This window comes from Uloborus diversus, unplaced genomic scaffold, assembly GCF_026930045.1.
Source record: "Uloborus diversus isolate 005 unplaced genomic scaffold, Udiv.v.3.1 scaffold_816, whole genome shotgun sequence".
Classification (NCBI taxonomy): Eukaryota; Metazoa; Arthropoda; class Arachnida; order Araneae; family Uloboridae; genus Uloborus; species Uloborus diversus.
Genome location: NW_026559029.1, coordinates 21,301 through 92,098, shown reverse-complemented (window position 1 = coordinate 92,098; position 70,798 = coordinate 21,301). Strand labels below are relative to the sequence as shown.

The following is a 70,798-nucleotide window of genomic DNA, read 5'->3' as shown; positions in this document are numbered from 1 at the left end:
GACCCCTTTGTAAAAATTTCTGGATCCGCCCCTGCTCCAATTACCTAATCAAGAAAGTCACCAGAAGAAGCGTGCACAGAAATTTTGGGGCCCGTCACAATTGACTTTTCCGGGTCCCCTCCATGCTGTTTTCCCTTATATTTCACGCCTAGTTTTAAAAATATTAGGGCCCCTTCTGATTTTGGGCCCGGTCCAAAAGGTATCCCTTCTCTCCCCCCCCCCCCTCCTGTGCACGCCCCTGGTCACCAGTCATTATTTGTCGGGTGCGAATTTATTCATTTCTATTCCATTCCCTTTGTAGAAAGAAGAAACGCAACCAAAAAAATGATAATTTGAATTCAAGATGTCAAAATTCAAATAAATGCCAGGGACTGGAAGCTGAATGTTTTTTTTTACCCCACTGGTCTAAGCCAAAAACATTGCAAAAGACAGTACTGCATGAGAAAAATAATTTAGGGATTTTAGTTGAAGGGTAACATTAAAATTATATCTTATAATCATAAAACGCCTTTTTCGGATAGTTTTTTGGCAATTTTGAAAGTAAGGCTTAATTGCTAGTTAAAATGTATGTTACAATTTTTAAATCACAAGTTGAGCCTCGAAGAAGTTCTTCCCCAGAATCATGGTCTTATTAACGCAAAGCCGTGCCCCAGTTGCTTTTTAGGGGTTTGCTTTATTTAGGGGTTGAGGGAAAAATAATGATGAACAAATTGTACGTTTGACTTATAACAAGTTTATGTACAGAGTTTTTTTTAATTGAAATTTTGCTGCAAGTTTCGATTATTCTCTATTAACCGACTGAAATCTTGTTTTAGAGAGACAGTGGTGAAAGAACCACGAAATTTCCTTTCAATGCGAAGCAATATTCGCGTCAATATTACTTCTTGTAAGAAGGCTAGAGAGAACGGTGCCGCTATGAAAATGCATAGTATTTTTTGTGTTAGGTGACGTAATTTGCTTTTGCAATCAACTTTTAATTTACTAAGCGTTCTTTCAGAATATAAAACCTGATTTTACATATGTTTTAAAAGAATTTGTGAACAGTTTTTAATACTTCAGATTATATTTTTTAAGGTTTGATTCAAAAGAAGCTGCAAATTTATCTTCTGTGTGGGAGAGGGTGTAGTCACAACACGAGTCTTTGCAAAAACATAATTTTAGGATTGGTACTTGATTTAAAACCAAAGGCTCTGGGAGGGGATTCCCCCCCCCCCCCCCGCTACTTTATTATATTCATTTAACAGAAATGAATTATGTCACGTACTGTTTCCTTCGTTTCCTAATAATACGGGTACAGATGAAATAACGGATAAAAACCACTTTTTATACACTACTGGGCCGGTATTTACGTCACTGTGGATCCTTATTTATTGGCAAAAATTTATTTTCGATTTACAAAGTATGAAAAAAATAAAATTTTCGGTACGTTTTTACGCATTTGATAATTAAAAAGTTGATCCACAAGTTGAAAAATTACTTTTTTATTTATATGAAATTAATCTGCTCATGTCTGTCTGTGCGTGAGCAACCCTATCTCCCCGGTCTGCCAAGAGCCTGATTACCGCTCAGGCTGCTTGGGCATAGGGTCCCGTGTTCCTAAGAGGCCCCTATTTTTTTGAGACTTGTGTGTAGCAAATACAAAACAGTACCTGTATTCAGGACTCGACTATGACTTCTGTAAGCACTGGGCACAAAATGCATTTGGTGCTCCCCCCACTTAATAAAGTAATAAAATATTTTAGGTTTGAAATTAGTGAATGAGGTTTTTTTTTTCCATTTGCTATTGCTACTGAAAATTAAAATGCTGCTTGAGTTTGTTTTGAAATTTTCGACGGTGGGGGCGATACAGCACCGGCAATTTTCCCGAATCGAAGTCCTGTTTAAAGCGAACTTCGGTAAGGGGAGAGGGTTTTTAAAATTCTCCAGAAATATTATAAAATTAAATTTTTAAAATTCAAATTTTGAATACCTCTTTTAAAGGAAAAAGTTCGCCCAATGGAAAAACCGGGGGTCTCCTTGGATGAATCTCAAAATTTTAGTTTTGGATCAAATGCTGTGGCAGCCCCCCCCCCCCCCAAGCATAAAAAAATCAGATATGTTGTAAGAAGTAAGTTAAAAAAATCAATCGCCCCCCTCTTTGAAACATTTTTGGGTCCGTCCTTGGCCATTGAGGTTCTAAAAATCCTGTATGAAGCTATTTTTGGACGTATTACAGAAAGGAATGGAGAATTCGCGAGCTCTCAGTGCAAAAACCTCACTGTAAAGCTTTCATCACGAAATTCACCGGAGGGGAGTGGGTCCTATCGGAAATCGTTTGTACTTAAACCGCCAAAAAAGGCCATTTAAACTGCTTTTATGCAAGTTTAGGGATATGGGTTGGGTAAGCTAAGTTTATCTCAGCTGAAAAATTTTTAAAATTTTGAAGTCCTAATATGCAATTTTTTGGTTACCTTTCGTGGCATTTCTTTTCACGTAAAACACAGTGTTAAATTTGGTTTTCTCATAATATTTTCTTACTTTTTTTCTTCTTAAAAGATCCTACAATCGCAAAATTTTGGGAGGGGCCATGCCCCCTCTAGATCCGCCCCTGCAAGAAAGAACCAAACCAAGTTAATTAAAACGTGGTCAAAAAAATTTCAAATCTTTACCAATGGAATCTTTTTCTACAGCATTAAAAACACGAGACAAAAATGAAAAAAAGAATCACCAAGAAAAGTTATAATTCTTTACTTTTTTCGAATTTTCAGATTCTTTGCACGGTCGCACAGTGGGGCGAAAACTCCGAAAAGCGCTTTAAAATGTTTTTATACCTCTCTCGCTTGTTTGTTTACACAGGCATGTTATAATGTAGTTTTTGTTTGGGCTAGAGTGCCTATAGCGACTCTAGTTTGGGCTCAGGGTCCAAAGTTCGCAGGTTTACGCAGCTAATTCCTTTTCGAGGTCTTTCTACACACCATTTATGACTAAGTAATATTAATTTCTAAGAGAACATAAGAGCACATTTTTTTTTGTTGAGTGTTTTGAAAAAAATAACGTTGAATTTCTAAGTTTTCGGTGCTGATCAAAACCAATTTTCGGTTTAAAATTTTGATTACTTATTTTTTTCGTCTTATTACTATCGTTGGAAGCGAGAGAAATTAAATATATCCGCCTTTAATAATATCCGCCTTTAATAAGAAAATAAATTTATAGACTGCTTAAAAGCAATTTTTGTAAATTCCCACACTCATGGTTCTTCAACTTTCTAAAGGCTCCCTTCAGCTTTGTAGTGGACGAAGGGCTATTAAATTTTAGTTCTGATTGCCTAAGAGGTAGGCCTGTGAAAATTTATTAATTCTCAATTGGTTGAACATATGAAAAAAATAAGCGCTTTTTGGCGTTTTCGTCCCTATGTGGGTCGGATCGATTTCTTTGATCACGTGGACGCAGGAAAACTGCTCTTTGTCTTCAAATATGACACTTACTGATGCAAAATAAATTTACATTACGCTCAATGGGCTTGAGCAATGAGCATTATTTCTGAAAGACAAAATTTAAAAAGCTTCCAAGCACACTTAAAAGTTGAAGATTTATGTGGTTTGAAAGCATTGCGATAGCATATACCGAGAAGCCACACTCGTGAGATGTTCGCGTTCTGAAGTGACCAGTGGTGAAGTGAAATGATGCACTCGCTCCCCCCCCCCCCCTCCCGGTAAATTTAAAGAGATGTTAAGTTCTTACTTTTAAAATGAATTGTCTTTCTTCCAGAAAGATTGCCTGTGAAAGAAGCGACGGCGCTAAGGAAACGTTGTTGGTTCTACTTAAAAACGTATTAATGAAGCTTAAATCAGGTAAATTACTTCATTTCTTGACGTGAAATGGTACTTACTCGTGTCACTATTCTTAAGAAGCAAACTTTTAATTACTTTTTCTAACTCTTGTTCGAGAAAATGCATGTGTGTTGAAACAGTAAAATTTATTGATGCTTCAAACTGAAAATGAGTGAACTTAGTGTTTGCACTTTAGTATAAATTCTAAATATTGATTATTTATATGTAAAAAAAATATTTATTTTGTGTTAACATTGTACCTTTTCTTCATAATCAAGCTTCAACTTCTGTTCTAACTATGGGGGTGGTTAACTTTTTTTGGGAACTATTGCATAAAGAGTTCTTAATATTTCCCTGAGAATGTGAGTTTGCTTAAGTTGTCATTGGAGCTTGTAAAGCTAAAAATACATTCTGCAAGAAATTTTAGAAAAATATTTTCAGCAATCGAGGCAAAAACATTGCAAAATATTGGGCTATACTTTTCTGAAATAAAGTTATTTTTAGCAAATGTTTCTGTAATCAACGTTTGAAATTCAGTTCTTGCTCAGCCTTGTATGAACTCCATGGTTAGCCATTGTTGCATATTCATTTATCTTATGGAATATATCTGAATGAATCTAAATAAAATTTTTTTTGGCAAAACTTAATCTCATTATTATGCTTACAAAATTGTCACTGAATATTTACAAAAGAATTCTTCATTCTTGATAACTTTGTAGCTTTAAAAATTTAACAGAATGCAGGCCTTTTGAGCCTTGAAAAAAGCTTAAATTTTGGCATTATGAGCAGTAGAAAGAATGACAAAAGGTTTGATAGCTATCAGAATAATTTGAGCTGTAACAGATATAATAGCTCTAAATTCCTTATCATTGGGATGTTTTCTGTTTGCAAGTTTACATGGAACCATTAGAAATTTAAAGAAAAAATGTCTTATCAATGTCATAATTTCTGAAAACCAATTACTAATCCATCCTTTAGTACTAACAGACTGGAGTGTCCCAAACTTTTTTTTTTGGGGGGGGGGGGGCACTCTATATTTATCAAATGACTCTAAATTTGACCAAGTGATGGAATGTGGACCAAATCAGAAGAGCCATTAGGCATCATTAAAAGTATAAATAAAAATATTACCCCCCCCCCCCCACCTCAATTAATTACAACATTGCAATACTGTCCAAATTTCCTAAACATCTAACAAAATTTGCCAAATGAGGATCATTTTTGGGTATTCAAAGTGACCTCACATCTTTGCACCCTGCCAAAAGATCAAAATTTGAACTTAAATTCTTAACACAATGGATGCCTGAATTTATAAAACCTGGTTAGTAATTCTTATTTAGAAATCAATAGTTAGAAGCAATAAAATATCGACTCAAGACACCTCACTAAATTTAAACTTGCTTTTAGGTGTAATGACCATAAAAAAGAAAGTTTTTCTCAATGTCAAAATTGCTGTTTTATTTTGAATAACTTGAATATATTGATTTTTTGAATGAATTTAATAAATTTTTGCTAGTATTAATAGCAGGCTAGTTTTCATAGGGTAAAACAATTATTGTCAAATGAACTTTTGATAATTTTGGGGTTTAATTACACATTGTTTTTTCATTTAACTCATGTTACCTCAAAGCATCTTTATTTTTCATTTAAAGTGTCTGATTCAAGAAGAAGTAAAAGTTCTCCTAATACTTGAATGTGTCCTATTTTATTTTAAATATATATTTCTAAGATGGTTTTTGTGATTGTGGCTGCCTATTTGAGGGTTACTGAGCACTTCTGCACTTATATCATACATTGATTATGGATTTAGTCATCAATTAATGTTATGTGAAAGTTAACTACTTTTTTCAAGTAAATTGACCAACATTCTCTTTTTAACAGGAATTCTTTGTTCATATAATGAAATGCGTTATCGTTCAAAATGGAGGTATCTACTTTTTTTTCACTTTTTGTTTCTCATTGTTTTTTCCTAATACAATTTTAAAATGTTTAAATGCAATTGAAAAAAAGTTTGAATTCATTTATTTTGTGCATTTCTTTGCTTATAATGTACTTCCAATCTTTAATGCATAAAAATTCTATGCTTTTAGTTATAGCATTTTAAAGAATATTTCCTTCACTAATGCAAACAGAGTACTTTTTTTACCAGAACTTTTTTTTCTAGTAAAATACTTAACATGTTAAAATAATAATTTATAAACTTTCATTCAGTTCATTAATTGTATTCAATTTTCGGTTTTGACATTATTCACAAACTACAATATAACTTAATTACCAAGAACATTTTTAAAATGTTTTTGCGTATGAAATGAAGATACTTTGCAATAAGATTATTTTATGTAAGCTAATGATGGATTGTTTAATTTTATTTTATAGGTGAAAATTTGTTATGTAATGTTGTTTATACTTTGTTGAAGTTTGGTATGTGAAGGCTCTTCATTTTAATGAACTTCTAATTAACTTTTTTCAAATTTATCTCTTTAGAGGACTTTTGGATTTAGATTATGATACTTGACTTAAAAGGCTTAACATGTGAGACCAGAGCAAAAGGGATACAGAGGGGACATGATTCAGTTGTTTAAATTTCTCAAAATGAAGAATGTCAATGGGTCAAACTTTTGCACGGATGGCAGGGCGATTGTTTATTGTTGTAAGCTATTCAAATCTCAGGCTATCCTGGAAGTAAGAGTAAATTATTACTTTAGTAGGGTTGTGGGCACTTGAACAGCTTCTGGAAGAGGATGTAATGAGCAAGGGTAGCTTTAAGAGGGTCATTGATCTTCCTTTGAGACTAATAAGCTGACTAGGTTCTGCCTAGCTTAGCCCAGAGCCTGTTGCTTGTCACATTTGGTATTTGATACAGTAATACCTTATTTATTTGAAGTAGTAGGGGCCAACTACCTAAGAATATCATATGTTTTCATATACAGTATGAGATCTCAAATTCCAAATCTCAAAATCTGGAACTTTATTCTTCAAATATTAGGTTTTTTTTTTTTTTTCAGTTTTAAAATTTTAAAATTGTTAACCTTTGACAATTGCTTGTTGAATACACCATATTTTCAGTTAAGCTTTTTTAAAAATGTTTTCTCGATGCCGCATGTTATGTGTAGCAATTAGTAAGTTAGTAATTGGTGCAGCAATCTTTTCCGATAATTCTTTTTTTTTCTTCTTATAAGTATGCAATAGAAAGCCTATTGAACAAGAGTACAGAATCTTTTTTAGTAAAAATATAATTTTTTGTTTCGATCGATGCATGGAATAAGAATAAAAAGAAACATCCACAGCCTGAATTCTCTGTAAATTATCTCACTTTTGTTTTATCAGAATGACACAACTCCATTGTTTATCGCCAAACTCACCCAGCAATGACGTCATTATAATCCATCCAGCTAACAAAAAAAAAAAAAAAAAATCCAGTGGAACATTCAAAAATCTTCAGTAAAAAAAGAAAATGTTGTACATTTCACTCGGATAAAAACAAATCAAAAGTTTCTTTTCTTTCAAAACAAATTACCAAAACAATGAATTACATTTACTGTTGCTTTAAAACAATAATCCTAGACTGAACTGCTCAGCGCCTAACGCGCCAAGCGACCACGCTACCGGAACCCAGCACTTTTGTGAATGGAGTGAATGTTTTTTCTTTGGCAATAATAAATGTTTCATCAAACAAACAAAAAAGTATAACAGTAGCTTTTAAATCTTTATATAATAAGAGCTGCATTGCCCGGTCTACCTTGAGAATAAAAATTTTGTCAAGTGACATATATTCAACAATCAGGCCTAAATAAAAGAAAAAAAAACACCATGCGAAATTATCCTTCCAAACAATGACTACAGATATTAAAATACTTTTAAGAAATTAAAAAGCAAACGATGGGTTTTTAAAAGCGTAACCATGGAAACATGAAATAAAGTAAATTAAAGAAATTAAATGCAAAATAAGGAAAGAAACAATGGATTCAGAAAACGTAACGATGGAAACGTGAAAATAAAATGGTTGACAACCTGAATCAAAATGACATTTTTCGAATTTGATTTAAAAATGCTTCTAACTTTTTTCCTTTGAAGACAGAAGCTAAGTTTTTCGATCTGGAGTAAAAAATGTCGCTTTTTCCAGTGGTGCCAAAAAGAAAACTGTGAGACAATTCCCTCACTTCTTATTGATAGATTTAAATAAGAAAGTAGTTCCTAAATTTCAGCTAAGCCGGAAAAAGTTCGAGCTAAAAATGCAAATTAGTCCCGCCGTAATTAAGTTGGAGCATTGAAACAAATTGTTTAGAACGTGGAAAATTCTACCCTTTTCAATGATATATAATACGTGCAAGTAATTTTTTACTCCCATATTCGGGAATTTATGTGAAATTAGGGCCTAAATTGGAATAAAAAAAGAACTATTTATCAGATTTTTTCGAATTGAGGTATTGCAGTTGACCAAACATCAGAGCTGTTTACTCCTTGTTCATGAATTTCAATAAAAAACAATTTATATTTTGATAACTGAAAGTGCAGTATTTAGAGGTACCGCATGTTGCTCTACTTAGCAAATTAGCTGATATAGGAATAGGAGGGAAAACTTTCATTTGGGTAAAAAATTGGCTGACCGGAAGGAAACAAAGAGTAGTTGTAAGGGGAAATTATTCTAATTGGAGTGAGGTCTTAAGCGGGGTTCCTCAAGGATCAGTGTTAGGGCCTGTTTTGTTCATTGTCTTTATGAACGATATTCACAAAAATATTTCTGGGAACATGAATTGTTTTGCTGATGATGTCAAAGTTATTGGGGGACTGTAGAACATGAAGAACAAGCAAAACAGCTGCAAGAGGATCTAGATCATATTACGGAGTGGGCTGATAAATGGGGTATGGCTGTTAATGTTGGGAAATGTCAAGTGCTACATTTAGGGCATGGAAATAAATGTACAAGTTATTATTTGCAAGGTTCAGTCATTAGTCAGGCAGACAAAGTTACTGATCTGGGGGTCTTAATAAGTCAGGATTTAAAGTTTAGCCAACAGTGCAGCATTGCTAGCAACAAAGCCAATAAGATGCTTGGGTTTATCAATAGATCTATTTCAAATAAATCTAAAGAAGTTCTTCTGCCCTTATATAGAAGTTTGGTAAGACCCCATTTGGAGTATGCTGTTCAGTTTTGGTCTCCTTATCTTAAGAAAGACATTAATGTATTGGAAAGGGTTCAAAGGCGGGCTACAAGGCTAATAAGTGGGCTTTCCCACTTAGATTATGATTCCAGGCTTAGAAGGCTAAAAATGTACAGTCTTGAGCAAAGAAGAGACCGAGGGGGACATGATTCAACTGTTTGAATTTATTAAAACAAAAGATGTTATGGGGCTAAAGTTTAGCACTGAAAACAGGACAAGGGGTCATTGTTTTAAGCTATTTAAATTTCAGGCTAACATGGATATTAGGAAAAATTATTTTAGCAGGGTAGTGGAACCGTGGAACAGCTTACCGGAAGAGGTGGTAATGAGCAAAGGAGTAGACAGTTTTAAGAGGGCCATTGATCTTCATTGGGGATTGTAAATTGACTAGGACCAGTCTAGCTGGGCCCAGAGCCTGTTGCTGGTCGTCACTTTTGTATTTGTATTTGAATTATATCTATGTCATTCAGTAAGAAAGCACCTTTCATATAATGAAGGAATTTTTCAAATAGGTGCAGTGGTTCCGGAGATTACCTCAAACATATGAACATACAAAAATCCGCCCCCTCTCTTTATAATATTAGTATAGATGTAGGATACCTTTTCGTTTCGAGCAAAATAATTTTTGGTTTTAAACCATTAAATATGCTTTTTATAAAACCGTTCGGTAGACTTATTTGAAGAAATTCTTGCATAATAGATTTAATTGACTTATATTTAATTTTGTCTTAGTTAGAATGAAAAAAAAAAAGAAATACTCACTGCCATTACTTAAAAAAAGCAAGCGCATGATGCTTTGCAGTCGACAAATGTACCCAAAGGTTTGTTGTGATTCTGTGGTTTATGTCAATCATCCTATGATAGGTACTCTGCTATTGTTTGAAAATATAGTGGTTTTATGTAAAACATTAAATAAGTTATATTTGTATAGAAATAAACCTGCATCAAATGCTTGTTAAAAACCACAAGTTATTAACTTATAAATATAGGGGAGTGTGGGCAAAGTGAAGTGATAAAATATTTTCATAGTACAGCACCACCAAACTAGTAGAATTTGAACATTTTTCTTAAACATTTTTTAAATTCAAGTCAAAAAATAAATTGCTCTAAAGATCAAGGTATATAATATAAGTCATTTTCAAAATTTGATACTCAACCCATACTGTGGTTTATCAAAGGTAACCTTTGTTAAAGGATAGTTTTTTAAAATTAACGTATTAAATAGATTGATGACAAGAGCAGTACTAATTTAGTTAGTATTAGCTATGTTTTGATTTTAACTATGTAATACAATGAAGTGCACGCAGGGCAGAGTGAAATTTACTTAGTATTTATTCATTAATTCAGTTACATTCCTTCATGTATTGATTCACTTATATTTATTTTCTTACTCATTCATCCTTTTATTCACTCATTTTTACTGTTTCATATGTTGAATTATTTATTCCTTTATCATTTCATTATTCATTCATTTAATTGATGAGAAATATTTTTAGTAATGGATTAAAAAAAAATCATTGGACAAATATTTTACTTTTCAGTTTGTCTCATGCATGGAGCCTGTGAAACTTTTCCACTTTTTTTTTAGGGTACAAATTTATAGCCAAAAATGAAAAATCATACTTCAATGCAAGTTTTTTTTACAAAATGCATTATTCCTTTTTCTGCTATGATTTTTAAAATTTCTAACTTCTTCATTTTGAAAAAAAAAAAAAAAAAGTTATCTTTCACTTTGCCCTACATACCTGTACTTGTGAAGGAAAGCTGAGTTAATTTGTATATTTTAAAACTTGAGTGAAATAAAGGGAAAATATCCTACTTAGCAATTTCATACTAAATAGTCACCTTTTTAAATATTGTAGTGGTCAAAATTAAACTACATTTTTGTAAAGATTTTTATCAAATCCTTTATGCATGTTATGAATAGTTTTGAAAGTATATTCAGTTGTTTTTTTAATTACAATTCCTTCTGTGCAGTGCATCAAGTTTCCTTTTAAATTGCTTATCTGCTTATTCTCATAACTTGGTTCAATAGGTTTTCAGCCAATATATAGTATTTTTTTCAGTAAAAAAAATTGTATAACAATATTAAATATGTATTTTTTTTCCTTTTTGCTGTGCTTTTTCTTTTTAATTAATATCTAGTTATTTAATCTCCCATACTAAATATTTTACTTTTTTAGGATACATATTTATTGTGCTTTTTCTGATCATAGAGTGTGTTTTTGCTGTTGAAAGAGTTTTGTCTGTTCAAGGTACTTATGATTTTTTTCTGTTTTTATCTTGCATGTATCATGTCCCCTCTTTTATTTTTTCTCATCAACTGCAATTGTTTGCTAAAGCAATACCAAAAAATATAATATAGAAATATAAGAACTGAGAGAGAGACTTTTGTGGGGCTGATGTCAATAATGTAAGGCAGTGATCTAAAAAGGTAATGGGAAATGTTTTGCCTGATAATGCTGCATGTTCTCTCAACACTATGCTCATTCTCTGAAAAGCCTCTGACATGTTGAGCCTAATGTCTTGAACTAGCCTCCCCCCCCCCCCAATACCTACATTTTTTTTTAATCAAATGCTCATAGTGGTTTTAAAGGATTTTCTGGGCTTAGTTTTCTTTAAAAAAATATTTAAAAGGAAATAGTTTTTTTTGTAAACTTCTGAGGGGCTGGACAAAATCTGTTTTAGGGCCTGATGTAGCCCACAGGCTGTAGGTTGAACGATTGGGGAGATAAGATACCTGGTGTAGGAGATGGGGCCATTTTTGGACAACATTGGACAAAGTTGTGTTTTGAGAAAAGGTGTATTTTCTTAAATAACAAAAATGCTTCTTAAGAAGTTAAACAAAACAGTGCTTGACCTTTGACAAATTGCATTGAATTTTATTTTAATCAAAAAAGAGATAAAGGTGTAATTTTTAGCTTAAATAAAATCATAATAACAATTTAAAAAGTAAAAAAAAATGACAAATCCTACTGTAAAAACTTGTATTTTAAAGGAATATTTATAAATGTACTTTAATTTTTTAATTAAATTGATGCTTATGAATTGTAGTTAAATAATTTTTCAGCATGAGAACTCATGTCAGGGTTCGTACAGGTCATGGAAATCCTGGAAAGTCATGGAAAAAAATAAACAAGTTTCAGACCTGGAAAAGTCGTGGAAAATTAATATTTTCATTAAAAGTCATGGAAATTTATTTCAAGTCATGGAAAAAATGTCTTGGGTAGTAAGAAAATAACAATAGCTAAATGAGCGCTAGAAATATTGAGTGATTTAGTAATATTGCATGTAAATTGAACGATCTCAAAAACAAATCCGAGTTATGGGCTAGTTTTAGTGGCTTGAAGTGAAGAAGGATGCTGTAGTGTATCTCCTCTAGAAAAATTTTAAAGTGAAGTCCTAAAGAAGCAATTTTAGACCATCTCTGATGACGGTAGTACGTCATGCGGTTCTTCTTTGGAACTTTTTGATGATGAACTCTTAAAAATGCAATTCTAGGCTATTTTTAATGTTCATTTAGGTTAGGACATGGGTAAGGTTTAGGTTCTCTCTCTGAAATCTTCCGACATAGAACTCTAAAATACACAATTGTATCTAAAAACGCAAGGACAGGTTACCTGCAAAAAATTATTGGAAATTGAAGTTCCACAGGGTTCATACGGGTCATGGAATCCTGGAAAGTCATGGAAAAAAAATTAACAAATTTCAGACCTGGAAAAGTCATGGAAAATTAATATTTTTATTAAAAGTCATGGAAATTTATTTGAAGTCATTGAAAAATGTCTTGGGCAGTAAGAAAGTAACAATAGCTAAAAGAACGCTAGAAATATTTGAGTGATTTAGTAATATTGCATATAAATTGAACGATCTCAAAAACAAATCCGAGTTTTGGAATCCAATTTCATCCACTTCTGTAACAGCTGCTCGCCTTTTTCTGTAATGTGATTGTATTACTTAAGCTTCGCTAATTTTGAATTAACCATTATTTTCAGCACTTATATTTTGTATTCTGTATAGTAGTGGACTTGCATGTTCTTGATTTTGTCACTTCCCCTTAAAAAGTGTAATTCAATTGCATCCAAGTTTGTTTCTACTACTTGGTAAAAAAATCATTATTCAATTTACCAGAGTTTGTCTTAATATGTTGAAGGCTTTAGAAATTGAAGACTTTAGTCGGCAATAGAACATGAAAATAGGGGAATTATAATATTCTAAAACAGTGGTGCCCAATATACAGCTCGCAAAACTGATTATTGTGGCCAACTGAAATATCTGTTTTAGAAAAATAAATTTACGGAAAAACGTGACTTTACTTTAATGAACAAATATACGGTCATGTTACATGGATGGGTAATTTGTACACTATTGACACCAAAAAGCAATGTTTTTATGAAGTGAATTTATTATTGGAAACTTAGTAATAATGACTCATTCAATTTTTGTCCCATTATTACTATTCTGTCTTATTTATTAAATATTTATTAGACATTTAAACATCAGAGTATTACATTCCACTATATTTTTACTTTACTTGGGTTTATATGCTAAATACAAACAAGAATAATTTATTAGTATCTGCAAAGTGCACTGATATTTTTTCATTCACAAGTAAGTGCTCCAATGAGGTGGCATTCGCGTAAACGTTTTTCTAAAGCCTATTTCCGAAAATTGGCAAGCTTGACATTAAATGATACTATTCTCTTCGTATAATAAGATCATGAAAATTTTTATGAAGTCATGAAAAAGTTTTGGAAAAGTCATGGATTTTTTTTTATCCAAATTGAGTATGAACCCTGTTATGTGCTTATTAAAAAGGTCAATTATGAGTTTATTTGAATCATTTCAGTACAAGTTTTGACATGCCACATCAAAAACAGGTTTTTGATATCATAAACCCAACTCTGCTTTATTTTCAAGACAAAAATTTACTTTTCAGTAAGGACTCTAATATTAATCCTGTACTCATCAGTAACACAAAAAGTTTTTTTTTAATTTTAAATATTGTGCATTCAAATGTTGCTTTCCTTAAAAAAGTTGCTTTCTTAAAAAAAAATATTTTGCCCTACATTTTTTTAAAATGTTCTATATTTTGTTAATTTGCAACGTTAAGCCCTTTGCAGTTTAAAAACCTGACATAATGAACTAAAACTGGGATCATTTTTGAACTCAAGGAGCCATAAGTTTGTCAAAAACAACTCATAGATCTAAGATAGCCAAATCACTTTCCCAATCTTACCAAGCAAAGCTAGATATCTAATGGTATTAAGATTAATTTTGTTAAATTAGGTAACAAAATTAATTTATTTTTGCATGAACAATTAAGATGGAGCATTACAATGTAATACAACGTCTTTATTTTATAAGCCTCAGAAAAATTGCATAGCTGTTCTAAGATAAATTTCTAAAATTTTAATAAGGGCTAATTATTTCATATTTGACAGTGTATTAATTGTTTCAGAGTGGTGCTCAAGTAATAGCTTCATTTATACTGTGAATCCTGGAGAAGAGTATTCTTTAAAACTGCTGACTCCTCAGTCAGAAGGCAGCGTTAGTAAATATTACCAATCTAAAAGAAGATGCAGCAAAACATTCAAAACTGATAATGCTTTTCATTTCTTGGTGGTCATTAGAAATATGACACTTTCTTTTTGTTCTGGTAATAAGCAACCAAGAGTATGCAAGTAAGTATGTACCTGTCAAACTCATATTTGCTATTTAAATCAGTTAATTGCTAAACATTAATCTGTATAACATCAATTTTACCCGAAAAACACTTTAAATTGGTTTTAAAAATTTTTATTCCCCCCCCCAAAAAAAAAACTCTCCTTTAAATGCAAATAATTGTATGGCATACCCTCTAATCAAGTCCTTTTTTTTTCTTTTGCTCTTCATCCCTTTTCAATGAAAAAATAATCTGAGATCATCCAAATTTGTGCAAAAAAATCACATTTTAATCCTTTCTGGAGGTGGTAATAAAAATTTTGGAAATATAGCAAAAAACACACTATGAGTGGGTGGAATTTATTATCTGCACATAGATTTTATAATTTAAAAATAAATTTTTGCAGTGAAATGGGTCTCCTTTTTTTGATACTGGGAGGACATAGTTTTTATCCATTCAAAAAGGAATTTAAATCTTCTACAATAATGTATTTGAACACCTTTGGGAAAATGAAGGAAAATGTTATTTGTTTTTCAGGATACATTAGAAAATTTTAAATTTTATAAAAATTCCAATTTTTGTGTTAAAAAATTAGGGAGATTTGAACAAGAAATTGAGGCATCAGAAAAAGCAATATTTGTAATGCGGCCATCCATGATGATTAAAAACAAAATACTACCTCTGCAGTAGTTGTTGTGGTTTTAAAGAGAATAAATTATTGTTTCATTGGTTTTCTAGAAAGGGTTAAATTGGGACCCTTCTGTATGAGTACATAACCTGCATGATAGTCCAGAGTAGGTTGCAAAAAAAGTACTTTTCTGTAGCTAGTGTATTCTAAAAGGCATTAACACTTTTTCCCTATGAAATTTTATTTAAAATTCTTTCAGAATTTTAGATTCAAAATTCTAAGTAATAGGACTGATTTGTTACATGATTCAGTTCAAGCGTATAAACGTGAAGATGACTGTTATTAAATGAAATAAATGATAAATATATTTTCTCAGATTTTGAAATTTTCTTAAAAGGAAATTTTCTTTTCGGAATTCAATTTTATGTCTATGTTGTTCACTATTTATACTCTGTAAAATAGTTGTTTTCATCTATTTGCAGTTGTAAATATTTTGAAGTTGAAGAGCCTGGTCATAGAAAAAAGTATTGTGGGGAAAATATCCCTGAGCTTTATTTTGAGTCGAAGAGTAATTCGCTGACTGTTGATTTTTATCCTTCTTTAATGGTTCGTTTTGATGTAACACTAATCTTCACTGTGGACAGTAAGTTCATATTTTTTTCTAAACAAAGTAAATTTTGCTTTGTTGAAAATGATCATCTTTTGATATTAATTGTTGATAACCAAGTTTCATGCAGCATTCGATCCATAGAATTGTGTGCATGTACAAGAAATTTAAGCTTGTGAAAAACATTTTCTCTATTAAGCACAAATTTATTAATTTTGACCAATTTCTTAACCTTTGTACAAAATTTTATTCATCATTTTGATTTTATACTGTTTAACTTTTCAAGGATGTAATGTAAAAGTTGCTTTTTTAGGTACTGCAGCTGTTAACTATTGTGTTTCAAAAACGAGTTTTAAAGAAATATTAATTCTGAAATTCCCATTTTTTATTCAAATTGCATTAAAATTTAGACACTTTCTAGGCCAAAAATTGTTCAATTTTTATTTTTAATCATTTTTTATGCACTAATAGGGCGAGATCCTACAAGGCTTGACCTACCCTCGAGTTTCCTAAAATTGTTACCTTAGATGAGGAGTAAAAGGTGTAAATAAAACGTGAAAGTAAGAATTTCTACCTCTTTCACGTGAACTAATCAGGGTTGCCAGGGTTTGAAAGGCGCCTAAAAATAAGTAATTTACCCTCATCGAGTTTCCGAAAATCGCTATCATAAATGAAGAGTAAAAGATGGAAATTAAACACTTTAGTAAGTTTGTCTACCTTTTTCGGGTCCTTAATCAGGGTTGTCAGAAGAAAAAAGGTTTTCAAAGATGGAGATCATTTACCCCTCATCGAGTTTCCGGAAATTGGTGTCATAAATGAAGAGTAAAAGCTGTAAATAAAACGCAAAAGTAAGGTTGTCTACCTTTTTCCAATCCTTAAGCAGGGTTTCCAGAGGCTAAAAAGTGCCCAAAAATGAGTAATTTACCCTCATTGAGTTTCCAGAAATTGTTGTCATAAATGAAGAGTAAAAGCTGTAAAAAGGAAAAAAAACGTTAAAGTGAGGTTGCCTACCTGTTACATGTGAACAAATCCGGTTTACCAGGGGCTAAAAGGTGCCCTAAAATGAGTAATTTACCCTTATCCAGTTTACAAAAAATTGCTATTCGAAGTTTTAATATTGAAACTTCAAACGGCAGCATTATTATGATTGGACCACTTTTGCTTAAGCAACCCTATACCATTGGTTTTTTAATATTTTTACCAACGTTTTTTTATGTAACTTATGTGGAAACTCGATGAGGGTATATTACTCATTTTTTTTGAGTACTTTTTAGCCTCTGACAACCCTGGTGAGGTACCGAAAAAAGGTAGGCAACCTAACTCTAACGTTTTCTTTACAGCTTTTACTCTTCATTTATGACAATTTCCGGAAACTCGATGAGGGGTGAATTTTCTCTCATTGAAATCCTTTTACACCCTGACACCCGGATTAGGGACCGGAAAAAGGTAGGCAACCTGACTTAAGCATTTTATTTCCATCTTTTACTCTTATATATTTATGAAAACTATTTTTACAAACTCGATGAGGGTCAATCGCCCATTTTTAGGCACCTTTCAACCACTGTCTACCCTGTTTGTTTCATGTGAAAGAGGTAGAAAATCTTTTTTTCGTTTTATTTACAACTTTTACTCTTCATCTATGATAACAATTTCTGGGATCTCGATGAGGGCAGGTCAAGCTTAGTGGGATCTTAGACTACAATTTCTCTTAAGAAATTAACTGAAATCTCTCATGTATTGGAAATTTCAGTTTAAGTATTTTCTAGTCTTGCGCACCATTGCTCTTTTTTCTAGAAACTATTTCAAATATTTCATCAAAGCAATAGCTTATCATTAAATTTGAATTACTATAATTCCAAAAGTATAGAATATGGTTAAATGAGCTGTTTATTCAATTATTGTTTTATAAAATATTCATTCATACTGACTTTAACCTGCAGTAAAGATGTGTTAATATTATATATGAAAATTAATTGAAATTATAGGTTGAATGTTTTGTAAATTCATTTAGGCAAACTATGATTTTTTTTTTCTTTTTTTTGTCAGTTACATTCCCAAAACTTAATAATAAATTTACTGCCTCCTTCCTAGAAAAAAGAACAAAAATGAAAGAAGGCTAAATGTATCTTTAAAATATTGTGCAACCCAAAAAAAAGTTCAAACATAAATAAAATAATCAAATAAATATGAAAAATTAAAAATTGCAAAATAGGACTTTGAGACTGGGAAAACACGTGACTGTCGTTGTGTCAGCCCCCCCCCCCCTCAAAAAAAAAAGGGAATTGTCTGATTCAAACTTTTTTTTTATTGAAAGATCTTTGCAAGAACACCTCATTCCCACTTATCAAATTTTGATTTGAGTAATTTTTCATTCAATTTTGAGCAGTTCGAAAAAGAAAAGCATCCACTGGGAAATTTAAGGCAGTTGGGAGAATCTCCTGATCCACCAAATGACAAGCTTGCTACTTTGCCTTGAAACCTCAATTGCTAAAAAAAAAAAAAAACTGTGCATGGAATTGCACGTGCAAAAAAGTTTTTATATTGCAAAAGCAAGCCGAAAATAAAATACGTGCTATAGAGATTATTTAACAGAAATGTTTCAAAGTATTTTAAGAAAAACTGAATTAAGAAATTGTTATTTAATATTGGAACTTGAAACTGGTGTTTCCAAAATAATCCATTTTTTCTTTGGAGAAATCTAGTTATTAAAATTCTGGTTTTGAATTAAAAATAAAATTGGAAATTTTATGAAAGTGAAAAGAGCATATTTGTATATCTTTTGATTTTTCATCTTATCTTCCATAGGAAACTCGTATATAGTGACTGGAAACCCTGGTGATTCTGGCATTTTCATTGAAACTCCTTATTTTCCCGAGCCATACTCAAACAATTACAGATCTGAATATTCAATTCAGTCTCATGATCCAGATGCATATGTCCAGTTACTGTTTCTTGATTTTCGCATATCGAGAAACGCATTCATTGAAGTAAATTTTCTAGCAATCCTTATTAGTTTAATGTATGTGTTTAGAGTGTTTGAGTCATATTGCAATGTTGTAAATTATTTATTTTGGAATTTTAAAGAAATTTTCTTTGTCTCAAATGAGATAAATTTGTTTCAAAATGTAGAGCCTAAACTATCAATGTCCATTTTAAAAGACAGTTAAAAAAAGTTTTTTTTTTTTTCATATTCTATGAACTTTCCAAAAAGTTTTTTACTGGAGCACAGAAAAGAATTTGGTTGTGCTTGCAAAAGCACTTATGTGAATTTAAATGCAATTTTACAGGAAATGAATAAACCTTAAATAATTTTCTATATTCAATCCCATTTGTAATTTTTTTTTTTTTTTTGTATTTAAAAGGTTTTTCAAGTTGACTAAGCAAAAATATTTTATAAGTGGAAAATGTTGTCTGGTATGAACATGAAAAGTACTTAATGTGTCAGAGTTCTAAAAATCCCCCATCCTGGCTATGCTGCTCAAGGGTTATATGTGCCTACCATGTATTTTATTTAGTCTTTTTCTTCATTCTTTGTTTTATTAATGTTTCTTAACTTTCTTTGACTGATACTTTTCAGGTGATTGGAAATAATGGGTCTCGCCCAACTCGATTCTATGGAGATCTTTTTCGTCCGCCTGTTATTATATCTCAAGCAAACAAGCTATCTCTGAAGTTTGATGCAAAGAGCAATCCAGGTTTTATAGGCTTCAGAGCTGAATGCTCATTTATAAAATGTAATTTGTAATCACATTTTTTGTTGACATTTTTCCAATTCAAATTTGAATTATTGATTTATTTTCTTTTCTTTATTTTTCAGCTGCTGGCTCAAAACAAAAAATTTTTACAGGTAAGTAAACTAATTTCAGTACATATTGTGCTGCATAAAAAAATGAATGATATCTTTATAATCTTTGTAACTACCAGAGTTAGATACAAAATTTTTGTTTATATCACTCAAAAAATCAGAAACAGCAATCACAAAATAGAGTATTGCTTGGGAATTTTAGTTTTCTGTATTTTATGAATTTTGTATAATCATGTCATCCAAGTTGGAGCAGAATGCAAAATGCTTGACTAGTAGTAATTACAAAATCACTATATTGCGAATATACACCCCCCCCCCCCCGAACACGCTGATGTTCATCTGGCCACACCATTGTAACAACTGCAAATGGCACATATACTGCTATCATTCAATCCCACTGCTGCCACCGTATCCCCACCACAACTCACAGCACCCTCTCTATCTCCAAATATGGGAGATTGATATGCCAGACCCTATACTTATGTCCAGTGACGCAGCCAGAAAAATTTTCCGGGAGGGGTTTTCAACATCGAAAATTGTTGCTTTCTTCCCCATTCATTTTTAATGCGAAATTATTCAATATGCTAATCAAAGAGTTTCAATGAATTAGTAATTATTAATTTAAAACACTCGCTGAAAAAAAAATTAATAATTCGTATTGATATCACTATGACTTTAAAACAAAATGAGAAAAAGTACATGATATATTTTTCATTAGGTTTAAATGACTACCAGATTCTAGCTAATAACAGGAAGTAGGCCTGAGAAATTCCGGTTTCCTCTCTAGGTTTCCCTAAAAAGGATTTGTGCAGTACTGGAAGTGCTGAGTGACCATGATGTCCTGTTGAGCTTTATTGAAACCATTTTAGCCCTTTTATAACCGTAGGGTTACTCAGAAAATATTACTTGTATGTTTAAGAAATGTAATTTGTGCCTTCTTCTCAATCATTAAAATCAGTAAGATAATTTTGTTGAAAGCTATCCCATTTGGAAAAGCTTAAATAGTGATTTTTTCCTTGATTTGTATGAGGGAAATGAATGTGATCTAGTTCTGGGAGGAGTTTTCACCCCAAAATCTTTCTCGTGGCTCTGCCACTGCTTATGTCAAATAGTTTTGTAACTTAAACTCAATCATACTCATTCTACCACCTCCTTCAACATTTTAAAATTATAATGAAACTTCTATTTTGACTGATTTTACATTATAGATGCTAAAGTTTTATCCTCCTTGGTAAAACAGTGTAATTCAGTAATTAATTTATGTATTCCTGAACTATGAGGATTTATATTAATATTTACACTTACGACATCATACTTTTGCATAGTTAAATAATTCTCAGGGTTCATACACTCCTTCATTTAGGAAATTTTTTTGAAGGGCCCGTCAAACTCCTTCATTTTGGTTTTAACTCCTTCAAAACTCCTTTTTTAGTTCAAGACTACATAATCTTCCTCTATGACAGTAAGTTAATATACTTCGATAGATAACTAACTTTGTTACAAGGGCGATTGTGTAAGGGCCATTTTAATGTAGTAATTTCGTATATTCATTTTTTTTCATAAAGATGTAATTTACAAATTGATCATATAGTTATGTCATAAAAGTTGAAGGTGGAAATATCATTAAATGACTAAGACATTTTATAAGTGAAGTAAAGCATTCTTAAATGGTGCTTGGCGTGCTAGAGAGAAAAACAATAATTATAAAACTTGGTGCTCAAGTTTTATAATTATTGTTTTCCTCTCTAGCACACTCTCAGCAGCAAAAGTCAGGTTGTCTAATCATTATTTAAATATTTAAAAATATATAAGTAGATGTACTATGTTTGGGGTTTTTGTGTTAACAATTTCATGAAACTGTGACAAGGGGAAGATAAGGGAGACAAAAAGTGGGGAAGAGAAGGGAGTAAAAAAGTGACATCACACAGTTATTGTAACAATATGTTTTTAAAAAATACAACACAACAAGAGGAGGAGTTAGGTGAAGTGTGACACTTAGTGATAAAGGAAGAAGAGGGTCAAATATTTTGAAAAAAGAGAGCAGCATCATTTAATGAGAGCCCATTAGTATTACTTCAAAATCTCATTTTACTCTTTCAAAACTCCTCTAAAATGAGTTCATTTTATTTCTGAATTTGAGTACAAACCCTGATTCTGGATAAACTAATATTTGCAAACTTCATGAAGTAACACTTTGTATCAAGCTGTAATTGAAAGTATTTAATCCTAGTTTAATATATATATACATAATATTAAAAGTTATAACTAGTTTTTTTTCTTTCAGAATGTGGTGGTATTGAAAATAAACTTGGCGGCTTAATGGTGATCAAGCCTCAAGAAGAGGAAAATTTTGACTGCATATGGCACATAATTCCACCTCTATATTCATTTTCAAACACTGGCACTTTTTTATCACTGATAATTCGCTCTTTGAAAAATGTGGGTATGTTCAACTTCAGTAATGACATCAGTTAATGTATTTTGAATTATTAGCACTTTTTTTTTATCATTGGTAATCACTGATGGAGGGCTACATTGTACTTCTGTTATGGTGTTTGTATGGAGATTAATTTAGCATTCTAAATAGTTGGATCTATCTTAGAATGAAAACTCATCTTGAAATCTTAATATTCAAATGTTAACTTTTAGTTCAATTTTTGTAAATATTAGCTTTAAATATAAAAAAATAATAAGTTTGTTGCATAAAAATTTAAATTTTGTTAAATTGCCTTAACCTACCAACCTTCAAAGCTTTTACTTTTATTCTGCAGCACCAAGCAATTGTTGGTATAAATATTACTTCAAAGACCACCTTAAATTCTAATTGTATTTCAGCCAATGGCCTTGGTTACAAGCTATAGCTGGTATGAAAATGCATAGAAATCTTGAGATAAATATCAGTTACATCTCAAAAAATGCTCTTGGTACCAAATATTTGCCTTGAAAAGAAATTTTGTATTAATCTTCAAAATAGCAGTTTATTTCAATTTCGTTATTTGGAGTGATTCTCATGTTTGGAAAACAATTTTGGGTGTGTTCGTGGCACCAGTGCATCCCTGATATTAAATAATTGAATTACCATGACATTGGTTTCATGTGCTTCAGAATGAGCAATTTGTTATGAGATTAGTTTTTAATCTTACTCATACTTCAAAGCTCCCCCCCCCCCCCCTGAATAAATTTCGTAAATGAGCTCTGCATATCTTCATAAGTGAACTTTTTTATTTCCAAAATAAGGTTAGCATTATTATGGATTCAGTGGAAACTTGGCTTACGCAGGGAATGCATTCCACCACCCATTGCATAAGTGAAAATTTTTTATTTTGAAATTAAAATGCATATACAACTTTTTGACATGCATACAGAAATATTTTAGATGGTTATAAACGCCCCTCAAACCATTTTATACTGTTCCCTAAGTTTTTTATTTTCTTCATATACTAATAAACAAATACCGTATTAAAAGAACACAGTGTTGTTCACAGTACCATACAGTATTGTAAATGTACCAAATTAATAATCTGTTTGAAAACAAGACAAAAAGTACAGTACACAGTAATAGTAATAAAGTGCAGCAGTTTTACAACAATGCACTAATAATATTTATAACTACATAAAAAGTTAATATTATGGTTAATAAAACATTTACCATTGTTTGAAAGTTGAACTTCTGCTTTGCATGGAGATTTTCTCAGTGGATACTTATTTATACAATAAAGGAAATTATTTTTGGTCGCTGTAAGTTTTGCAGGAAAGTAGCCACTCTTCAATAGCCAATCACGAAACCATTAACTATCCCACACTTGTTTCCTGAAACATCTTGTGCATAATACAAATTTCATAAGTTAGATCACATTGTACTGTGAGTCTTTCCACTTTCCATCAATCAACGTGTTTATGTTCAAAAAAACAAAAAACATTTATAGTTTTAACTTAACACTTTTTCTCATTTCCAGATACTGAAACATTCTTGGAGTTTCGTGAAGGTTTCCATTCAAAGTCGATTCTAGCAAAGAAAATAAATTGCGATGAATTCGTCTGCAGTAATGGAACAAATGAGGAAATCATTACAGCTTCCAGTGGTCTTTTCATTAGGTTTAGAGGCTATCTAAAATTGTCATCTGTAATTGAAATGACATATAGTAGCTACCGTATTGGAAGTAAGTATTTTAATATTCATATTATTGTTATAGGTGCTGCCATTTTTTTCCTTTAGCAGAATTGTAAATTTTCGGAGTTTTAAAATTAAAATTGAAAAACTTGGAACAAATAATGAATTATTTTTAATGTTTTTAGCAAAAGCAGAAAATATATTAAAGTTTTAATTTATAGAACTTAATTAATGAAACTAAAATCTCAATTTAAAATCAGATTGCAGCATTATGGTTTTTACTTTTGAATTGTCATTCATGAAAAATAGTCAAATGCTTGAAGGGCTGAGGAAAATCCTCTTTTTAAGAGATAAATTAAAAACAAATTTAAGTGAAATTTCAACATGAACGGCATTATAATTCAGTTTCAAATGATGAATTATACATGCTGTGGGACAGCATCTTCAGAAATGTTTTTGAGATATTTGAAAAAGCAAGTTTTGGATGACAACACTAAATGACAAAAAAGCAAAACGAAAAATCTGCAGATATTGCCTTTTACTCTCACTACATGATACTAGGGTTTATTCTTATAGATTGAAATTAATTGATATTTTACTAATTATTTATAAAGTAGAAAGTCACCCGTCATGGTATGACGAGTGAAAATTGCTTCTCTTCTTCTACATTTTAACGAAGCAATTGTCTGTTTGGTAATACTTTGATAGTTGAAATTTTAACCCTAACTCCAGTGAATTAACCCTAAAATGCGTTCATTGTTGACCACTTCTTTATTCCCCTAAAATGACAGTCTTACCAGTAAAAGAGTTAAGCTACCAGATCGAGTTCAGCCTTGTTACGATAAAACCTTTCCCTGCATGTTTAATATTACCAAAACACATTATAAAATTATCATGCCGTGGCGCGAGTTTCATTGTTGAAACACGAGCGTTATGCGATCATCGGCTATTATATGAGGATTTGATCTAATGATGTGAAAAAAATGAAGTTTTTCAAAGAGTGTTTTAATTTCAATCTTAAAGATGGAAATATACTTGTTTACTGAATTTTACTCCATCTTGAAAACGTGTTATGTAGAAATAAGAATAAACCTTCTTATAAGGAGAGGAGCAGCACTGGACTTAAGTATTTTTTGCGTGTTAAGTGTAGTAAGAGAAACTTTGAGTACTGCTGTTCTATTTCGTAATCAGATATGTTTTTAGCACCCCTAACCAGCATATTTCATGCATTAAAAATCGGAAATATGCCTCAAAAAATTTTGCCAAGCATATTATCATGCTTTGTATTTTAAATAATAAAGGTAGCATCGTGGAACGTGCGGAAGAGAGCTTTTGGATTATTTTAAATGTTAAATTTGAATGTTTAATTTTCTCAAATACTAAGTGTCAAACATTTGAAATCTGAATAGTGCACTTCTCTTATTTACCTGCCATCTTTTATTTCATTCTTAAAAAGTTTTTTTTTTTTAATAGAATTGGTCGGTATTGTGGTTCTTACTGTTTATGTATTTTACTCCTCCAAAATATGTCATACCTCATAGAAAAAAACCATAGCTATATCTCTGTTTGTAATACAGTTATAATTTATTTTAAATGTAAAAAATCTTTTAACTAACATTTTTTTTTTAAATTCATTACTTAAAAAAAGCTATTTTTGCCCTAAAGCTAGAAATTTTGACGGAATAATTATTTAGTTGTTTTTAAACAGTTTTATTTAATGAACAAATGTCTGATTTATGTAGTTCCTTTTATTTGCTTTCAGATTGTACTGAAAGTGAAATTGCATGCAATGATGATCGATGTCTGGACTCAAAGTTAAAATGCGATGACATTGAGCACTGTCCTGATGGCAGCGATGAAAAATATTGTGCAGGTATGAATTTGTATCATTTGAATGCGGTGGTCAGAAAAGGCTTATTTCATGCGTTCCATGTGTCTATAATGAAAAATATTTGCTTTTTGCTGTAACTTAATATGCTCTTCCGTCTTTTGAGCTTTATAAACATTTTTGCAATGAAACAGTTTGAGTAGTTAGCATCAATTAAAAGCTCTTGCTAATGTAATTCTTGCAGCAATGAGAAACTTCGAAGAAAATTAAAGCAAATAGTAATGGGTCGCATTTACATATGATTTAATACCCAAACCTATAAATAAAATTTATTTTAAAATTCCAGTACAAAAAATCAACTAAACACCCAATTATAAAATAAACACTGATTTTAATTACTGTATGATACATAATTTTAATACCTAACTGATTATATACCATCTCTTATTTTTTAATCACATTTTGAAGGTGATGCCTCCTGTAAACTACTACCTAAAGTAACTAAGTTTGGTTTCAAAGACCAATTTCGTGTTTATTTTAATTAGTGTTGGGGACACAGTACCTTCAAGACATTCATTTTTAGTTTAAGTAAATTTTGTTTTTCTTTGAAACCATAACATGCACACTTACTTTGCAATCAATAACTTAATTTCAAATTTTTTAAGAATTCAAAAAATGTAGCAAAATTTCAATTTTTTTTAATGGCACATGGCGGGTACCATGTACAGGGGGGTCTTAGGGTTCAACCCCCCCCCCCCCACAAAAAGTTCCTTTTGACATTTAAATGTTTTTTTTTTTAATTTCCAAAAAATATTGTTCCAAAACTCATGTCTTTTATATGTATACTAGAGGACCCAACAGACATTGTTCTGTTCAAACTTTGTAAATTGAAAAGTTAAAAAAATTCAATATACTATCAAATGTTTGAACTGTTTCGTTGAAAAATTATGTAAGAAAATGTTTTAAGCTGCTTGGTACCAAAATGCGTATATTTATTACAACTTGATTTATCTAATGCCCATTGAGGTGTTGTTTTATTAACTATTTTTTTCTCCCGTACTTGATGACTTGTTCCTCCAGCTATACTCAAAGGATAAAAAGCGTCCGCAGATATTAAGTGTAAAAAACTAACTACCCATCTAGAACAAACAGGAAATCCCGCTGCAACATCCCCCGTATGAAAAAGAATAAAAACAATAGAAAGGAAATCGCTTAAAAACATGATAAAGAAAAAATACAACTAAAATGACTAAAAACTCTTTAAAACCGAAAAGCAATTCTTTGCAATTTGAAATATTTCGCCATATAAACAAAAAATACAATAAATTACATTAACTAGCTTTAAAATATAAACAAATGACCACGCAACTTTTGTTAATGGCCAAAGTCGCCAAGCCACCACTTTACTGTAATCCAGCCGATCAGTGAGCGAAGCCAACTCCGACCGATTAGCAGTCCGATCTTTTGAACGAAAACATCATGTATTGCCTAATTTGTTCTTTCCACCAAAGATAAAGATCTTCCACTGCACTGATCTTTTGCGTACAGAACTACCCTGTTGTAATTTATCTGGACGAAAATAAAATTTGTTTCGTCTTTAAGTTCCATCATCTTTTCCTTTAATAATGTACCTATTAGTTTGATAATCCTTAAAGTATTCTTCACAATGGTGACAAAACTCAAATGGATTTGAGCCGAGAAACAAATGTTGCTTGGTACGGTACTTTCTGATCATTTGGTTTGGAAAACGTAAAGCACCGATCCGGTCACATGGTTCAACTACGGCGCAAGAACACACGTTGTGCATGAACCTTCCAGTACTTTACTTTAAAATATATATTGGGACTAAAATCGATGCTTTCAAGAAATGAAGGCTTTCACTCTCTCTACGTTTTATCTATTCTCAATTGACTATCACAGTAGGAAATTTCATCATTTGGGAGATATAACCATCCAATGTTTAAATTGATTAAGAAAAACTTTTTCGATTCGATCCATCGGGCTCCAAAACCATGCTCGCCACAACATAATTACACAAAAAAAATTTGATTGAAATCGGTCCAGCCCTTTAAAAGCCTTATGGTGACAAACGTCTGTACAGAAGATCTTTATATATTAAGATTAATTGCGTAAAATGCTTTCATGATAGATAATACGACGGCTTGAACATTATACAAATAGCGCAAAGCTCCGGATGAAAGTTTTTAAACCCTCCCCGAAATTATTTTCTGGTTACGGCCCTGTTTAAAAATCCCTAAGGCTTTTTTGTTTTTGAACTTTTTAAAAAAACTTTTTGCTTAACGATCACAATCATCTCATAAAACCTGTGAATTCGTTTGCTTATAAATTCATTAGAAAACTTTCTATGGTTAATTATGTAAAAAATTGAATTTTTTTCAATAAAAATTGTTTATATAGGTATAACATGCTTCAAACATTTCGATTTTCAATAAAATGCTTATCCAATGCGCAGTTTTCTTAAATGTATTATCCTGACTGCAAAAAGTATGACTTTAAAGCTGTATTTTTAATAGAAAAAAAATCCTTAGGGATTTTAATGACATGAAATTGCAAAAAAAAAAAAAAAAAAAACGATCATCAAGAAAAAGTAATTTTAAGTTTTTTTTTTGCATAGGAACACATAGCGAACATGACCTAAAACCACTCATAACTTTTTAAATATTTAAACTAAAGCGATGAAACTTTTCCCTATATTTGAAATAATTTTTAGTTTTCAAATAAGCAGTAAAATGTTTTTTGATCGTTTGATCATTTTTGAGGTGCTGTAACCCTTTAACTTGGGATTCAATGGGTAGTAGTTAAAAATATTAGTCCTTGAAAATGTTTTTTAATAAATATTTGTAATAGAAGATGTCATAGCATACTCTTGAAAGTCATGTGTTGAGATGCAAGTTTTTCAATGTTGAATAATAATAGTAATAGTTTTTTTTAATGTATTTAAAAAACTTTTCTAAGAATAGATATTGATCGCAGCCTCTGTGGCTTAAATATGATAGACATCGGTAAACGATATTTATCCGCGTTCTCATTTCTAATGTAATGTAATATAAAATTAACTTTATTCAAATTAGATTAACTTCTCAACTCTTTCGGCACGTGTAAAGTTTCAGTTTTAGGTTGGCATCCTTTGATGCCCAATCATATGCAAATGAGGCAAGTATAAATAGTGAACGATTTCAATCGTTCTCTCTCTCTTCTTTGTGTTCGTCAGCCTCTTGTGAGTTAGGTCCGATAGGTGTTGGGGAGTTGCGAACTCCGCCTCCACTTATGGCCGGGTTTTATTCTTAAGAACTTATTTTTGTTAGTTATATTTATTTTAGTTACCATGGACCAATAAATTTTTGGTAAGATTTTAACAAGTTTCCAATGTTCATTTCTTCACATTAATATTTGATTCTGCACCTTCCACTGTGTGATATTATCTCTGCTTGTATAAGCATGTAACATTGTTGACTGACTTACGAAAATTAGCCCTTCGGCTTTTCGTTTAAACATCGTAAGTTATCATAAGGGTTATGGGCCCAGCCCTACCCAATTGTATCATAACAATTACGTGTTCAGTATCATGATGTATTAAGATGTTTTCGAATTGTCAGCAGAGTAGAGTATAAGACTTCGTGTTTTTGTGATGAAATGGAATGTTGTAACTGACTTGTCTTTTTGCTGAATCGGTAGATGACAAGTGTTTGGAAATCTTTTCAATTTGTTTTCCCCGCATCGGCGTTGAATGAAAATTGTGAAAATAGAAGCTTTTCTTTTACTTTTTGGAAATTTGTATCGAATCTTTAAGCCATGTGTAGTGTAAACTTTTTCTCAGATGTTTCGTTTGCATTTTATGGGGGGATATAGTTGGTTTGGTGTTAGGCAGAATAGTGGCTGCTAAATTCAGCGGAAGACCTGGACTTGTTCCAGGGGGGAAGCTGTAACAGTTGCACTATTTAGGTTTTTTTTTCGGGGATATTTTGAGATTTTGTTGGTTTTTTTTTTTGAAATTAGGTTTTTTTTATTTTTTGGCGTTTTTCGTGTTCTTATCAATCATGGCATCCCAGAGTGCTCCAATCGAAAAATTAAGGTCTGACAACTATGTGAGTTGGTCATCGGATATTAAATTTGTCCTAATGGAACGAGGTTTATGGAAGATTGTAAATGGCATTGAAAAGGAACCTTTTTCTAATGATGAAAAAAAGGCTACTGAGCAAGAGATTCGTAATTTTCAAAATCGACAGGATGTGGCTCTATCCATAATTTATTTAAATTTGGAGAAAAATTTCAAAAAGATAATCGAAAATCAGGTCAACGCGGCTGATGCCTGGAAGGCTTTGAAAGATCACTTCTTTCCGGACAATCGTTGTCAGCACATGACATTGTTTTCAGAGTTATCCCAATGTCGTATAAAAGAGGAAGAGTCGATAAATCTTTTCGCTGCCCGTACTCGGCAAATTTTCGAAAGAATTAAGGCTATAGACGCGAATTTCTCTGAAAATTATTTGATTTTTCAAATTTTGCGTCATTTGCCCTCAGAATTCGACAATATTTGTCAAGTTATTCTTAGAACTACTGCACAGGAATTCACATTTAATAAAGTAGTCAGCGAACTTATTGCCGAGGAATCGCGAATTCGACTAAAAGATGAGGACGATAAAATTATCGGCAGGGCTAACTTTGTAAAGAAACCGGGTAATTTTAACAAGAAAGGAGTAAAAGGGAAACTAATTTGTTTTAACTGTAATAAACCCGGCCATAAAAGTAACGTGTGTCAAAATAAAGTTGAAGAGGACCTCGAACAACGTAACAGAAAGTCAAGATCACCAATCCGGAATAAGAGGAAGACGAACAAGAAAACTGTGAGGTGCAGTTCCCCATCAGTGGAAAAGGAAACATGTGAGTACCAGAACTTTTTCATTTCCGAAGTACATCTAAATGAAGTATCAGAAGACCCAAATGAATTTATTTTTGACACTGGTTCCACCCATCATTTCGTCAACATTCGTAGTGCGTTTGAGGACTTTAAACCATTACGAAACAAAGAAATGGCTGTAGCCGTTAGAAATGAAACTTTCCCCATTTTGGGGATGGGAACTGTGAAATTAAAGTTTGATGATACTATCATTGTTTTAAAAGATGTAATGTACTCTCCTAATCTGCGTCAAAATTTGTTATCGGGTTCTAAATTCGATAAGGGGGGTGCTAAGTTTGAAGGGGGAAACGGCTCCGTGACGATATCTGGTCGAAATGGATTTATATTTAGAGCAATTTTAAGAAATGGCATTTATTTTGTAAAACCTCAAATTTTGTATAATAAATCGTATCAAGAAAGTATAAAACTAAATAAAAGTAATGATCATTTCGAAAATGAGAAAATTGAATGCTCTAATGTAGAAAAATTAGAATTGTGGCATAGAAGGCTGGCACATATTAACACCGATAGTATCAGAAAGAGCGGTGAATTTGAGTGTGTCAATGGCCTGCCTAAATTCAAAGATGTAAAAATAGATTGTGAAAATTGTAAAATTGGTAAATTTAAACGTGTTTCATTTAAACCAATAGGTAAAATACGGTCTAAATGTCCCCTTGAATTACTTCATGCTGATGTGTGGGGTCCATGTAATATTAAGGGAAATAAGGGGGAACGTTTTTATTTATCAATCATTGATGATTTTTCACGTAAATCTGCTTTGTATCCAATTAGTGAAAAGAGCAAAGTACCAGAAATTTTCATAAGGCACATAAAGCGTGCTGAAATATTTTTAAATCTTAAAGTAAAAGCTGTTAGAACTGACAACGAGGGAGAATTCGTAAATAAAGTTTTTGACAATTATTGTTTGGATAACGGTATAAAACATGAGTTAACCAATATTTTTAGTCCAGAGATGAACGGTTTGGCCGAAGTGTACAATCGCTCAGCCGTTAATGCTGCAACAGTATTATTGGAAGAAAGCGGGCTAAGTTGGCCGGATGCTATGCTTTATTTCAATTATACTTGGAATAGGATTTGTCACTCAGGACAAACGAAAACACCTTTTGAGTTATATGGTGGACGTAAGCCAAGTGCTAGGCACGTCAAACCTTTCGGTGTTTTGTGTTATCTTGGAACACCCCTTCAGCAAAGACATAAACTTGATGTTAAAGCTAAAAAAGGTATATTTTTGGGCTATGCATTTAACACTAAGGGTTTTCGTATCTGGATTCCCGAAAGCAGAAAAATTTTTGAAAGTATAAATGTAAATTTTAATGAAAATGTTTATTACAAAGAAGCTTTTAAAAATATATCAGAGAGTGACTCTAGTGGAGCTGTGCTGGGTCCCTGTCTCAAATGGTCAAATATTCAATCAGATTCTCAAAATTCAGAAAATGAATCGAATTCCGAATCGGATAACGGAAGTGAAAGCCCGAGTACGCCGTCTAAATTCTTATCTACTGATGAGAGTAAAAGCGAGACGAGCGGGGATGAATCAGATTCGAATTCTGACTTGAGTGAAAATGGGGAAAACCCACCACGCGCCCAGCTGCGTGAAACAGAATGGGTGAGGAAAGCAATCCCAAGGTCAGATAAATCTCGTACTAATATTTATTTTTATGAGAAACATTCTTCTAAACGATTGCGTTCTTTAAATGATGTTGAAAAATATTGTTCTAAAAATGCTATTTTGTTTAAGCCACATTTATTTGATTTTAATGGTAAAAATTTATATCAAGGTGAAATTTCTGATCAAACTGTTCATTTAAATTTATGTAACTTATGACTAGATGATGAAATTGTAATTCCTAAGAATTACAAACAGGTTCTTAAATCTAAGCAAAAGGACCAGTGGTTAGATTCAATGAGGGATGAATTAGAGGTTATGCATTCTAGAAAAGTGTGGGATTTAACACCTTTGCCTGCAAATGAAAAACCAATCGGATCGAGATGGGTTTTCAATGTTAAAAGAGATGAATCGGGGAAAATTGTTAGATATCGTGGGAGACTTGTTGCTCAGGGATATGCACAATCCCCTGAATCGTACGATCAGACTTTTAGTCCGACGATTCATTTTTCATTGGTTCGATTTTTCTTTTCCTTGAAAATATCAGAAGGTTGGTTCGATTTGCAGTGCGATGTGAAGAATGCTTATTTATATGCACCTCTAAAAGAATGCATCTTTATGAGACAACCACCGGGTTTTGCAATAGAAGGGAAAGAAAATCTAGTTTGTAAGCTTAATAAAGCAATTTACGGTCTGCACCAGAGTGGCCGTATGTGGTTTTTTGAGATAAACAGTGTTTTATTGAAATTTGGTTTTCAGAAATTTGAAGAATGTAATTGTGTTTATATTTATAATTCATGTGTCATTTTATTGTTGTATATTGACGATATTGTTTTGCTCGCACGGAAAGAAAAGAATTTAAATCATGTTTTAAATTTACTTAGGAAAAATTTTGACTTAAAAGTTCTCGGAAAAACGAAAAAACTGTTAGGTGTTGAATTTTAAAGAACTGAAAATGGTTTGAATTTGTTCCAAACGAAATATATCATTGAAGTTTTTGAAAAGTTCAAACATTTTAATTTTCCGGTTTCATCATTGCCGATTTGTAAAGGTACTGTTTTTTCAAAATCGAATTGTCCTAATACAGAAAATGAAAAATTTGAAATGTCAAAGATTCCTTATCGTAATTTGTTGGGTTGTCTTTCTTTCATTGCGAGCAGAACGAGACCGGACATTTGTTATGTGGTCAATATCTTCAGTCAATTTCAAAGCAACCCTGGTGTCATTCATTGGAACGGTCTTTTAAAACTTCTGGGTTATGTTTTTCAAACAAAAGATTTAAAACTTAAATTAAATTGTAATAGAACCCAATTAATAGCTTTTTCTGACGCCGATTATGCAGCTAATCGAGATGATCGAACTTCACTCGGGGGGGCAGTTAATTTTGTTGGATAATGCGCCGATTGAATGGCGAACCTTCAAGGAACGTTGTATTAGCCTTTCCACTATGGAAAGTGAGTTTGTGGCCCTTTGTGAAGTGTCTAAAGAGCTTATGTGGTTTGACCGTGTATTAAACGAATGTTTACGCTGGGGAATTGTTAGAAAAAGTAAAATTAAATCTGTAATGTACGTTGATAATCAATCGGCCATTGACTTTGTTAAATCTCCGATTGAAAATCACCGTACAAAACATATTGATGTAAAATTATTTTTTGTTCGTGATTTGATTCAACGGGACATTTTTACCGTAAAACATGTAGGCAGTAAATCCAATAGGGCTGATATTTTTACGAAGCCGCAGACCCGTTTTGAACTGAATCGTTTTTGTGAACAAATATTTTGTTAATTTTTAATGGTATTAAATTGTTTAGTATAATAAATATAATGGGATATTAAAGTATAAATATTTTTGTAACAACTGAAATTCTTTTTCAAATTTCTCGTTGGTTTAATCTTTGAGATGGATGAATTTGATTCAATGACAAGAGTTTATTTTTGGAAACTAAGCGTTTTAAATAATTTTGTCATTGTGAAAAAAAAAATTTTTTTTGTAAAATCATTGTGCCCATCTTTTTCAAAGATACTATTTCGAGTATTTTTGTCAATTACAGTTTGACAAAATAGTTTGCAGTGGAAATGTTAATCTTGGACTTACTATTTCCTTGGACTGTGGATCATCAATAGGCAAGAAGGACTTTTTTGAGAAAGGACTTCAATCAAATAAGCGGTGATGTATTGAGCTGCAGCTGCTGATGGATGATATATTATGATGGATATATATCCATATTTGTTTATTGTTGAATTGTTAAATTTTTGTAAAAGATTAAGCCTGGCCCTTTGTGGATTTTTTTGGGTTATTTTTGAATCTATTAAAATTGTATAAAAATTTAAAGTTTAATAACATTACTGAATGAGAAGGGGGGATATGATAGACATCGATAAACGATATTTATCCGCGTTCTCATTCCTAATGTAATGTAATATAAAATTAACTTTATTCAAATTAGATTAACTTCTCAACTCTTTCGGCACGTGTAAAGTTTCAGTTTTAGGTTGGCATCCTTTGATGCCCAATCATATGCAAATGAGGCAAGTATAAATAGTGAACGATTTCAATCGTTCTCTCTCTCTTCTTTTGTGTTCGTCAGCCTCTTGTGAGTTAGGTCCGATAGGTGTTGGGGAGTCGCGAACTCCGCCTCCACTTATGGCCGGGTTTTATTCTTAAGAACTTATTTTTGTTAGTTATATTTATTTTAGTTACCATGGACCAATAAATTTTTGGTAAGATTTTAACAAGTTTCCAATGTTCATTTCTTCACATTAATATTTGATTCTGCACCTTCCACTGTGTGATATTATCTCTGCTTGTATAAGCATGTAACATTGTTGACTGACTTACGAAAATTAGCCCTTCGGCTTTTCGTTTAAACATCGTAAGTTATCAAATATTAGTTCTTGAAATTAACTTTTTAAATAAACATTTGTAACAGAAATTGTCATACACTTGAAAGTCATGGGTTGAGATGTGAGTTTTTCAACGTTGAATAATAATAGTAATAGTTTTTTTTTAGTGTATTCAAAAAACTCTTTTCCAAGAATAGATACTGAATACAGTTTCTATGGCTTAATTATAAACAATGTCAAATCGCTCTGTATGTTTTGTTTTTCAAATATTGCATTTAAAAATTTGTTAAATTTTTATTACAGTTCCTGAGAAAATAGATACACCCAAGATAATTGGAAAAAAGCGTTCTCTAGCTGTTGCATCATTTATATTAATCCTTGTAGTTGGCGTTTTTGGTCTTGTTGTGCTTATCATCATTATTATTGCTATAGTACACAGATGGCGCAAAATGTTGCCTCCTGAAGACGAGCAACCAGCTCTTCCACAAGTTATGCAAGAAATGAGAGGTGATCTTTTTCTTCAGAATTTTTTGTTTTATGAAATTTTCAAGCTCCTCTGCCGCAGCAGTGAGCTAGAGAGATGATTTAAATGCAGAGTTTGTTTTTAAAATATGTAATTAAAAACTTATTTTTTTCTTTATTGTCTCGTCTTATAGTTAAACATTTCAAAAATATATTCTCAAAATTTCAAGTCGTTTCGAGCAAAATTCTGAAAGTTATCGAGTATTTAGTCTCCGTTCCTTCAAACTGTAGCTTCGACAGCTGCTGAAGAATGCAGCTGTTCTGACAGCTGCGGAAGCTCAGAATGTCAGTGCTGTTTGCTTGGGGTTAGTTAAACATAATATTAATTAATAATGAAAAAAGAAAAGGCGTAGGACATCAAAGCTGCTATAGGGAATGTCTTCTATGGAGCTGGAATTGATGCCTTTTAGCTTCTAAAACTTTAAACTCGTTTTTCTCAAACCCACTTTTTCAAAGTCTGCGTTCACTCCCATTTTAAAACCAACTGGCCGATCAATTTCAAATTTTGTACACGCATTCAGCATGTAAAAAAACCCTCCCCAACGTTGAGTTTCAGTTTTTTTTAAATGCATTTTTTACAAGCAAAATAGTGGAATTTTTCGTGAAAAATAGCATTTTTAACTTCAAATGGCCGCCAAAAGTTTTAAACTCGAACAAAAAAAGATCTGAGAATGTAGGGGGAAGGACTAAATAATACTTTGAATAAATTCAAATGGAATTTGATTTCAGATAAATGTCGGCTGAGATACAGTAAACACCGCAAATCATCTTTCTCCAAAGGTGCTCTGGGAAAAGCTCTGTCACCGGATTGTATGTTTATATTTTTTGATCAAAAATTTATGTAATATTCTTAAAACCATACATAATAATGCACTAAAGGTTTTAATAAATTTTATCAAAAGATTTTCTTTAAAAAAATTGCTGAACCCCCCCCCCCCCCCCAAAAAAAAATGAACCTCCACTACGAACCATTCAGAAACTTCTGCACTGTGAAATCTAATCATGCTAAAAGATGAGAAAGAGTGGAGAAAAGTTTATTAATCTACAGTATAGTTCAGAATATCTGAACTTTGTTAATTCAAAAAGCTGAAAAAAATATTTTGTTTCATTTTTTGAGTCAAAAAGAACTTGTAGATCACAGTAAAAGCATCGTTATAATAAATACTATGAAGTGCTTTTTGATAGTTATACAAAGTGTATGTGGTAATATAAAGTATAAATTACAAGACAATTCTTGAAGTTAAGCAATATACTAAACTAGTTATTGCAGAACTACATTGTTTTGATAAAGATTAGCTTTTATATTTTTAAGGGGAAATAAGAATACTATTCCAAACAATGACGCCAAATTCTGCCATCTAAAAATTACGTGAGCACTTCAGAAATATGTCTTCTTGGGTTGTAGCAGAATGGAACCTAATGCTTCATGGAATGCAGCTCTGGCATCTGAATGGACTCTCTGCTTCACCTTTACTCTCGCTTGAGACTTGACTGATTCATTCGAAACAATTTCAGATGCTTGCTGATCGATAAATAACTTTGGTTTGTTATTATGGCAGTGATCACTGATCATTGCCTTGTGCTACCACTTATCTAGTTTTCATTTGCTGCTTAAAACGATGTTTTATAAGAGCTGTCACACCTGTCGATCATAACTTCGGTCAATTTTTCCTCCTGATTTGAGTTCTCTTTGACAGTTAGATTTGGCCAGTTTTTGTTCCAAAATCTTTATACAATTGTTCACTTATAGGGTTCAATGCTTCTATTACAGTAAGCTTCTGAGCATCTGCAGCAAATAGCTTTGTGGTTTATCTGCAGTCTTTTTTTTTTTTTGCTTTGCTTTGATGATTTACTGAATGTAGAAAAATAAACCCATTTAAACTTGCAAATGCAAAATCTAATTTTAGACAGTCCTATTTCTGCTCTCACCCTTCGAAAGTCATCATAATCTCACTTGTTGGAACCCAATTTTTACATCTAAAATCTTTATGGAAGTATACAAGTGATCAAACCAGTTTTCAAAAATATTCCGTTCCCAATAGGTTCTTGACTGTATTTAATTTGATCTGTTCCTTTGATTTGCTACTTATGTGTGTTATCAGTTTGCAGTAATGAGTAATGTGCACCTCTTGTAAGTTGAGATTCCATTTGTTGAAATAAGGTTGAGGAAAAACGGCTTAAGAACTTGCGGATTTCGTTTGCAGTGTTATTGCCCATTTGGCAAACAATGTAATTCAGGTAAGAAGTAGCAAGCGGTACAGGATTTTCTCGTAAATGAAAGGGTTGCAATGGTGGCCCAGCTCTGCGCCTAACAATTCCTCTTCTTACTGATTGCTCTCTTTTGAAAGAAATGGACTTGCTCATGGCCATAGCTCAACTTCTCAGAGGTGGACAGTAGTTCTTTTTTAGCTTTTTACAGCTTTTAGCTAAAATTTAAGTGTTTTTGTGCAGAGTCGGATAAAAATATAAAGTATCTGCGCACACAACTCAAAAGTATCTGTAAGCTAACAATGATCTATCACGTTAAAAAAAAGGGGGGGGGGGTTGGCTCCAAAAAAAAAATTAATCAGAAGAAATAAAAACATTTTTTGAAATTTCATTGGCTAAAACAACGTTATAAAGCACAAAACTGCAAATAATTGCAGGTATATGTTTTGAGGTTACAAGAAACTAATTTTCATGCCAATTATGTGACGCAAAGACTTAAATTAAATTTTAAAACTGAGCTTCTTTTAGCAGATATCTTAGATCAGATTATCCAGACTAGGGACCTTTCTCTTCTTGAACTATCAAGTCAAGAAATCAATAGGATACTCAAATTTCTGAGAAAGGAAAAACTAGTAATTCGCTGCTTCTTGGAAATCCTCTGTTGTGGAACAAAAACAAGTACCTTCAGCGAATGTATCCACCTTACGTGCTTACATATATACTATCCATTTATAACTTTTACAAATTAATTAAATAATATCAGTTTAAAACAAATTGAAGTAAGAATTTGAACGATTATCGCTAGATGCACATGCCCGCAGCAAATACATCCACCGAACGTGGGGGTGTATATACTATCTGGTAATAATTTTTACAATCTAAATAAAGAATATCAATTTAAAACAAATTAGAAGTAAAGAGTATGAACTTTAACAATTATCGGACGATATGCAAACTCTGCACATCACGCAGGTCAGCGGATGTATCCGCACACGCCATTATTCGCTTATCTGTGGTTACCGTGCCTTTCTTTCCTACGAATATTAAGAAGTTTCCTTTACTCTGAAAGGACATCGTTAATGCTTATCTCAAGCTTTTCTATTAATAATAGTGTTTTGAGTTCCCCTTTAGGTATTCATCTTAGCAACCTCTTTATGTAATATTTGCATATCGTGACCACAGGACAACCGTAACACATCTAATCCCAGAACCAACAGTAAGATATCCTACTGTTGCTCTGGGGCGACGATGTAATTTGTTTTGTAAATAAAATTTATGAATAATTTTGCTTAAGCTAAATATTCAATTTAAAAAGAGTCTAGTCCCAATTAGTTTAGATTATTTAGACTCCATTGTACTAGTAAAATTACTTCCCATTGCTTGTTACATTGAGAAAAGAAATTGGCTCATGTACTTCAGGACCATTTTCAGACTGAAATATCCATGGCTAATCTTTCTAAAAGGTTGAAAGTTTTTGGGGTGTGTGTTATATGCAGCTTAATGTCTTTTTTTTTCTTTTGACATAAAGAGCATATCAGTTGACAATGAAAATTTTACAGACAACTTTAAGATAATTGTTAAGTTTTATTTGGTGCCTATAACTTGTTGTCAAGGAAAAACATAACATGCAAAATTAAAATAAATCAGTTTTATTTCATTGAATGCTGTTGGCATCAAAAATAAAACAATCTTGAAACTTAATTTAAAAGCAATCTTAAATATCACTTATCTTAGGCCATGCTGTTGATACTATGCAACAGTTAGCATGAAATAAATTTATAGGCAACCTTATCAGTGTTTCTCATTTTACAGAATGTTGTTAGCACAAATTTCTCGACTTGAAAAGAAATCTGAAAACAACCTTAAAATTTTGTATTCCAATAAACTTGTCAATTTCTAGAAATGATGAAATATGCACTATAAATGCATATGCTGTGGGAAGGTAAAGTGCAGTATTTGCAGAAATGAGTTTTTGAGATATTTGAAAAAACAAGTTTTGGATTCCAAACTCACACTAGGGCTATGTTTGAATTTGAAATTTTTTTGCATTTTATTTCCAGCTGAAACCAAATAAGCAAGATTGTACAATAAAGCTTAAATGCAATAGATGACAAAAATGAAAAATTTGTAGATACAGCTTTTTATTTTCCCACAGCAGTATGGTTCAGTATAACATATTTCAAGTGTTTTATTAATGGTTGAAAAGTTTTCATTTAGGCACTGAATTTTCTGTAAGTGAAAACCTCATATGAAACTAGAATTATTACAAAGACAGGTTTTGTTCCTTGATCTTGTACTTGTTTCATTTCATACTCATAGTTTGTACTAACTAAAAGTTTTTTTTTTTTTTTTTGCTAGTCAAAATTAATCAGTTTAAACCAATATGTTGCCAGCAGTGCAATTATGATTTTTGTTTGTTTCAGGTACACCTTCCGACTTTCCACCAAGAAGTCCATTATACCACGATTCTCCTCCTTCTTATGCCGACTTCATTGAATCGTCAGACAAGTATCCACCTCTGTTATACACTCAAACAGCAAAATCTTGGGTGCCTTACAATAGACCACAAATGCATACTACTAGCTTTTGTAGCCAACATTCTTTGAATTTAGTTGATGGAAGTCCTACATTTAATCAATTCTATGAAGCACCACAACCGCAGCCCAGTTGCTCTTTTCAAGATAGTCACATGACTTGCAGTATAAATCACTTATATGTGAACAATCAGCTGAAGAGGTCTAACTCGCTGGATTCTAAATTAAGTGAAATGTGTAAAAATGATTCATATCGCCTTTTTCTTTCTATCACTCATTCTGTTAGTCCGGGTTCTGTGCAGCAGAAAATACAGTATAATACTTTGCCTTCCAACTTTAAACCTACCTTCACTAAGATTATGTTGGATGATGAAATGACTAAAGGTTGGGATACGTCAGATACCAAATGTTTTGAATCAAATGCTGATCAAAATCATCATTTCTCTTGGTCCTATATATCACCTCCTCTTAAATCTGATGTACTAACAATACTAAAAACAAGATGCTCAAGTGATCCCTGTAGCAGAACAAATTTCCATTGTACTATTGGAAGAGGTGGTTTGAACCAATTCGAAGCATAAATGACAGTTCAAAAAATGCAGTAAATGTTTTTGTCTTCACATCAAAGTACTAAGGTTATCCCTCATTGTTATACATAACATATTTTTTACTGTTTTCTGAGAAATGTTATCCACTGTATCTTTAACAGCTAAAAAGTATGTTAACTTTTTTTTTTTGCCAGAAATTTTTATAAAATATTTTTTTCCATTCTAAACATATTGGATTCAGATTTAAATTAAATTCAAAAAATGGATGCAATTTTTCCGAAGCTTGATTATTAATTGGTAAGAAAATAAGCAAAAATAATTAATGTGCTCTTTTTGTATTTTAATGGGACATTAAAATTTGGATATGTTTTTTACTGCATTTTTAGGATAAATAATTTCTAATGTTGATTGTTATTTTTTTCTATTGATTTGTTATTTTTTCTATTGATTTATGTTTTTTCACTTGCTATTGAAATATTTCAAAATTAATGCCTGAAACGTGCATTTTTCAGAACTTGCTTGATTTGTTATGTGATTCAACGGAAATAAATGTTTACCGAAAAGTTTAAATTGTTGCTGCTTTTTATAATACAGCCTTATTTTTTTATAACCATTATGCTATGAAAATATTTTTGAACTTTATGCATAAATTGCATCTTTATTGTTCATACAGGACATATTACAGCTTTTATATTATGTAACATTATTCAATTTCATTGTTGATTTTAAAAGTCTACCGTTTCACCTACTTGTAAAAATTTTTAACTATTTTCGTTCTATAATTTAAAAATTTATATTAATTTAAACTCATTTATGATAAAACATAGTTACTAACATGTGCTTAGTTTTGTGTTACATTTTAAAGTAATTTTGAAAGATATTTTGACAAATAGTTCAATACTTGTCAGCTAAATTTAAATCTAATCTTTATTTAATAAGACGTGACCATACTAAACTATCATTTAAAAAAAGACGTTATATTGTGTAATATTGATTCTAAAATCTTTCGAAAGAATAAGAACGGATGGAAATGTTTCAAACATTTGAGGAATCAGCAACTTTATGGGATAGCGTTTTTTCTTTTTTTTTATCGTTCATTTAATACAAACCATCATCAGAATAAAATATATCATAAAAATTTAAATAAACTTGAAAAAAATATGTGTTGCGTTGGATCTAAAAATTATGCTGCAAAATTCCATTTTTGCCGATTATTTAACATTTCTAGAAGAAATTTAAATTTTAAGCACAGAAATATTTGAGTTTACACTTCAAATTGTCACATTTAGGTATTGTGTTGAAGACTTAAATTGGATAAAACAAGTTGCTGGTTCCTACTTTGTATGTTTTATTAATAAGTGTTTTCTTTCTAATTTAATTGTAACTAATCCTTTGTGTGTTTCGATATAAGGAATGATTTGTGATTGTGTTATATTTCAAGCTAATATAAAAAATATATGTTGCTTTTAGAAATTGGGACTCTTTAAAGGAAAAAATTGATTTTATATGTGTAAGGACTTTACTTATATGACTTGTTAGGCTTCATATTTTATGTTAATAAAGATTTGGCATCATTGTTTTATTTAAATATAAGTATCTTCAGTACCACTACTTTTCATTACTGTTGTATTTAAGGTTATGAATCCTCATATATATAATAGCAAATGATCGAGTAACACTGGCGTTGCCAACAATGAACAGGGTTCATATTGAATTCGGATGAAAAATTCCATGACTTTTCCAAGACTTTTTCATGACCTCATTAAATGAAGAGAATGGTACTACTTAATGTCAAACCTGCCAATTTGTGTAAGTGGGCATTTGCAAAACTTTTACATGAATGCCACTACCTCATCAAAGCACTTACTTGACTAAAAGAATATCAGTGCACACTGCAGAAACTAATAAACTATAATTTGTCTTTATCATATAAACTTAAGTACGTAAAAATATAGTGAATGCAATATACTGATGTTCAAATGCCTAGTAATTATTTAATAAATAGGGCAAAATATTAATGAATGGGACAAAAGTTGAATGAGTTATTACTAAGTTTCCGATCACAAATTTACTTAAAAAAAAAATAGTGCCATTTGGTGTCAAGTCTTCTAATCATCCATGTAACTTGACAGTATTTTCATTCATTGAAGTAAAGTCATGTTAGTCAGTAAATTCATTTTTCTGAACCAGCAATATCACAGCTGGCCACATGGATCAATTTTGGAAGCTGCACGCCGGGCACTACTGTTTGACTATTAGAATTTCCCTATTTCTATATTCTATCGCCTGACTAAAGTCTTCATTTTCTAAAGCTTTCACGAATTAAGAAACTCTGACAATTACAAGTGGTTGAAATAAACTCGGATGCAATTAAATTACACTTTTTTAGTGGGCGTGGTAAAATCAAGAACATGCTAAGCCCACTACTACAGAATGTAACATAAAAGAAGTTCTAAAAATAATGGTGATTTCAAAATTAGGGATGTCCCAGCAGTAAAATCACATAACAAAAAAAGGCGGGCAAATGTTATAGAAGGGGATGCAATAGGATTTCTAAACTCAGATTTGTTTTTGAGATCATTCACTTTTCGAGTATTAGCTTTTTACATGCAATACAGTTAAATCATTCTAAATTTTAATTCTCTACTGTTCTTTACTACTGCCCAAGACATTTTTCCATGACTTTAAATAAATTTCCATGACTTTTAATGAAAATATTAATTTTCCATGACCCGTACGAACCCTGAATGAAACTCGTGCCACGGCATGATAATTTGATAACATTTTTTGCTAATGTTTAATATGCAGAGAAATATTGTGCCTTTATTGTGACAAGGCTCAACTGGATCCGGTAACTTAACTGTTTTGCTGGTAAGACTCATTGTAAGAGAATGAAGAAATGAAAACCATTAACGCTATCTACTGGAGTTTACCTTTAATTCACTGCTGTTAGGGTTAAAATTTCAACCATCAAAATATCACCAAAACAGAAGAAATAAATCAAAGGTATATAATCAATCAATCAATAAATAATTAAATAATCATTAAATAATTTAAATTAGATAAATGATTTAAAAGCTATAAAATACTCACAATTTTAAGAATAAATTATTAAAAATAAGCTTTAAATTATTAAAAATTGCTATTGTAGGAGAGGGCCAAAAATCCTCTTATTTTATTTTAAAGCATTCATAAATGTCATATTTCCTTTTAAATGAATCCAATTTGCATTCTATGGTGACATTTCTTATTTTAGTAAAATAAGGTTTATTAAAACCAATTAGTGCAGAATTGAAATTTGGTATTAAGATTAACTATAGCTGAATTGATTATTGCAGAAAGGGCATAAGTCACATTTTTTCAAAATTGAGTTAGCTGTGGTTTTCCCATATTTGTATGTAGAGACATCGAATGGGGTAGCAGGGAAGTCGATCCTTGTACAACAAAGCACTTTATTTTGGGGTCACATTTTTCGTTTAGTGCAAAAATAAGTCCAGAACTTATGCCCTTTCTGCACTAATCGTGAATATAGGAATAGTAGGACGCAATGGCAAAATCATAGAACTAGATTTTTTGGCGTAATGAAGTAAAAACAAATTACTCCTTTGATCTAGCATAATTTTGGTAATGATAGGTTCAGCAGTTCAGAGGGTTAGGGGGATTCGAAATAGCAGAATCCAAATGAAATTCGCCAATTTTTCAGGAGTTTTATTAACATAAATCTAGGAGCAAAAAAATGTATGCTTTCAGCGAGATATACGCTGGTCAAAATAAAAACAACACTGCAGGAGACTTTTTCAAGAAATAACATTGAAGAAATTTACCAAGATTGCTGATGACTTTCCTCTGAGAGGACATTGTTTGTCCTTTGCGACCAGGATTTTGGGACAGTAAAGCGAATGTTAAACAAATATGACAGATTACAACCACGTGAAATCCAATCTTTCAGTGAAATTACATCAAGATTCACCGTCAAATCTGTTGAAAACAAAGAAATCTGTAATTGCTAAAACAGGTGCCATTCATTTTTTAAGAGGACTTATCTCTTAAATTGAGATTTTGAAAAAAGATTCTACTGGGCGACAAATGTTTTCAATTATCAACATTCATGATGTTTAAATATTCGATAGAACATCAAAGGAACGGTTTCAGGCTAGCATTTTATAGACTGTTTTCAAGAGAATATTGCAAAGTGACGGCTGTCGGCTGAACTATCTTTGCCAATATTGGGTATAATGGGCAAATTTTCATACTGTTCGAAGAACTAACAAATATCAAGCTGATTCAGTGAAATTTTGAACATAGTCATACTAATATGTACATCGAACTTGGTACACAAAAGTAGACAAGAGAAGGATAGAAAAAAAAGATTTCCTTGGAGGATGTATTTGATGAATATAGTTTTATACACATGGTAAAAGTTTTGCTTTTTATCTCAGTTTGTTAGTTTTTATATATTTTTGTTACACCATACTTTATTATTTCACTAAAACAAGACGACAGAAAGAGGAAAACACACGATGTATTTTCTCAGAAAATAAAGAATTCATGAATGTGTTCTTCACTTATTATTTTTGTCACTTTGTTATATTATTTTTTATTGATTCGCATTTTCATCATTCTAAACTAGTTTTTCAGGATATTTATTGCAGAAAGGGCATAAGTCCAACTTAAAAAAAATTTTGAAATTAATTTCAGTGACAAAATGAAACGTAATTTTAGGTGAGGTAATGATCCCACTTGTGGCTAGATTAGTCATAAAAAATTACGTAGAATTTAGTTCACTTCTGAATGAAATAATCACTTTTTATTGATTCCTGAAAAGTTGCATTAGTTGGACTTATACCCTTTCTGAAATAATCGATTCAGTTAAAATGGAATGCATTTCATTATCTTTCTATTTTTAGACAATTTCAAGGTTTTATCTAATTGTATCTAAACCAAACGTTTTATTTGATCTCCATTTCTAAGAATTTTTTTTTTAACTTATAAAAGTAACATCGTAAAGTAACATCTTAAAAAAAATGTACGACGTTTACATAAAAATAAGGCATTGCAGTAAGATCGTTAACTAAATTAGACTGGTTCCTCAGGATGTGGAAAGATTCCCAAAACTCAAGATCTAACGAATTGGGGCATTTTTGGATAATTTAATAAGAGTTAAAACCAAAATAGCGATTCGAATCCCAACAGTGTTGAGCAATACTAGATTTATTCAGCTGTTTTTTCACATAGCTTTGATGTTCTTTTAAGTGAAATTTCAAAAAACGGCAGGTCTGCCCAGTGTATCCTAGTCCGCAATTGCAAACAATTTTATAAATCCCCAACAATTAAGAGAGTGAATAGAATCTTTAAGAGAAGAGAGAACGAAAGTTTATTAATGGGAGAAAACACCACTTGGAATTGGAATCGCTTCAGAATCTTAGCAACCTGAAAACTAATACCAGGGAAGAAAGGCAAAACAACTAAATTCTTAGTGTTAAAAGTTTTATTAGAAACAATATTTTGAGATTTTTTGCAAAGTTTTTTATAAATGGAATTAACTATGGTGGGCGAATAGTCTCTATCAACAGCCATCACAGCTCTTAAATAGTTAAGTTCCGCATTAAGCAGCTCAGGTGAAGAACAAATATTCATTGCATGTTGAAAGCTGAAGATTTTTGATTAGGAGGGTGCGATGATCATCTATGTAGGGGTAAGGAAACAGCAAAAGGCTTGCGATAAATCGTGGTTTCGAAACCGGACTCGGTTCAAGAAACGAAAACATCCAGAAATGAAAGTTTTTGAACTACAGTAGACTCCCGATTATCCGCGAGCGGTTTATCCGCGGGGCGGATTATCCGCGAATCAATCAACAATCACGAACATGTATTTTCGCAGTAAAAAGCGAATACCAGTGGCTGTTTTTTTTTAATTGTAAATTTACACTCTGTTGTTTTTGCTTGATTGATTGATTTGATTTAATTTTATTATTATTATTATTTTTGTGCGTTCTTCATCGTACATACACTTGTTTGTTATTGATGTTAAGTTCAGTTGTGAAAAAATACAAAACATTTGTACTGTACTTTATATATATTTTCACTGTTTGCAGAAAGTGTTATGCATCAATACAGTTAAGAATTTGAGATAGAACAATTTTTACCTGATTTGTCCCCATTTTAGTCTTTTTGCGGTTATCCGCGATTTTTATTATCCGCGGCACTTGTGCCATCCAATTCCGCGGATAATCGGGAGTTTACTGTATTTGCATTGTTTATGGGTTTTCTTGAAAATTTATTACTTAATGGTTTTTTCCTGATGGAATTATATAATAAATTTCGGCTCCAGGCGATATTTTGTATTTTTTGTTTTGTTAAATTTCTATTTTTTGGTATTTATATTGTCTCCTGTTCACCGTGTTGCTTTTCTCGGATGACTTTTCATCCAGAAGCTCACACGTCTTTACAGGGTTCATACACTTTTGGTTAAAAAAAGTTCCCTGACTTTTCCAGGTTTTCCAGGTTGTTTTTTAGAAAATTCCAGGTTACTCGCTTCATTAAAAATTTAAGTTTAAATAGTAATATTTTCAAAATAATTAAAATTGTTTAAAGTAGCAATGCAGAAGAACTGAAACTTCTCCCCTTAGATTTAAAAAAAAAAAAAAAAAACTTAGATTTTTTTCCTTTGTTTTCTCTGTCAAAATTTTAAGTTTTTTTTAAACATTTTGTTCAAAATTGTTTTAATTTGTTTACTATTTGTTGAAAACAGAGTACTTTCAACTTATTTTAGGGTTTTTTTGATGTCAAGCGTAATATTATAGCGTTTTGCTGTAGTCCTGCAGCAACCTTTTAGCATCCGCTTTTGGTTTACAATACTTTTTATTTTCTTATAAGTAGGTTACACAAAACATATTGAGCAAAATGCAAAGCTAAATTTTAGTATAAATATGGTTAACTTGTTGCATCAATTGGCATACTTGGCATACCATGTAATGCATAGTAACAAATATCAACATCCGCCGATCATAGGACAATGCCAATAATCTTTTTTTTTTTCACATATTAAAGGACGCTTACATTAAAATTTCAAATTTTCTTTTCCAGAAAGTATTAGTTAATTTTCCAAAAATTCACAACTTTTTGCACATTTTAATGTTATTTTCAATGTTACTCATTGATATAAACATCCAATTCTGTTTCTGGAAGTTTAAGTCTATTTCCATTGTGCAAACGATCAAATATGGCGATAAAGTGAAAAATTTAAAATAATATGTAGATTTTTGGATTTGTAGTATAAAAGTAGTAATAAATAATTAATAATCCTTAAAAGGATACAATAAAAGCAAAATAGTCAGTATTTAGCACATAAGAGTCTAAATCAATTAAAACAAAAAAATGTTATAAAGATTAAATTTTGCATTTTTCCAGAAAATAATTACAAATTATCCGGAAAAAAAAGGCACAATTTGTGTTGTTTTCAATAGTTTGCATTGCAATTAACATCCAATGCCGTTTTCGGGGAACTTAGGCACTTAAAAAGTCTTGTGTACTTTCATCTTGGGAATGACCAAATATGGCGGCTATGCCCAAAAATAAGAAATAACTTTTTTAATTTGTCGCATGAAGACAATTAAAAAATAATTAATCTTCATGAAACTACAATTCATTGAAAAGTTTTTATCACATTTGCGTCCGAGGCAGTGAGGATAAGATTAAGTTTTAAGAACAAAATTTTTTCTTTCTCAAGAAAATTATTTTAAATAACAATAGAAAAACAATTTGTAGACCATTTTTTGTTATTTTCATCAGTTTTCAATTAAAGAAAACATCCAATTCTGCTTTGTTTTTAGAAACTTAGGCATTTTAGGATCGTATCTACATCTATCTTGTGAATGACCAAAGATGGCGACTGCGTTTCACACGTAGCTGAAATGATTTTCCGATCAAAAAAAAAAAAAACTATTTTCCCCGATCGATCTTCCCATCTACAGGTTGTGCTTCCGAAGCAGTAAATTGTCTTCTCTCCTTTTGAGTTTGTACATAATTGCTGTTCACCTGATTTTTTTTCCCTTGGGAACTACTGAGAGCCAAAAATGGCGGCTGCTGAAGATTTTTTGGGTCGCCACTTTTTTCATTGCTTTAAAATTGTTACAATTTTTTTTAAATACATCGATAAAAATGAAGATTAGATCTCATAAAACCAAATTCCCTGGGAAAAAATTGGGAAAAGAAAAATTTTGGGGACACATTTGGAAAATTCCCTGACATTTTTGACTATGTCATTTTCCATGATAATTCCAAGTTTTCCCGGAGCGTACGAACCCTGAACCGAATAGAATGTAGTGGCAACCCATCTAAAACTTTAGGCAGTAGAAAGAAATGCGTTCCCCTCACTGACTCCATGTAAGAAAATCTTCGATCTTTTGGTGCATTTTTCGTTGTGGAAAAAAAAAAAAAAACGTTCATTTCTCGATCGCAGTTTTTAAGTGCAAACGTCGGTTTAGATAAAAATTTACAATTTTTTTTCGTGAAATCACAATAAAAACGAAGACTAGATTTCATGGTAGTTAATTCCTTGGGAAAAAAAATGGAAAAAAAAATTTTGGAGGACAAAATTTGAAAACTTCCTGACTTTTCCCTGACATTTTTGACAGCGTCATTTTCCCTGACAATTCCCGGTTTTCCCGGAATTCCCGGAGCGTACGAACCCTGGTCTTTGCATTGAAAAAGGTTGTAAAGCTTTGTAACACCGAAACACGAGTCTACTGTAGTTGGCATTTTTTGTGCCTCAAAATGTTGGATAACTGATTATTTTAAGCCATACTTGCTTAATGAAATTATTACTAAGTGTTTGTGACGTCTCAAAATATTTTGGGATAAATAATGTAGGTAAGTCTAATTCATGTGCTTCTATGGAGAAAGTTATCTTTACTAATATTATAAAGAGAGAGGACGAACTTTTGTGTGTTTATATGTTCGAGGTAATCTCCGGAACCACTGCACCTATTTGAAAAATTCTTTCACTGTATGAAAGGTGCCTTCTCAATGAGTAATAGGCTATAATTCGAAAAAAATCCGATAAATAGTTCTTTTTTAATTCCAATTTAGGTGCAAATTTCACGTAAATTGCCTATTATTGGCTATTAAAGGGGTGAAGAATTACTTGCACATGTTAATATTATATCGTTGAAAAGGGTAGAATTTTCCGCATTCTAAGCAATTTGTTTCGATGCTCTAACTTCATTACGACGGGAGTAATTTAAGTTTTTAGCTAGAACTTTTTTAGGCTTAGCTGAAATTTAGGCACTACTCTCTTCATTAAATCTATCAATAAAAAGTGAAGAAATTGTCCCACAGTTTTCTTTTTGACACCATTGAAAAAAGTGACATTTTTTACTCCAGAAAAATCTCGACCTCTGGTCGAAAAATTAGCTTCTATCTTCAAAGGAAAAAAAGTTATAAGTGTTTTTAAATCAATTTCGAAATATGTCATTTTGATTCAGGTTGTCAACTATTTTATTTTAACGTTTCCACGGTTGGCTTTTTGAATGCATTTTGAATTTCAATTCATGTTTCCATGGTTACGCTTTCAAAAGCCATCTTTCGCATTTTAATTTCTTAAAAGTATTTTAATATCTGTCATCAATGTTTCGAAGGGTAATTTTGCATGGTGTTTTTTTTTCCTTTTATTTAAGCCTGCTTGTTGAATATATGTCACTCGACACAATTTATATTCTCAAGATAGACCGGGCAAAGCCGGGAAACACAGCTCTTAATATACAGTCGACGCTCGATATAACGACCATCTCCGTCCCAGAGAAAAAGGTCTTTATAACGAGTGGTCGTTATAAGAGCTATAATTTAAAAAAATGTACACACTCATCATGCATGCCCCGTTGTTCCATTAAAAAAAATGGTACTTTTCCAAACATTCCAGTTTAATGCCCAAATTACTTTTATCATAGGAATTTTTAGAAAAATTGTGTGCAAAATACTATGATAGAATATTAAACAAATTTTAAAGTAGAAAATATAGGGAGGAAAATATTAGACACTTACGAATCTGCTACTACTATTGCTACCACTACATTTTCTGAAGAAAAAACCAGAAACAGATGTTTGCCTTTTTAGCAGACGTGATTTTTGCAAAACATTATTTTCCGTTTCAGATGTACCCTTTTCTTAGGAATGTGGAAAATTTTCGATTTTTCCTCCCATTATTTTTTCTGTGCTAGCTGTGGTGAATGATAATTCCCCCCCCCCCCCCTCTCAAAGTTGGATTTGACATTGAAAACTTCAGGCAGACCTCCGTAAACAATTCGCAACTCCAACGAACTATAGGGGGCACTGCAGTCACTGTTTAATGGCGGAATTGAAAACTAAAACAAACGCATGTGGTAGCGAAGAAAATGCTAAAAGTGTTGTGATTTTTGTTCGTATGTATGATTTTTTCGCTTTATTCGTTTGAAAAGATTTTTCAAAGTCTTGTGGATATTCTGACCCATATAGAAAGAGATTAGAAACCAAAAAGTATTACGAAAGTAAACAATTAATGTAGAACACACAGTAAGTTGTTCTGAAGCAGCCATTTTCACGATGTTGAATTCGGAATTCATGAATTTTTGGTTCGCTTCGAACGGCATTTTCATTTTGTACCGTTTTTTCTATACATTAGTACATATTAAGTTCAGTTTCGTGACATTTCCAGCATTTGTTGACATTTTTGTCACATAGTGCACATACGTGGCAGACTGTCAAGAGTAACGTTTAACACTAGATAATTTATTTCTATGACTATATGATTGGATATCCAAAGAAATCATGCATTTAATTCATTCGTCATGGAAATAATTTACCTGATATGCGAAATCTTGTCAAGATACATTATTCTTTCACATAATTTTAAAACCATAACACTATAAACAGATTTTTGGCGAACTTTTATTTTTTATTGTTCAAATTCTTAACGTTCTTTCTGGATTTTTCAATCTGTTCTGCGATAAATATTTTCAAGAAAATTTATTTGCATACTGTCTATTTCAGTAGGATACTGTAGTAACAAAGGTTATTTAAATCATTTATGTGGAATTAGGTTAAAGAAAAGTGTCCAGTCAATGTTGTTAAGTTCGTTTTTTTTTCATCGAATTGAAAAACTGATATTTATTCAAATTCACTCAGAACAAAATAAATAAAATGTGTACTCACAGTTTATATATGGTGGTAGTTTTCTTTTCAGTTGATTGACCATTATTTCTTTTTACTTATCGAATTCTGTAATCTTACTATCATTTTATTCCACTCATGATAAAAATTAAAAATGGTTTAACTAAAAACGCGAAAACTCGCCAAGGCTACTTTGCTTGCACAATACTAAAACTACTATAACCCTAAACAAATTTGGCGAAACCTTTCAGCTGAGAATAAAAGGAATAAAGTAAATTCTTTCTCGGTTATTCATTTTGTTCTACGATAATATATTCAAGAAAATATTTTGCATACTGTCCATTCCAACTAAATGCTGCTGTAAAATATGATTAGTTAAATTAATTTAAGATTAAAAAAAACTCATATTCTTACAAATTCATACAAAACAATAAAAATTTTTACCTGGTATAACGTTATCCAATTTTGTTAATCCAGAGTTTTCTTGTTTACGCTTCCACCATTTAATACATTTTGAAAGAAATAAGAAAAACTAACATTATTTTGAGAAGCTCGAGAATACTACTAAGGGACGAATTAATTTCTGTAGCTGAAAGCAAACTAAGACACATCGATTGCGTTAATAAATACTCAGAACAAACTGCCTGTGTTTACGTCAACAGACACACGTGATGCGCAACGTGGCAATGTTTTAGGTGCAGACGCAGTTTTATAAATCACCGCAAGGAAGCGTATTCGAGCGCTGGAGTTCCGAATAATCAAGGTCATTTCAAGCTACAAATTTGTTTCATTGGAAAGAACACCAGAAATAGCGTCCGCTGAATTCGGTCGTTGTATTGGATTAGACGATACTGAACGGTCGTTATAACGAAGGCAAATTAACGTAGAGATCATAGGAACAAAGTTGGGACTTTTACCACTGGTCGTTATAATGGGACGATCTTTATAATGTGTGGTCGTTATAATGAGCGTCGACTGTATAAAGATGTGAAAGCTACTGTTAATGTGATCATCTACTTTTTTGTTTGTTTGGCGAAACATTTATTATTCCGAAAAAAACATCCGCTTCACTCCCAAAAGGACTGGCTTCAGGTAGCGTGGTAGCTTGGCGTGTTAGGCCCTGAGTTGTTCACTCTAGGATTATTGTTTTAAGGCAACCGTTAATTAAATTCATTGTTTTCGCGATTTGTTTTGAAATTCAAGAAACTTTTGACTTGTTTTTATCCGAGTAAAATATACGACATTTTCTTTTTTTCTGATGATTACTTTTGAATGGTCCACGGCATGTTTTTTTTTTCGTTAGACGGATAGATTGTAATAGCGTGGTTGCTGGGCAAGTCTGGCGATAAACAATAGAGTTATGGAATTATTTTTACATTTGAAAGATATTATTTGATGTCTTTCTTTGTTTATTTGGCGATATATTTTATAGTGCAGTAAAAACCGCTTCACTCGCTAAATAGCGTTTTAAAGCAAATGTAAATCTAATTTAATCATTTGACGAAAAGTTTTAAATTCCAAAGAAATTTTTTTTTTTTTTTTTGAAAAGGTGAGTACGCATTTTATACAAAGAAAAATGATCATTTTACATCAGCGGGGAGGGGGCGTCATTTGTTTTTTATTCAACGAACCTCCATTAAATTTTTAGCACCGGCATCGCTGTGCGAGTACTGCTAGTTGTGTATAAAATTTATCAAAATCTTAATATAAACCTGGGTTAAGTTGCTAGATTTACATAAATTACCACTTATCTGCTCTCAGCAGCCCTAGCAAAATCTTGTACTTTCTCTCGCATTTTTTTCTTTTTAGCTGCGGCTAAAAGTCCTATGGTTTTAAGTTCTCTCCCCTCCCCCCCCCCCCCACACTTTTCAGTCCCAATCGCCACCTGTGTAAAGTTACATGCAAATGCAGTGTAAAGTTATATGCAACTCCAACTTGCATTTTTAAATTTTTTTTCTCTTATAGTATTAACTGGAGAAACCACAATTGGCAAGCAAGAGATGTTGCTCAATGAAGAAATTTATTTAAAAAAGTATCAAAACTGTCTGCAAATTTGAAAAATTTTCTGCAAACGGCATTTGGACATGTTCGTCTATATTATCTACGTCTGCCTTTCATAAGCTATATTTTTCTACAAAGGATAGGTTTCAAGTTTTTGGAATTGAGAATGGTTTAAGGAATGAAATTTAGTTCATTAACTTTAACTTGATGTTTTACAACACCCCTCCCATTGAAGAAAAGTTGACAGCTTATATTTAAAAATTAATGAATTTTGGAGTATTTCTGTCTAGTTATAAAGATATCTTCTAATGCAGGGCTCCCAACACATTTTAGCCACAGAAAAGGGTAAAAGAGGACAGGTCAGGATTAAAAAGAGGACCTTGGGAGGACCATTCACAGTTAAACCCAGGGAAGCACCAACGTGCAAATTAGCTGCCTGCTACTAAATCCGTGAAGATAATTCATTAATTAATCATAATAATGATTTTTAATGATACAAAGTGTATCTAAAAATTTGTAAGAAAGAAAATATTTCATTGAAGTCGCGCACCACACCCAAAAATATGCAAATGCTACTTAAGTGAGAAACACACTGAATGTAAATGTGAGCCTGCTTTTACTGAATAACTTAACCCATTAAGCGCCAAGTCTCCCATTTTGGGAACCTTCAATCAAGATTTTTTTCTTCATCAAGTAATTAAGATAACATTTTGAAATTTTTTAAAATGAATGATAGAGAACCAAACTTTACTGGTAATTTTTTCAAAAAGGTTTGGAATGTAAATTCTTTTTTGAAAAATTTTTAAATTTTGCGAAAATTTCTTGTTTTTGCATTACACGGGGAAAAAAATCCCTAAAAATAGTAAGTGCAAATGCAGAAATTAGGAACATGGAATAAGAAGCTCAATATACCTTTTTTCAAATCACAACAAACAGGGGCCAAGAAAAATAATTTAAAGTAGTTTTAGAGGACTTTATTTACTGAAGTCCCAAAATGGGAGACTTGGCGTGTTCTGATTAGCAGAGCAAGTCATGCCCAGTAGAAATCGTCTTCACCCATTTTGCATGAATGAACTCTCCCCTTTTTTCCTGTTGAAGCCACAGCCCCCTTTGTAGTTTCTCATTATAAACACTCTTTTGTTGTTCAAGGTCAAGAGCAGGTGCTTTTATCAAAACAAGTAACATTCCATTCGTTTAGAAGAAAGTTCTGGAAAAACAGGGGTGCCTATCCTCCCTAAGGAGGATGACGCATCTCTCGGAATTTCTACAGATCACGAAAGAGATTTCTATAAAAGGAGTTCAAATTTCCTTTAAAACTATTCCTCCCCTCTCCATAAAAATATTTTGTAGCTCAGTCAGCTCCATGCTCCCCTCCCTTTGAGGGCGCTCCCCCGTCAATTAGGGAGGTTGAATTTCAATAGAGAAATTTATTCACCTTTTTTTTTTTTTTAAATCAAAAATGTAGTAAGAATTTTTGACTTTGCTACGATCTTCAAACACTATTAAAATAATATATTTTAGCTTAAAACAAGAAGATGAGTGCAGTATCACTTGTTTGTGAATCGCCAAATTCTTTTCAGATCGTTGAGAAAAAAAACTTTAATCGAAATCGTTTTGATCACAGATAATGCAATAATAATTGTCTCACTTTATATTTTTACCATTTATCGTAATTTGTTGGATGAAATCGGAGAAACTGTGACCGTTGATAATTCCTCAATGCGAAGCATGCTAGACATTTATCTCTAAAAACATTATGATGATGAATAAATCATGTCATCAAACATGTTGTGAAGCAACCTAAATGTTGACTGCAAAAAAACCCTTGCCTATAATAACACAATTGCACCATCAGGGAGCTAAAAAATATTAGTTCCATTTTATAAGATACATTTTATCTAGTGTTTCATGTCATTGCCATTTACCATTGCTCGATCAATCTACATGGTTAATAGAAAAAAGCTACCTCTTTTCTTTTTGTGTATGAAAATCCTAAGGCTTTTTGCTAAAAGGTAGTAAAATGTGTGGGAAAAGTTCCGTTTTGTACAAAAATGTATAAGAAGAAGGAATGCAACAAGAATGAAAACCAGACACGGAGTGATGTACGGGCAGAGGGAGGGGGGGGGGTAGAGACGTTCTTAAGGGCCCCAACGGCTCAAGAAATTAAAAATAACTAGCATACTAATACTTATTAATGTTGCAAATATACACTGCTAGCCTCTGGGGCTGGCCTCCACAGCTTTTGTTGCAAGGGGGCCCAAAATGTATAGCTTTGGGTGTCATGAAAACTTAAAAGTTCTACATTTTAAAGCTTGAATATGTAAAATATGTACATAAAGTACCAATACCTAGCCATATTAATTACATAAAAACGATTTTAGGGCTTTCTAATTGGATTTAGAAAGAAATTATTCAAGTATCAACATAGTGGCAGGGATATGTGTGTTGTCCCCATTAAACGCCAAGTCTCCCATTTTGGGACCATACCATATCTCCTAACCTAATAAATATTTTTGCGAAATTTCAGCTACATATGATTAGAGATGTGTATTGAATATCAAAACACATGAAAACTTAAGTAATTTCAATGTGGTTCATATAGCGGCGCTTAATGGGTATAATCAATAAATGTGCTAGTTCAGATTCATACAGCAAAATTTTGAAATTGAAAATACTCATAATGAGTATTTTCGATAATAAATAAGGATATAAAAAAATACAAAAGTATAATTCAGTTTTTAGTTATCTTTTTTACTAATAATAAAGCTGAAAGTCTCTCTGTCTGGATGTCTGTAGAATCTCTGTGACGCGCCTAGACTGTTCGGCCGATTTTCATGAAATGTGGCACAAAGTTAGTTTGTAGCATGAGGGTGTGCACCTCGAAGCGATTTTTCAAAAATGACGTTCGTTTTCTATTCCAATTTTAAGAACAAAATTATCATAAAATGGACGAGTAAATTACGAAATTATCATAACGTGGAACCATAACATGGGCACAAGCCAATTGGCGAGATACGAAGTTATCATAACGTGAAACCGTAACATGAGTACAAGCAAATTGGCGAGAAAATTCACCATAGATCATTTGTAAATATACAGGCGAAACAAAACCTTTTAATTTTTCTATTACAGGCAAAGCCGTGCGAGTACCACTAGTTACTAATAATAAAGCTGAAAGTCTTTCTGTCTGGATATCTGTGACGCACACAGCGCATAGACGGCATTTTCATGAAATTTGGCACAAAGTTAGTTTGAAACATAGGGGTGTGCACCTCGAAGGGATTTTTCGAAAATTCGATATTGTTCTTTTTCTATTCCAATTTTAAGAAAATTTTACTGAGGAAATTATCACAACGTGGAAGAGTAAATTACGGAATAATCATAACGTGGAACCGTAACATTGGCGAGCAAATGAAAATAGCAAATTGGCGATAAATTCATCATCCATTATTTGTAAACATACAGGAGAACCAAATGACCTTTTAATTTTCAACTACGGGCAAAGCCATGAGGGTACCACTAGTTTAAAAATAAAATTAAGTACTATAATCTGGAGTAGCACACGTCAAAATAGCTTCCAGTTTCCAAAAAATATTAAAATAATTACAAGATGCAAAAGGATTGAAATTTCAAACACGAGAATCAAATTTTCGCTAAGTACGTTCACTGTTGGCATGTTTTCCAAAAATATTTTTTTTTATTATTTACTAAAACTAAACATAAAATATGATACTTTAAGATAGCATATGTGAAAATAACATACGATTGCTCCAAATATTAAAATATTTACAAGATGCAAAAGTATTGAAATCTCAAACACGACAAGCAATTTTTGGCGAAGTCCAAGTAAGTTCAATGTTGCCATGGTTATAAAAATAAGGAACTTCATTAGCACTTAAAATTAATCAAGAAATAAGCTAACCTATGGTGGAGTATGTCAAAATAACTTCCGATTGCCAAAAATCTCAAAATATTTACAAGATGCAAAGAGATTGAAAGCTCAAACACAACAAGCAATTTTTGGCGAAGTCCGAGTAAGTTTGATATTTCCATCGTTCCGAAAAAAAAGTAGTTTATAAGAATCATAAAATAAGCTAATCTAAGGTAATGCATATCCAAACAACTTCTGATTGTCAAAAATATAAAAATAGTAACAAGATGCAAAAAAGATTGAACTTGTAAAATAACTAACATACAGGCAAGGTTTATGATCTCTAATGGCGAATCCTGCAGGAAATATTGAGGTTCTATGCGTTGGTGTTGAGAAAACAAAAATGCACAGATTCTCTGCAGCAGCATATAATCTGCACCTCATTAATTTTCCACTTTTTTTAACAGATAATCTGCGGATTATATACAGGGAAATACTAAAAGCGGCCTAATCAGACCAAAATTATAAAAAGCGGTCGAAAATTGACTTTACCCTAAAAAACGGACTTTGGCGGGGAAAAGCGGACCATTTGGGAGCCCTGTCTAATGGTTATTAAAGGACACTCTGTGGCATATGGGGTGGTCTCCAGGTCCCGTCTCTTCTCTTATTGTTCAAAGTTAAGTTTACACAACTGCACCAATGCACACTTCTAAGTATTAGAATTGACTCTTTTTTTTTTAATACTCCCTGGAGAACTTACTATTTTTCTCTGTGAACACTCAAAAATGGACGAAGTTGGTGACATGTATCACAACCTTAGACATGCTTTCTTTGTACTATTTTATATGCATTGGAATAATTATTACACTTAGTTTATACTGTAAAATAACTGTAGCATATTTACCTAATTATTTGCAAACTGATATCAACAATACCATTTATTAAAATGTTTAAATAATTTTTTTTATTTATATCAAACCTTCTGACATTTATGAATTACATATATAAATCTATAAACCTAGAAAGACCAGAAATTTTATTTCTGATTTTGTACAATTTATAAATTTCAACTGTAATCAACATCTTTGCAGCCAGCCAGAATCTCGTTTCTAGCCTCTAACACTTATTTCATTCAGTAAATCACCAAATTACAGCCATAAGCTGTAGAAATCAAGCCCTGTTTCAAGGTTTTCTTAGGCTAATAGTAAAAAAATAGACAGGCTTTTGCATGAATTTTTCTATGAAGATGTTGGTTTCAAGTCATATAGAAGATAATGTCTATAATCTAAAACATCAATCAAAATGAGTGGCCGAGTATACCATGATCCATGTTACCTGGAAAAAGAAAAGAAAAAGAAAAAATTATATCAGTATGAAAGCTATCTTTGATAACAATATGCAATGCTGAGTGTAAATTGTTTTATTGATGCAGTAAAATTACCTATTCTTCATATATAAGAAAAAAAGAGACGAATACTCAAAAACGCAATCAACTAGAATTAAAAGAAACCTCGGACTTCTGAGCCTAAGATTGTACAACTGTATACAACCCAAATTCAAAATAATAGAATATCTGAACTATTTGAACAAAACTTATTCCTGGGTCAGGAAAAATGTACGCATGCAAATTAAAAAGAATAAAACACGTTATTCATGAATGGGAAAATTATATTCAACAACTTTTCAGATATCATTTTAACAACTTATGGATCATTAACAAATTGGAAAATTATATTGGTTTTATATACGTGTATGCGGATTTGAAAAGCAGTGAAAATATTTGCACACCTGTTAGCCGATAGTTTGTAACAAGTATGAACCTTTAAAAACCTTTTATTGCTCAAAATGAGTCGTCAAAGTGATAAATAGGGGAAAAAGTTATGTATTGTATCTTCGCTTAAAGTTAGAAAAAAAAATCAATCCAACTCAATTCAAATAAATGTTTTACAATCTACGGTATGTAAGATTTTGAAGGAATATAGAAGAACTGACCAACTAAAGAGTAACTAAAGTTAACGAGGTAGAAAAATTATAACAACTGACTGAAATGAACCCAAATTAAAGTGAACTGTAAACATAGTAGTTTTAAAAATGCCTCTTGCATTTATAAAAATTGGAAAGAATCTGTAGTTATCGTGTCCAAGTCAACTACACTTAGAAAATTACATAAACTGCAGTTGCAATTGCAGATCTACGAAGAGACAAGATAAACATGAAGCAGAAGCGTGCACAACTCTCCTGGAGCAAATCGAACCTCATACAAAGGCAACAAGGTTGGAAAAGTATTATATTCAGTGATGAATCTTTTTTTGAAATATTTGTGAACAAAAAAAGGTGTTTGGGTTTAGCATTCAAAAAATAAAGCGTATGAGAAATCTTGTGTTAAGAGGTTCTCTCAAATTTGTGAGACATCCATCATGGTGTGTGGGCAGGGACGGCATTTCAGCATTTCGTTTGGGGGGTCAAGTTTCTTGAACATGAATTTCCTCAGAACGGTAAAAATACATATTGGTTAGCAAGAAGTGATAATAAAACGGTTTTAATGTTAAGAATAATTAGGTTTGTTAATAACAATTAAAATTTTTGTGACCGAAGCTTTAAATTTATTTTGCAATAAGTTATCTCAGAAAATATCTCGGTACCAGCTTTTATTTTTAGTAAAGTTTTAATCTGCTATTTTTGGAGTCAGGAGAACAGAAAATATTGTAACTTTATATTTAATATATATCCAGTGCTTTGCTGCCAGTACAGCTGATTGATGAAGGTCTTGCTTGCATCATTGCTCTCTAACCTCCTGAGACACAAAAGTTGATGTTCAGTTCTCCCACTGGTTGTGTGCTGAGTTTTTTGCACTGATGAAGAGGCTCCATTGTAGCCTTGAAATAGCTATATGCTGTATTTTCGTGTTAATTTGTGCTTTAATTACATTGGATTTTCAATTTAATAAAAAAAGTCATCTTTCAAATGACTGACCTGATTGAAACAGTCAAAAAATAATGGAAGCAAGAAAGTTATAATTTCCTTCTAATTCCTCTCTTTAAAATAACCAAGAAACTTTTTTAAATTGGGTTAGTATTTATTTTGCGTAACTATAAAGTATAGTCTCAATTCACAAAACAATTCCTATTCCCTCATGCTATAAATTTTACTTATAAATGAAATATTTTCTTTTTCGTTTTGTATAACCTACCTACATACTATTAAACTTAAGATCAATGATAAATATACCTCTTCAAACCCTGCCTCAATTTTCAGAAAAACTGAATTGTTCATTTTATTCTAAACATTGATTTAATATTTTGACAATAATCTCATGTCAGTTTTGTTACCTCTTCTACATTGGCTTACTGTAAAAACTGTTATGGAAAGTTATGTCACAAAGTACCACACATGGTTAAAGTATGCATCGGTGCAAAAATTACTAAGAGTTTCGAATGTCAACCCAAGAATTAAGAATAGCAGATTGAAATTTTTATAATAGATTGTAGCACTGTTCAAAAAATGATCCGCAGTATAAATAAAGTAAACAAAAATTCAAACAAAGTCATACATATTAAAATGACATCAGATTTAGACACACGGCAACGTGTCAGCCAAGTTCGGAAAGTAGGCGACACATCTGCCAGTGCGTATCTTACACGAACCATTTCAAGCTACTTTTGACTCCCTCATTTCTCAAAAACTATTATATCTACGTGCTTGAAATTTTGTATGTCTAATAGAGCTGCCTAGCAGACCTATAATCCTAAATTTCATGAATGTACCTCTCATAGTTATGAAATTATTACTATCTGAAAAGTGTCATTTTTTACACTGACTCACTCACTCACTCATCCAAATGTTTACGAACTTCCAAGTGTCTCACATACTTGAAATTTGGCATAAAGATAGATTTTCATGCATATGTAAAGGGGAAAATCTACAAAGTCAAAAAACTACATTGAAATAGCAAAAAACTACGCTATTTTTTAATGAGCATCACGGCGTAATCACTTCGCCGCGCAATTGCAAAATATTTCACCAAATAAATCAAAACAAATGGTCTCGTCAAACGTTGCCAAAACCAGGTTTGTGGAAGTTTTAAATTAACAATTTAATTTCTAACCGAATTGGGGCTTGAAACAATACTCAAAGTCCGTTAAAATGAAAAATGATCCATCAAATAATTAAAATTGCAAATCTAGAGCTAAACCTTTAAAATAAAAGAAACCGGCATTAAAATTTTATAAAAACTTTAGATCTCAATTAAATGCTAAATTTTACAGGAGGAGCAAAAATGGCTGCAATAATTTCAACAATTGCGAAATATTTTTGCAAATTCCGCATATTTTACGATCTACGATATGATAATCCCCTCAAACAATAATACGCAGATTTTGAGATGAGTCTAAGCAATTTTCGTAATTGTCGAAAAATTTGAGGAAGCCAAAGAGCAAGAGCCGTTAGCTTTGCTGATAAATGGGAAAACAGATGATTATTGCCCAAAATTGGCGATCGCGTCAAGTTCCCAGTTATCAAAATATCTTCATGACTTCTAATAAAAAGAAACCGCAAACCAGTGCACCGTAACAGCAGGGGGAAAAAAGGAAATCATATATTTGTAATATATGCTTTTGCATTTATAACTGTCTAATTAGAATATAACCTTTGATTTAGCTTTTCAAAAAGTAATGATATCCCAACAAAACATAAATGTGAAAAAGAAGCCAATTTCGGTTGAAATGAGGTGCGGGAAAGACGGTGTCACCGACAAAAAAAGTTCAGATCTAAACAGTTACCAAGTTCCATAGCAGTTCCTCATAGAAGTTGGATTTTCCCATGTTCTTCAATTCATTTAGAAAACAGTTTTTTACTTTCTTTGATATTGGATTTAAAACTTGGCAAGTTTGAAAAAAAATAGTGATGACTAAAACTTGCCGCAAGTTTAAAATCCATTATCAAAGCAAGTAAAAAAATTTTTTCTAAATGAATTGAAGAACATGGGAAAATCCAACTTCTATGAGGAACTGCTATGGAACTTGGTAACTGTTTAGATCTGAACTTTTTTTGTCTGTGACACCGTCTTTCCCGCACCTCATTTCAACCGAAATTGGCTTCTTTTTCACATTTATGTTTTGTTGGGATTTACTATCACTAAAAAGGTCGCTTTCCAGTAATGCTTTCAGGGAGGCTTTTACAGATTTAACTCTTGAATACCATCTTGTGTTACTCAGAGATTGTCAAGTAAAGAGCCTCAAGGTACATTTGTTGATATGAAAGTATTTTTTGATGTGGCATGTTTTTCAAAAATAGCATATCTTTACAAAAAGTTTCTATGAAAAACTATAATACACAGAGTTACTAAAATGTGTTTCTAGTGCAAAGAATCAATGATCACTTACCAGCTAAACATTAAGTTATAATGTGAGCATAAAAATTTATGTAAAATGACATATATAGAGAGTTTACAGGTAAAAATTGCGCAGTCTCAACACTGTACAGGCATCTCATACAAGATTCACCATCATAACATAAAGTACACAATTTTACAATATTTTGAAATATGAAGAGTTTTTTGGTTAAGGCAAACAATTATTCTCCGTCAGGGTTTTTTTTTTTTTTTTTTGTTCTGAAAATGCAGACAAATGATTTTCTAAGTTATCTAAATTGAATTTACCCATTTTTCATTATTCTTAGCAAAAAATTTGGGGGAGCAACCGCCCCCTTTCACCTCCCCTATTTGCCGCTCCTGTGTGTGGGTGCATGAGGGCTGCTGGAATTGGACGATTGTATGTAATCTTAAAATAAAACAATGTGTGACTTCTGCTGTTTATCAATAACACTGCATGATTCTTTATCTTAGGCACAGCAGTGACACATTTTATCTTTCAGCAAGATTCTACTCTGTGTCATATCCCTAAATCAACTCTTAGATTTTGACCACAAAGAGGAAATTTGGTATTAAACTGGTCAAGTAACTCCAGGGTCATTCCGCATCAAATCAACCACAAAAATGGGATTTTAACACCCACCGTCTCGGAATTTGATAAAACTTGGTATACTTCATACCTTTATGGTTACAAGCAACCCCCTAATTTTTTTTCTTTCAATATCAATGCGTTTTGATTTTATAGCCTTTTGAAATTTATCGATTTTGCATTTTTTATCATTTTAAAGACACTCAAACTGAGATGATGTTGTTTATTAAAAAAAAATTGTTTCTTGGTAACTAATGCTATAATCTTTTTGAAAATTTTTACACAAAATGTAAAGACTTTGAACATGTTGATACAAAATATCTTAATAATTTTAGTTTACATAAGAATTTTTTAAAAAATTAGAAAAGTGAAAATTTTAAAATTTTTTTGGTCAAAAAAAGGTGCTGGTATAATTTTGAATTTCAACAAAAGGGTCAGCTTTAAAAATCATAATTTTTTTTTAAAATGATCATGAATATGTACTCTAACTTATCCAATGAAAAACATTAGGGGACTTTGAGGGATTTGCCCCCCCCCCCCATTCTGAAAAAAAAAGCAGACATCATAGAGACAATCTCTTCCATATTCTTAAAAACAGAATTGTCAGCAATTATGACAAAAATGGAATTATACAGTGTGTTGAATATTGAACTCAAATGTAAAAAAAAAAAAAAAAAAAATTCTAAGCTTCTTTTTCATTTGAAATAGTTTTAAATATGGGGTAGTTCCACCTCAAATCTACCGTAGAAATGGGATTTTAACATGTACCATCTCAGATTTTGATGAAACTTGGTATACTTCCTTATTTTGTGGTAAAAAGCAACCCCATAGTTTTTTCCTTCAATCTCAATACATTTTGACATTATAAACTTATGAAATTTTTCGATTTTGCATTTTTTTGTCATTTTCAAGACATTTAAACTGAACTGTTGTTTAATGGGGAAAAATTGTTTCTTAGCAACTAATAAATTTACCTTTTTGGAAATTTTCATAAAAAATGCCAAGATTTGGAATATTTTTATCAAAAATATTATAATAATCTTGGTTTATACTAAGAATTTTTAAAAAATTGGAAAAAATAGTTTTTTTTGTGAAAAAAGCCATTGTCAAATTTTTAAAATCAGGGTCAGTTTTTAAAATCATGTTTTACAATAAAAAATGATCATGAGTTTGTGTCCTAACTTCTCCTATGAAAAAAGTTATGGGTCTTTTAAGGATTCTGTCCCCCTCCCCCCTCTTTAGAAAAACGAAACCATCACAGAGAATAGCTGTTCTATGTTTTTAAAAAGAGTTAACAGCAATTATTTAAATAAAATTAAACATAAAGTGTGTTAAATATTGAAGTCAGACATATAAATTTAATATTCAAGCTTTTTAGCTTTTTTTAAAATTTGAAATAGTTAAAAATTGTTTAAAATATAGACATTCTGAAAATAAAATATCAAGAAACAATACAGACAACAATATCTGCATACAGATTACTGCATTTTAGTCAAGACAATGGAAAACAAAAATTAAGTCTTAACACCAATTCATAATCATGCAGTTTCTAGCACTTTCAGGGGATCCACTCCCACCCCCACCCTTATGTTTGAGAAAAATTGTTTTCGTGGAACTGTTTTTCCTTTTAGTGTTACTGCTGTACAGTGACAAATTCATCCTTTTCATTTCTTGAAATTACATTTAGCACCCCTTAAAAGTTAATGGCCTGATTGCTTAGTAATAATATGTTCCAAATAAAGTAAATTACCTTTTCCCCCTCTCCTCATAGCAAATGAGGAAATAAATTGGTATTTATTCATCTCTCATGTTGCGTAAGCTACGGTCATGTTTTGTAAACTCTATGATAATTATTGAAGAACAGCTGGGGTGGGGGATGGAATAAAGGCTAGATAAGAAGAATCTTTGAAAAATTTCAAGAAATGAGAAAAATTAAAAGAATTTAACTCCCACCATGCACATGGACGTATTAAATCCAATTAAAACTTCGAGTTTTAGCCCCAACAAATAATTATGTATATAAATTATTTATATACATAATATAATGTGTACATACACGTAATATGTATATATATATATATGCTCATCAAAACACTTTTTCTTCTTGGGAAAAAAAAGTTCAGGTATTTTTTCATGGAGTCACAATCACCCCTGATTGGACCAACCCTAAGAAAAATAAATGTCCAGTTACAGGGATTGTCAGTGTGTCCAGTTACTGAAGTTTCACTGTATTTAAACAAGAATATTTCTGAGTAGAATGTTTATAAATAATTTGTACAAAATAAAAAGTGGCTTTAAACAACATGCTGCCCTTGATAAATCTAATGCAGCAGTTGAAAGAGGAAACAAGGGGGAAAAAAGTGTCTTATAAACAAAAAGTAGTTAACAATCTCATTCATAATATCAACAACTATAAATGTAAACCATACAGCTTACTGATCAGCTGTTATCTAATAGCAGCTGTTCCTTGTTGTGGGCTAGTAAAGCAACCATAAAGTTAGGGAAGTAACAGGCAAATGCAGGCCCTTGTCCAGATTTTCATAAAGGGAGGGGTTTTAATCTTACCAGTAGGGGGGGGGGAGAATTCAACCCCCTTACAGCTTTTAGTTTTACGACAAATTGCCGATCCCAGTATGACGTTTATTCACATGTAAGGACTGCTGTATTCTTGAAAGATACCTCTAGCTGTACAAGTTACCAAAGTATTCCTTCGTTTCACAGATTCGCTTTAATCAAACTTTGCTTGCTTCTTTTTAATTAAATCTGTTTACTATGTAGTATATTGCAATGAGTATTAAAAACTCTTCACAAATTCTTTTATAATGTAGAATGTATATCAGGTTGTTATGTTCTGAAATAATGCTTAATAAACTAAACAAGAAAGAGCTCTTTGCAGATGCAAATTACATAGCCAAGCACAATCACTAATACATCTTCATAGAGGTAACATATGCCAAATTCACCATATGCTCCTTACAATAAGCAATATTCTTTCTTTGCATTGGTAGATCATTCAGCGGTTCGTCCGCCATACTTTTTCCGAAATATTACATCAGTTAGTAAGGCTTTAGCAGTTGTAAATCGCAAAAAACTTCAGAGAGAAAATTAAAATAAAATAAAAACGCTGAACTCAAACTTTCTCATTAAAGTAAATTTAAGTCTTTCTTCATTTTGCTCATTTTTTTTCCCAAGGGAGGGGTTTAACCCCTAAAACCCACCCCTTGGACACAGCGCTGGGCAAATGTATTAAAAAGAAAACAAAACATCTAAGAAAATTACTAGTGAAAATACCTGTAATTTGTTTAAATGCCAAGTTATTAGGATCCATTTATGATCGCAGAAACTCTCGAGATAAAAAAACACACTTTTACAGTCAAATGAGATAGTTGCAAAGCCTTAGTTGTAAACATTTTGAGTAATGGTAATCATTTTAAACTCGTAGTACCCAATAAATTGCTAAGTTAAACCTGAACTTTTCTGGGGTATTCTATTCAATAAGCGGTAAACAAATCCATGTTTCAGTTTGATATTGCATTGGATTAATGAAACAAATTAAAAGCTCTGTGAACAAGAAGTGTCTAGCTTCGAATTTGTCTTTTAGTCTATTCTTTGCCCAGTTGCTTAGAGAAATCATTACTGGACAGATATCAAATTTTTACTTGTATTTAGCCTAGATCTGATTACACACAACACAACAATTAGAATGACATACGTTTTCTCTAAACTTCTTAATAAGAAAACAGACTTAAGGTAGAAGGAATTTAAGAACTATGAGCTGGTATTTATAGGATTTGTAATACTTTGTATTAATTGCTTAGTTATAAATTAGAATTAGATGGATTTTTAAAAAATTTCTATGTTGTCTTAAGTTAAACAATAATTTTTAGTATGCATAAATTGTTGTAGGAAAATTTCGAATTTCACCATAATCTATTTTTATTGTTTATTATTAATTTATTTAATTAATTACTTTCAATTCAAAAAAATCTTGAATATTAAAATGTTTAAATGTAGATTCAAACACCAATGTATGTCATTATTCCAATTTTCTTTGATACTATTAGTAACTTAGTTTGTAATATTGTGATCGATTTTTTTTTCTTTTTTCAAAATAAGGGGGCAGGGGGCAGAATCCCCCAAAGTCCCCTAAATATTTTCATTTAATGTGTTAGCACACATGTTAATGATCATTAAAAAAAATGTATAAATTATTTTAATTTAGACTCTCATGCCAAAAAATTAAAATTTTCACAATCATTTTTTTATTGAAAAAATTTTATGATTTTCAGTTTGTCAATTTTTTTTAATTGCTGAATATAAGTTTAGATTTTTGATATTTTTTTTTCTAAAATGCTTGAAGTCTTAATATATAATGTGAAAATTTTCAAAAACTTTTTATCTTTAGTTGTTGAGAAATATTTTTTTTGCCAACAGCTGCAGTTCATTCTGAGAGAACTGTAAATGACAACTAACGCAAAATCTCAAAACTTTGAAGGTTCATAAAATAAAAACTATTTTTATTAGAGATGAAATACTTTAGGAGGTTACTTAGGACTATGAAAAGTAGAAGTCTACAAAGTTTCATTAAAATCTGAGATGGTGGGTGTTGGGATGTGGTTGAACTGATATGGAATGACCCTCCACCAAACTCAAAACGATCAAGAATTTGTGGTACCGTCAAATCTAAAGAAAGCGGTTCAAGACCAAATGTCCACCAACAAAATTGAACTTGTTACCAAAATGAAGAAAGTATGGAAACCGTCAGCAGCGATGAATGTATATAGGTGGTAGAATCTGTGTGTGAAAGGATTAAAGAGTTGAATCCAGCAAAAAATATGTTGTTACATATGGCTTTATTCAGAAGGATATTAATCCATTTAAAAGGCAGCCAAGAACAGGAAAAAAAAAAATTACAATAAACAATTGAACATATAACAAAAGTAACAATTTAAAATCAAAAAGAAATCTAAATTAGAGGATTTCACAATTGTAACAGAAATAAAGAGAAAGTCATTTCTGGGCGTCCATGACTGATCACACAGACCAATAAAGCTTTCAGAGTAAATTTTGTTTTTGAAGTTTTGAGCAGGAGAGGAGATGAGTAGCATTCATGTTGCCAGAACCACAAATTAGACAGGTACTAGATGTTAAGATACCTGTCTTGTGGAGGAGCACAGCCAGGCAATCATGGCCTGTAGAGAGCCTAAAAAGGGCCACAGCTTTTGCTCGAGGTTAATTACAGTAAGTCCTTCACATCTCTTGACTTTCGGTCCAAGGTTTGCCGTTGGAGTTTGCTTTGTTTATGACCGTTAATTGGTCTTGAATTTGGTTTTTGCAGAAACGAGTAAGGGACTCACTGAGAATGGGACAGTTTGCTTGGTGATCTAAAGAACCTTGCTTGGACAGGGAGTCAAGCCATTTTGTTTCCATGGATGCCCACGTGAGGGAACCCACTTGAAGGTAATGGTCTTGTTTGCATCTCTTAGAAGAATCACGTTCTTTTAAATTTCTGAGATGGTATTTGATTCGGTGATTTGGATCTTTGTAACAGCCCGAATAGCTGCTCTGGAGTCAACCAAGATTACAGCTTTGGAGAAGTCGTTTTGTCTAGATTGAAAATTATGGAGCACCAGGAAAATGGCATGGATCTCTGCATCAAAGTTTTCCAGCAAAAAAAAAAAAAACGCATTCAAGTTTTGATATTGTTTCTTTTGAAAATGTTTTTCCCCTTTTAATTTGAATATTCTATTTTTTTGACTCAATGTAAACTCTCATCACTAAAAGCTTTTGGATTATTCTAGCCAAGATTATTTTTAATCAACTATATTTGAAATGAAAAGAACACTTTAAGGTTTAAGAAAGGTGGCACATTCATTTGAATGCCTAATATGCACTTATATTTGGGTAGAATAAACATTTTTCCAAAATGTAAAAAGTATTCTATTATTTTGAATTTGAATTGTAGTATGGGAGCTTAAATCTGAAAGCAATCTTTTCAGATTTTAGATCATGACTGACGAAAATTTTCCGATTGAGTGATATTTGGCTCATTTCCCAGGTTTCACTAATGTGCTAATGCACTGTGCCTATTGATACAAAAAGAAAAAAAAACATATTTATACAGAAAATAGTTTTGTATATTTGCTCAATATGCTTTCTAGTGTATAACTAATGTGAAAATATGAAGAGTTGTCATTAACCGAAAGTGGATGCTAAAAGATTGCAGCACAGTTATAGCAAGATGCTGATTTCACACGTGGCTTTGATGAAACATAAAATCAAGCTGCAAGTAGTGTTTTCAAGAAGTAATAGACGAATGTTAACTATTTTAAACATTTATAATTATAAAATTTAAAAAAAAAATGAAAAAAGGTCCTGGTTTGGGTTTTCTGGATTTTGGGATTCCGAAATTAGAGTCCCAATATTACAATTTCACCCAGTTACCTTAATATTAAACATATTCATCACCGTACTAATTCAGCAATTAAAAAAATATTCCTAAGTATTATTTTAATATGCCAAACAAATTAATTAAACAGTAAATATAACTTACGAGAAAACTTGCAAATGATGTCATGAAACCTTCTTTCATTAGTTCCCAGGCTCCACCAAATTCTTCTTCATCAACTTTTTGGAAGGCAGTGGAATATGTATAAAGACTTACGGCATTTATTATACAAAATCTGAAAAATATCTTTTGTTAGCAAAATATTTTTAACTAAATTTAAGAAACTAAAATTTGAGATAGTATTAATCATTAAAAAATCATTCACTGATTTGACACACAGGACAAATTCTTTTTATATGAAAAAAAAGAAGAAAAAGGTATGGTACTTTATATGAAGGAACTTTACCAGCTGAGCTCATCCTGCTTAATTTATAAGTATTTTTAATAGTCTAAAACTAAAGCTTACAAAAGCAAAATGTTAGGAAACCAAACTGTCTGTTTCAGTTTGTGAAAAGAACACGGCTAACCGGTGACTAACCAGTAGCGTTTCAATAGAGCTAC

At 31.7% G+C, this 70,798-nt stretch overlaps 2 protein-coding genes across 2 annotated transcripts in view; one reads left to right on the top strand and one right to left on the bottom strand.

Annotated features, from left to right (window-relative positions):
* Nucleotides 1-12,502: 12,502 nt before the first annotated feature.
* Nucleotides 12,503-42,315, top strand: LOC129233934 (uncharacterized). The gene is made up of 11 exons (XM_054867853.1): nt 12,503-12,506; nt 14,433-14,655; nt 15,747-15,907; nt 18,677-18,858; nt 19,449-19,605; nt 19,689-19,718; nt 21,961-22,119; nt 23,633-23,836; nt 25,550-25,660; nt 35,308-35,511; nt 40,158-42,315. Exons 1-11 carry the CDS (start codon nt 12,503-12,505, stop codon nt 40,847-40,849), a joined length of 2,127 nt encoding a protein of 708 aa, XP_054723828.1. The 3' UTR covers nt 40,850-42,315.
* Nucleotides 42,316-58,774: 16,459 nt separating this feature from the next.
* The window catches only part of LOC129233933 (GEL complex subunit OPTI-like), a 16,225-nt gene continuing 4,201 nt past the window's right edge, over nt 58,775-70,798 (bottom strand). The window contains exons 3-4 of the mRNA XM_054867852.1: nt 70,343-70,472; nt 58,775-59,167 (exon numbers count right to left, since the gene is read on the bottom strand). Of these exons, the coding sequence (XP_054723827.1) occupies nt 59,126-59,167; nt 70,343-70,472 (172 nt within the window). The 3' untranslated portion in view covers nt 58,775-59,125. The remainder of the gene's footprint in view (nt 59,168-70,342; nt 70,473-70,798) is intronic.

Bases quoted from the DNA above. Each gene is read 5' to 3' on its own strand.
- LOC129233934 (XM_054867853.1), top strand. The intron at 19,719-21,960 runs GTAAGTAAACTA...TTTTTCTTTCAG, and splicing joins AAAACAAAAAATTTTTACAG to AATGTGGTGGTATTGAAAAT. The intron at 23,837-25,549 runs GTAAGTATTTTA...ATTTGCTTTCAG, and splicing joins TAGTAGCTACCGTATTGGAA to ATTGTACTGAAAGTGAAATT.